The sequence below is a fragment of the Electrona antarctica genome, assembly GCF_951216825.1.
Source record: "Electrona antarctica genome assembly, contig: scaffold_158, whole genome shotgun sequence".
In the NCBI taxonomy this organism is placed as follows: Eukaryota; Metazoa; Chordata; class Actinopteri; order Myctophiformes; family Myctophidae; genus Electrona; species Electrona antarctica.
Window position 1 is genome coordinate 176,428 of NW_027637821.1, and position 72,089 is coordinate 248,516.

The following is a 72,089-nucleotide window of genomic DNA, read 5'->3' on the forward strand; positions in this document are numbered from 1 at the left end:
TGTTCGATCAGTTCGATGCTGCCCAGGACTCTGATGGAGCCTAAAGCGTTGTTCAGCTCTTCTGTGGAGGAGGAAGAGACAAACGCGTACAAAAATCACACCCATGTGAAGTGAGGGGCGCTCTTATCATCATCATACATCATCTCATTCCGGCCAATCACAATTTGCGAAATTGTGTCCTCACTTTTGTCTTCAATGTTTGTGTTTACACAAACACTCAAAACGTACCATTCATTGTCAATGGCATTCAAAGTTTGTGACAATGTTTGTGTTTACACAAAATCTCAAAGCTGAACAGCCCTCAAAAATAGGGGGGGGAAATAAGCGGTACAGGGGTGTTATAGATAGGTGCTCTGTGGTCATACAGGTAAGAACATGAATAAAATATGTGGCGGGGGGGGGGGGGGGGGGGAGCACTACTTTGATAACACATTATTTTAAAGTAAACATATACTATATGTCAATGTTCAGATCATCTGTGCACGCGGGGAAGAGACAGATTATCAGACAAACACCGGTTGTACACACAATGTCCACAAGGTGGCACACTGTACTGCACTGTGTTCACTGGTAAAGCACAGCTCATGAATTGACTTATAGATTACAGCATTCTCCAACTATTTATCTCCCCTCCTATATTCAGCTATAGTGTCGATTTTCGTCTTACACAAATATTACATTCCCATTGATAATGAATGGAGAATTTACATCATACTAGAGCGGTGCCCGTTGGAGCCTCTACAGCGATAGAGGCACCGCTGTTGGAACGATGCAAGTTGGAAATGCATCTTGTAGATCTGCTATTTTTCAATAGCTAAAGTATAACATAATGCTTTAGTTAAAACACCAAAAGGGGTTCCCGTCCAGAACTTCAGGTGGTTAGAAAACCAAATCCCTATGGTCTGACTCTACACAGTGGTATATATACCGTCTGGGATGTAGGGATCCAAGCGTCTGTCCACCCGCAGCGCTGTGGGGGTGACGGGGCGGTCAGGGTGGCCCATCCTGTGCAGAGCTCTTCAGCGGCAAAACAAAAGTGTTCACATCCATGATCCACACAGTAACCAACACAGCATGTTTCACCCACTTTACAATCTGCAGGTTTCATTATTATCATCATCATCATCATCATTATTTTGGTAGTTTAATTTAGATAATTTTCCTGATTGGATGAAATTGGTGACCCCTCCCCATAGCCCTATAGAGCGTCGCAGTCCCGCCTCCTACCCTGGACCAGGAAATGAAACCCAATGCATTTTTCCCATAGACATTTCTTAAAGTATTTATTTAAAGACGGTTACGCCGCGGACAAAGCCAACTCGAGTCGTGACAACTCATGACAACACAAACAATATTTTGGACCAAACAAATAATTACAAAGAAGAAAAACAACAACAAAAGTGTTGTAACCTGCCGTTTTTTTCTTCTTTCTAATTATTTGTTTGGTCCAAAATATTGTTTGTGTTGTCATGAGTTGTCACGACTCGAGTTGGCTTTGTCCGCGGCGTAACCGTCTTTAAATAAATACTTTAAGAAATGTCTATGAGGAAAATGCATTGGGTTTCATTTCCTGGTCCAGGGTAGGAGGCGGGACTGCGACGCTCTATAGAGTGCTTCAAGAACACTGGGCATAGCAGTGGGTGTGGTTTTCTGGTTCCACTGAAAAAAATCGGCCATTAATTTTTCCCCCAAAGAGCATTACAAAAATATTTTTATATCAATGATTGTAAGCCTATATAATCAAGCCATCCAGGATTCTGGTGAATCGTGACCATAAAGTATTTGATTCTGTGAAAAAATTTAAACCCGCTAAAAAACCACTAATTAAATATTAAATTATTCATTTTCACAGGATCAAAAGGTTTCAAAGGATCCTGGGTTGATGTAAACTGCAGTGAGTACGGTGTGGCGTTACCTTGGCGACATTGATGATGATGATGTCAGGAATGTGCAGGTCGGCAGCGACAGGTGAGTCCTTTCCCGATCACGTCAGCCTCATCTGCCTTCTGTCTGTGAAGGAGAGTAGAAACGTTTTAGTACCGAGTGGTAAAGGGACGTGCAGAGAGTGTTAGAGAGGCAGAGGCTGAAATCCCGTATAAGAGGGCACTTTTGGACAAAAATAGCGAGCTTGTAGATCTGCTGTTTTCGGGGTGCAACCAATCGCTCTTTAGCTAGTGGAGATGCGGTGTAGCGACATGGATTTCTAAACAAATTTTGTTCAACGCAAAATGCTGAGTTCAAGTTCAGGGAAAAAAAGGAATTTTTCCTGAATGTTGCCTTCCGGCATGGTATGGAAAGGAGTGGCATTTGCATTTCTTTCACCATGTACTAAATGCTGCATTCGTGGTCTGGAGAGGGCAGTTGTTTTACAGACGGGTAAAAGGGCAGGTGCTGCAGCCCCCTTTGATGTCTATGTGTGCACGACCCTGGAGTGGAAAGAAGGGGTGGGAGAAGAGACGGACATGAAGGAAAGAATGTGAGATATGAAATGATTTGGAAGTAAAAACCTGCTAGAGACACAGTATCATTTGCATTACATTAGAGACATGCACTGATAGTCTGATACCATTTTTTCCCACATAACTTGCGAATCGGTTGATTGAGCATCGATCCGATACAGTTATATGTGCTTCAGACATCAGTGATCAGTACACTATAAATTTAAACTAACTAAATATTTAATTTGATCTAAAATAATCACATTTCTATCTTTTAGTGACTTTAATCAAATCATAAAAACAGTGTATTCTGCACTGTGGTCATCATAGGCATAATGCATCAAGACATTACAACAGATGTCTTTCCCACAGCACCATCTGTCTATATGACAAATTTGACAATGTAGATCATTGTCATAGGGGTCCTGGAGGGAGTTTCAGGGGGTCCCCGGCAGCTAAATTATATAGTTAGGATTAGGAACCAAATGGACCCTTATGGGTCTGTAACTCTGAGTGTTGGAACCAAATGGATGGATTTTACAATATGAATCGGGGTCCCAGAGATAGAAATGCCATTAAATGGGGGGATCGTAGCCTAAAAATGCATGTCAAACTGGGCATCCTTAAAATGAAAATGGTTGAGAATCACTGCTTCTCTTATGGGGGTCCCTGGCATAGCTTTTCAAATGGGGATCCGTGGGCTAATAATAAATGTCGATTTGGAGGTCCTTGGATATGAAAACGTTTGAGAACGTTCATGTTTTATCTTAATTGGTTCATGTTTTAGCTTAATTGTTATTAGAGAAAGTAAAAGATGAGTGTACTTTTTTTTTTCATTTGCTGCTTTCTTTTGTTGTTTTTTTTAATATCTACTATAGTCCTACTAGACCCCAGGAAATTCTGGCCACCAAAGATCACAGGATCTACTGAATGTGAAGGGGTGACAAACTGACATGTTGAGCAGTACAACACAGTATGGCATCCCCCTATAGTACCCCCCTTCACATTCAGTAGATCCTGTGATCTTTTGTGGCCAGCTGTAATTTCCTGGTGTCTAGTAAGACTATAGTAAATAAAATAAAAAAATCACACCCGTGTGAACTGAGTGGTATAAGGTCTTATATAGCCTGATCAGCTCTGATCTGACGTCATGTCTGACGTAATGAAATCACACCCAGATGGACTGGGTGACCGTAGCAACCATGCTCATTTTTTGAGCACAGACAGACAGACAGACACGTAAACTAACAAAGCCAGTCATAGGAGTGGTTTACACCACTCAAAAAATAAATTGCTATAAAATTGTGTTTTAAAAAAAAGATATTTAAGCCTGAATGCCCCGGCCCCTGTTAAAAATAGCTAAAATCGCTAAAACAAAAGAAAAATGGAAAGAATAATAATAACACTCATCTTTTACTTTCTCTAATGACAACCTAAAACATGAACCTTGGTTGAAAAAAACTAAAGTTGTCCTTTAATATAATATAAATGCTGTTCCTACCTGGTGAAGTTGAGGTAAATTTCATGAGACTGTGTTGCTTGTATAGGGGTGAACACGGCAGGTCCTTTCATGGACGGAGCTGGAACACCATAGCCTTGTTGTTGTCAGTGTAAAAACGGTGTTGTTTTCTTTCCGTTTAGACTGCCTGGCTGGAGGGTGTTTACCTGCTGGTCCAGCTGGCTGCCTGGCTACTTCTGTCTAGGCTTTACGCAGATTAAATCTTTTCCCAAGCTGCTGTCGCCTCTCTCTCTCTCTCTCTCTCTCTCTCTCGTGCATCTGTCATCTCTGATCCTGGACGGTGAACAACAGGTGTGTACGGGATTTAGGACCGACGACTCGGCCCGTGAGAACTGTCCGAAGAAGATCCCCCGCAAAGTATTTCAGCTTTCTAGACTCCATCACGCCAACCTTCCGGTTCGTTTGGAAGGCCTTCCCTCTATTGACTGCCATATATATAGGGCAGCATACCTGGCTGAATGGGTACCTGTTTTAACCCATTCTGAACGGGAACACCTTTTGGTGTTTCAAGGATTATGTAAATACTTTAGCTATTGGAAAATAGCAGATCTACAAGCTTGTACTGTAGGTCTGCTATTTTAGAGAAATCGTGAAAATGTGGTGCAAATCTTTGAATATATATATATTCACATCGGACATTTTTAACTCAAATCTTTGCTTATTGAGGGGGGTCCCTGGAACAACATATTTTCACATGGGGGGGGTCGGCGGCCAAAACATTTTGGGGTCCGTGACATGAAATAGTTTGAGAACCGCTGACATAGACACAGAAAACTGTCAGGATTTAGAAGATATTTGTAGAATCGTCCTCAGGTCTAAATGGGTTAAACTGCAAGTTATGGTCATTAAGGGCTATCACTTTATTAAGTGTTTCTGGTAATGTTATTGTCCTCATTTTGTATGTTCATGGCAAAAAAAAGAATACAAAAAAAGACAAAAATGTCCACACAAGCCAGCGATGACCCCTGCTAATATAATATGCGATTTGTGAAAAAAGAGGGACAAACTATTTTTGAAGTTTGTACAGTATGTATTTTCAGGTATCCAGGCTTCAATACGTATATATGCTTTATGCCCATGTTTATGCCTAAAAGAAAACATACTATGTTTTTAATTGTGCAATTTGAAGGAAGCTTGCCTTGTCGTTCCCTGAAGTAAATTGTTATACGACAATAGAGCAGTCAGGCAAATATATATTTAAATTATTTTTTTCATTCATCTATTAATGGCCTTCTGCAGTGGCTTTCAACCAGTGGTCAGAGGACCACCAGTTGTCCTTGAGGGGGTTCCAGGTGGTCCCCAGCTAAATGATGGACTTGGTAACTAAATGGACCCATATCTTTTAAATCTTGATAGCGTAAAATGAAACCAAATGGACCCTTGTTTGGTTTCATTTTACACTCTCAAGAGTTAAAGTATTGTTAGACATCTGCATTACTTAAAAAGCACCACTTCACCACTTTTCAACCTATCTTCATATAGTAGATCCTCACTAATAATCATGATAAAATGGCACAATTTCTTTCTACTCAGTCTGTGTCTCATAGCAGGGCTGTGGGCAGTTCAGAAACCTGTCCACCAGTGACAACATCGTTGTTTTTTCAGGAATAGAAAGCCTGCAGTTTCTATTAGCTTTGATTCCCCATCGATAAATGGTGCATTTTATATAGAGCCTTTATCCAAGGCGCTTAATAGATTGTGCATTCACACACACATTCATACACTTTTACATAGATTGTGCATTACATTCACCCATTCACACACACATTCACACAGCGATGGCGGCAGGAAACCATGCAAGGCACCAACCAGAACATCAGGAGCAATTAGGGGTTCAGAGTCTTGCTCAAGGACACTTCAACACCAACTCTGGGGGAGCCCACAGGGTTCCAACTGGCAACCTTGCGGTTACCATCCAGCCACTCTACCCCTGAGCCACTGCCGCTCGATGATGTCACTGGTGGACGGGTTTCTGAACTGCCCACAGCCCTATATGAGACACATAACAGAGTAACAGACAGAGTAGAAAAAAATGGTGCCATTTTATCATGATTATTTGTGAGGACCTATTATATGAAGATACGTTGAAAAGTGGTCCTTTAAGTTAATTTACAAGAAGTCTACACAATTAGAGAGTGTAGTAGAATTGTAATTTTGATCAACGTTTGCCTGTTATCTCTCCTAATGGTACCACATCAACACAGGATGGAAATGTGTAGATAGATATTCTTCAGTTTTGGGTCTGCAAGGCTAAATCTCATCAAATGGTGGTCCGTGTGAAAAGGGTTGAAAGCCACGGCCCTACTGCGTTGCACAACAAGGTCACGCTAAACTAGCGAAAATAGTCAATCTACTACAAGCTTAGCTCACAACAACCCATTAATGTAAAGTTTACTTTAACCCATTCTGGGTGGGAACGCCTTTTGGTGTTTTAAGCATTATGTTATACTTTAGCTACGAGCTTGTACATCTGCCATTTTTTTTAAATCGTGAAAATGTCGCGCAAATCTTTGAATATATATTCTTTCAGAGCAAACGTTTTTAACTCAAATATTAGCTTCTGGGGGGTCCGTGGGATAACATATTTTCAGATGGGGGTCGGCTGCCTAATACGGATAATTCTGGGTGTCCTTGACATGACATATTTGAGCACCACTGACATAGAAACATAGGTTTTTCAGAAAACTGTCAGCCGTCCTCAGGTTTAAATGAGTTAAAGTGGTCCAATCTCTGTGTGCGTTTTATAAATAGTATAGGCCTAAATAAGAACTATACTGGATCCATTGGAACATTATGTTCTTTTCCATTTCTGAAAAATAGAGATTTTGACCATAACTTTTCAGACATACAAAGTTCGACAAACAAGACTTCTGCCCGACATTGATACTTTACTTTTGCATTTGATGTTGAAGGACTCCCTACTTCTAACAGAAAATAATGACCAATTAAAACATCAAAGCCAACAGTCAACTATTACTAGTAGAAAAAAAATAAAAAATAAAGTAGTCTTACTGAAGGTAGACTGAAGGAAATGCAGTCACACGTGAATGTTGCTCCTAATAATTATGCAACACATTCTCACCGCCAACTTGCGTCGTCGCATTATTTATCGTCTCCGTCGGGTGGCAACCTCATAATGTCCAAAACTGTTAGTTTTCACGATTCGAATTCAAAAGTAGCAGATCGACAAGCTGAAAACGTGGCGCTTTGCGCCGCGATTTGAGCTTGTAGATCTGCTACTTTAGATGCTTAACCAATTCCGGGCGGGAACCCCTTTTGGTGTTTTAAGCATTATGTTATACTTTAGCTATTGAAAAATAGCAGATCTACAAGCTCATAACGTGGCACCGAGTGCCGCGCTACAAGCTTTTAAATCTGCTATTTTTTGAAAAATCGTGAAAATGTGGTGCAAATCTTTGAATATATATTCTTTCAGAGCGAACGTTTTTAACTCAAATCGTTGCTTCTGGGGAAGGGTCGGGGCCCTCGAACAACATATTTTCAGATCGGGTCGGAGGCCAAATACATTTTACATTTCTTTGGGGCTCCTTGACATGAACCACTGACACAGAAACATAGGGTTTTTCAGAAAACTGTCAGGATTTAGAAGGCATTTGTAGAATCGTCCTCAGGTCTAAATGGGTTACGTGTGACGCTGCTGTAGTGGTGATCAAATAGGGCAGTGGTTCTCAACCAGTGGTCTGGGGACCATCCAGTGGTTCTTGAGGGGGTTCCAGGTGGTCCCCAGCTAAATGATGGAGAGTTGGTAACCAAATGGGCCCTTATAGATCTTTAACTCTTGAGAGTGTAACATGAAACCAAATGGACCCAGCGTACAGGTCCATTTGGTTTCATGTTACCCTCTCAGTTATTTTTTAAACATCTGCATAACTTAATTTGCAAGAGGTCTACGCAATTAGAGAATGTAGAAGAATTGTTATCTTTGATCAACGTTTGCCTGTTATCTCTCCTAATGGTACCTGCAGTGCCACATCAATACACCATGGAATTGTGGACAAAATCCAACAATATCAAAATAATGCTCTAGTTTGGGTCTGACGTCTTGAGAGGCTAAATGTCATCACATGGTGGTCCGTGGCTCAAATAATGCCGAATAAATAATGGGCCTTGAAATGAAAAAAGGTTGAAAAACACTGAAGTAGGACGTTCATTTACAAAAGAGAATATGGAGATAAGAGGTTTCTGCCCGACAGCAACGATATAGATATATATAGAGTCAAATGTGCTGACCTCATTACATTTTGGCAAGTTGCTATGGCCAAATTTAGCCCAATGAGTGTTTTTATGCAAAACTAATGCTTGGAATGGCTTCAGCATCATGACAACAACCTAGTTTGATATGTCACATGCTACTTAAAGCATAAGGACATTTAGAAAATATTGCCTTATAATAGGATGTCAATGGTGGCCATACTGTACAGGCCATTTTCAACACTTTCCCCTCTGACAATTCCAGGCAACTTTCTTTCTGTTATTCAGGATATATTGAAGATGCAAAATCAGTTGAGTTGTTTTTTTTTGCAATTAGTTAGAGGTCAAATTTCATTATTACTGGACTAATAGGGGGGATTTTAGATCTCTTCATATAAGAACTGCGTTTGAAAAATAAACCGATCATCCCGGCCTTTTCACTCATGTGGATATGAAGCATCGACTGAAGGTGGAAATGTACCCCCCTGACAGAAAGGCCGGGATGATCGGTTCATTTTTCAAACACAGATCTTATATGAAGCGACCTAAAATCCCTCTATGGGGATTTCAATGCAAATAAAAAAAATACATGAACCTGTGTACTGGCGCCCTCTACTGAAAGTGACGTCAGACTTCGGTGCTCTATTGTCCTTGCCCCAAGATCTGTAGACCTTCTTCTACAGTACCTGAAATAGGTACGTGATAGGCAGGCAGGCAGCCCACCTATCGCGTCCTCCGAGCATCAATATAAACGACGTGGCAGTGAGAGTTTGTTGTGTACTTAACCCCATTCTGGATGGGAACCCCTTTTGGTGTTTTAAGCATTATGTTATACTTTTAGCTATTGGATAATAGCAGATCTACAAGCTCGTAGCGCGGCACCGAGTGCCGCGCTACGAGCTTGTGGATCTGCTATTTTTTGAAAGGTTGTGAAAATGTTTTCACGATTCTCTGAAAGAATATATTATATTCTTTCAGAGCGAACGTTTTTAACTCAAATAATTTCTTCTGGGGGGTCCCTGGAACAACATATTTTCAGATGGTGGTCGGCAGCCAATTACATATATTTTTGGGGGTCCTTGACATGAAAATGTAGACATAGAAACATAGGTTTTTCAGAAAACTGTCAAGATTTAGAAGACATTTTGTAGAACCTGTTGTCAGGTCAATATGACATCCTCCATTCACACATCGGGTTCTGAACGGGCCAACTCAACTCTTCCGCCAGTCTCCTGACCCTCTCTATAGAATCACTAAAAGTTCCAAGAGTCTGTCATTGTAAAAGTTCCAGCGGTCACAAAGGGCTCGGCTGCGTTGAGCACACTGTAGTCTCTTGACGCGCGCACATTTCAAATGCTTCCTTCCTTCCACCTAAACAATGTGCATTGGACGTATGCCCCTCTCACCCACTTCGGTTTCGTCTTTGCAGTCACGTAAATGTGTCCTACGCTAAATCAAAAGCCAGATCCCGAAAATCTACGTATATCCAGGTTGCAGAGGAGGGCCCTCCCCCCAAATGTGCACGTGAGCACAGCACACACACACACTGGCGTTTTCCACTAAAGCCCTATATACTTCTTGTCCAATTAATACAAGCTGACAATGTGCCTGGATTGTGCCACTGTGAGCTTGTAGATCTGCTACTTAAAACCTTTGCTTCTGTAGAACGCCACAACGGTAAGGCCTTCCGGTCTGATTTACGGATATGTTATAGAGCTCCACGAGACGCACGCGAGGAACTGTAGTACGTCCTCGGGCGACCTTTCTAGTCGACATGGCGCGCGCGAACGTTCCACTACACCGAGTGGCGCGCTACGAGCTTGTAGATCTGCTACTTAAAACCTTTGCTTCTGTAGAACGCCACAACGGTAAGGCCTTCCGGTCTGATTTACGGATATGTTATAGAGCTCCACGAGACGCACGCGTGGAACTGTAGTACGTCCTCGGGCGACCTTTCTAGTCGACATGGCGCACGCGAACGTAAAAACCTTTGCTTCTTTAGAACGCCACAACGGTAAGGCCCTCCAGTCTGCTTTTCGGATAGGTTATAGAGCTCCCAGATACGCACGCGTAGAACTGTAGTACGTCCTCGGGCGACCTTTCTAGTCGACATGGCGCGCGCGAACGTTCCACTACACCGAGTGGCGCGCTACGAGCTTGTAGATCTGCTACTTAAAACCTTTGCTTCTGTAGAACGCCACAACGGTAAGGCCTTCCGGTCTGATTTACGGATATGTTATAGAGCTCCACGAGACGCACGCGTGGAACTGTAGTACGTCCTCGGGCGACCTTTCTAGTCGACATGGCGCGCGCGAACGTAAAAACCTTTGCTTCTTTAGAACGCCACAACGGTAAGGCCCTCCAGTCTGCTTTTCGGATAGGTTATAGAGCTCCCAGATACGCACGCGTAGAACTGTAGTACGTCCTCGGGCGACCTTTCTAGTCGACATGGCGCGCGCGAACGTTCCACTACACCGAGTGGCGCGCTACGAGCTTGTAGATCTGCTACTTAAAACCTTTGCTTCTGTAGAACGCCACAACGGTAAGGCCTTCCGGTCTGATTTACGGATATGTTATAGAGCTCCACGAGACGCACGCGTGGAACTGTAGTACGTCCTCGGGCGACCTTTCTAGTCGACATGGCGCGCGCGAACGTAAAAACCTTTGCTTCTTTAGAACGCCACAACGGTAAGGCCCTCCAGTCTGCTTTTCGGATAGGTTATAGAGCTCCCAGATACGCACGCGTAGAACTGTAGTACGTCCTCGGGCGACCTTTCTAGTCGACATGGCGCGCGCGAACGTTCCACTACACCGAGTGGCGCTACGAGCTTGTAGATCTGCTACTTAAAACCTTTGCTTCTGTAGAACGCCACAACGGTAAGGCCTTCCGGTCTGATTTACGGATATGTTATAGAGCTCCACGAGACGCACGCGTGGAACTGTAGTACGTCCTCGGGCGACCTTTCTAGTCGACATGGCGCGCGCGAACGTAAAAACCTTTGCTTCTTTAGAACGCCACAACGGTAAGGCCCTCCAGTCTGCTTTTCGGATAGGTTATAGAGCTCCCAGATACGCACGCGTAGAACTGTAGTACGTCCTCGGGCGACCTTTCTAGTCGACATGGCGCGCGCGAACGTTCCACTACACCGAGTGGCGCTACGAGCTTGTAGATCTGCTACTTAAAACCTTTGCTTCTGTAGAACGCCACAACGGTAAGGCCTTCCGGTCTGATTTACGGATATGTTATAGAGCTCCACGAGACGCACGCGTGGAACTGTAGTACGTCCTCGGGCGACCTTTCTAGTCGACATGGCGCGCGCGAACGTAAAAACCTTTGCTTCTTTAGAACGCCACAACGGTAAGGCCCTCCAGTCTGCTTTTCGGATAGGTTATAGAGCTCCCAGATACGCACGCGTAGAACTGTAGTACGTCCTCGGGCGACCTTTCTAGTCGACATGGCGCGCGCGAACGTTCCACTACACCGAGTGGCGCTACGAGCTTGTAGATCTGCTACTTAAAACCTTTGCTTCTGTAGAACGCCACAACGGTAAGGCCTTCCGGTCTGATTTACGGATATGTTATAGAGCTCCACGAGACGCACGCGTGGAACTGTAGTACGTCCTCGGGCGACCTTTCTAGTCGACATGGCGCGCGCGAACGTTCCACTACACCGAGTGGCGCGCTACGAGCTTGTAGATCTGCTACTTAAAACCTTTGCTTCTGTAGAACGCCACAACGGTAAGGCCTTCCGGTCTGATTTACGGATATGTTATAGAGCTCCACGAGACGCACGCGTGGAACTGTAGTACGTCCTCGGGCGACCTTTCTAGTCGACATGGCGCGCGCGAACGTTCCACTACACCGAGTGGCGCGCTACGAGCTTGTAGATCTGCTACTTAAAACCTTTGCTTCTGTAGAACGCCACAACGGTAAGGCCTTCCGGTCTGATTTACGGATATGTTATAGAGCTCCACGAGACGCACGCGTAGAACTGTAGTACGTCCTCGGGCGACCTTTCTAGTCGACATGGCGCGCGCGAACGTTCCACTACACCGAGTGGCGCGCTACGAGCTTGTAGATCTGCTATTTAAAACCTTTGCTTCTGTAGAACGCCACAACGGTAAGGCCTTCCGGTCTGATTTTCATATGTTATAGAGCCCAGCAACCCCGGCCGACACCTCCAAGGCTTCCTGGGTGATGGCGAGGAGGAGGAGGAGGGCTGCCACGTCACCTCACAGTCCAACTGTCTGTGTACGCCTCTGCTGTGCCTGAGGGAGGCACGCGCGCACACACACGCACGCGCACACACTCACCTGCCCAGGCCATTGATGCCAGACGACCCTCGGGCCAGGCACTGCAGCCTCAGCCTCTCCACGGGATCTGAACTCACACACAGACGTCTCTTGGCGTCCAGCGCCATCTCTCGGTCGTGCCTCGACGTCCTGGCCATGGCTGAACACACAGAGCACATTAATATAATGTGTAACATTATAGTGGATGCAGTTAGCTTAATGCTAATTCCGATTAGCAAATATGACCAGATGGACACTGATGATACTTTTGGAATAAGAACCAAGTTCATAGACTAAGACTACGCCACTCTCAATGGGTGAGAGACCCGTATTCAGTATTTACTCTTGTAACCAAAATCCCCGTGCAAAGTACTTTATAGACGGACAGAGGCTTTTCTGTGTACAATCACTAGATCAACTTTATTCTCAATTTCACATAATACCGATAGCAAAACCTTCATAAATGTTGTATTTAAATTACTTGACCGGAGGGACAATATAGCACTTCTCATAAACACAGCAAACTGTTAAGATAATAAGATATAAATCACTGCAAACTGTTACGAGAATAAGATATAAATCACTGCAACCATCATGGCACTGCGGCTTATGTTGCGCACACAAAACACTTGCTGACTGTTAGTCAAAAGGTAAAAGCACACTAGAAGTGGGGAAGGGGGGTAACAACGGTCATTCAGTAAAATATACAGTACAGGGGGTTTCTTTCAATAAGGTTATATAAAATACTGGAGGCACTGAAGAGCATGGAAACAATTAAAAACAAAGTAAAACTGAGGAAAAGAGCAATGGCTGTCTGCTGACCACTCTGTGTCACCAGTTCAGCCTGCAATATACAACAGAGCAATTAGACACCGAGCACCCATCATAAGTACTCATTATAATATAAACATACTGGCAAGCCCATCTTCCTACCTCCTAGGCCCAAGGCACTTATACCCAGCAGGCAGGATTCAGGCTAGCCAGGTCTGGATCCGTTCTGACATTGTTCTACCATGAAATACCTCCTTTTATGATGAATTCCTGTTCTGTCTATAGAAGTGTCTATTTGTACGTCTCTAAATGTTTTGTTGATTTGAACATGGTGGACCCTATTGGAAACAAGTGTAATGCTTAATTGGGTCGTCCACTCACAGTTAACAGCCTTTGTATTGAGTTTGTGCTTGAAATGTACTGTAATTCTGCAAACTGTTAATAAATTCTTCAATCAATCAATCAAAACAGAAACAATATTAATTCCCCATCATAATAAATATGTGAATTAAAAGTATGACATAAGGTGGTTGCATGCCAAAGGGCTACCTTTGGCATGCCACCATAATCCACATTGAAGTGTGAGACTCATACCCGTGTTCTGTTAAATAGAATGTGTGGACACTGGGTCCAAGTGTAGTCTGCCCTGTACAGCCTAGCCCCACAACAGCACTAACAGTTTCTAGAAGCACAACAACAATAAGTATCTACAACTCTAAATCATACTAAATGCAACAGACTACAATGTGTAAGCCTTTGTTGTAACATACCTTGGTAAATTGATTTACACGGACGCGACGGGTGCTGCTGGGCACTGACGCTACATGCATTGCACACGACAGAATGAGAACAAACGTGAGCTTCATTGATCTCACGGGTCTCAAGCTACCGCTCTGCTCTGGGCAGGCAGCTCCAGGTCCTAATGTCCCACCTGTCACACATAGTTAGCTTCTTATCCATGCTACAGTACTTATACCAGATCACTCATTTAGTCCGTTTTTAGATCAATAATAAACATTACTGTATTCTGGTGACTGGTTTAGCACAATACAAACTCGGACTCATTACATAACATGCAAATCACACCACCACTCAATATAAAAATAAAACGTTGTCTTATAAAGCAGCATATACTTTGTTTACATTCAGACCCATGGCTTTGTACAACTAGCCAAAGTTGAATAATACATGTTCATATAGTTGTGAAACATTCACCATAAAAGCCAAAATCGCGACAGAGTCAGCTATTCATTCATTACCAACTATTTCACAGACCTTGATGTGACTGTTAGCTGTGATAAAGTAAAGTAAACAAAGTGATGTTGAATGACACGACACGAAACACACACACGTAGGATGTAGCTCTTCTCACAACATTGACGACACAGGTCGGTTCTTTATAAAACGGGCATTTATTGGGCATTCTTCTCATCCCTCTGCTGTTCCATGCCGTGAGAACTATGTTCACACAAAATAATAAACACATAAACAATCAACAAATTACGTCGCAATACATAATATTGATCAAACAAAGAAATACAAAACATGTAGAAATGCGCGATGCGCAGGTGAACGTGTCCGTCAAAACACCACAATACAACACAACAAAGATAACTCTCAAATAATAATACCTCGTTGGCCGCTTGTTGTGTAAAGAGGTTCTTGATGCTTCTTGAGTTTCATACAGTCCTTTGAATGTCCTTTTGACCGTGTTTAATAACTTTAAACAGTTCAAACACACTACTCTGCTGCGAGTGTGCTTCCTTGTGCAGACCAGAGTCTGAATGAGTGAGAGAAATGTTTGTACCACCTGTGTGCAATGCCAGGCAATCATGCATCAATCAGTCAATCAATCATGGTCCAGTGTTGCTACTGACAGACAGGGAACTTGGTTCTGCCTCAGAAAGTTATCATCACATCATGTTTACATTTTTAACCTCATATGAAATCAATTATGAACCACATATTTATTATTGTATCATGACATTATTATGAATTATGCTTTATGAACTTATGACCATGAATTGTTGTATTTTAGCTATTTTAGTCTTTTTAAAGTAAGCATTTTAATAGCAGCACTTACATAGGAAGTCAGAGAAACGAATCAAAGAAAAGACCGTCATCTGCCAGTGGAATTCAGAACAGCGCCACAGCCCATCCACATGTATGAAGGCATATGCCTCTCCCCTCCTCTCCTCTCTCTCCTCTCTTTTTGAATGAACAGACAAAACACAAAACACATGTTCATTAATGTTATTCTTCACAAACTAGACATTTTATTCATATTTAGAAAATGCAGAATCCAATGGCGTCGGTCTGGGCTCTCCACGCCGTTTGCAAAGGTCAATGGTCAGCAAAAAGACTGCCTCCTCTCTCCACAGAAGTGAAAACAGACAAAACACACCTTTAAAATATGTTCCCTAACCCTATTCTTCGCAAACGAGACATTTTATTCATATTTAGAGCGTCCCAAATTCAATGGGGCCGGTCTCGACTTTCCAGGACGTTTGCAAAGGTCAATGGTCAGCAAAAAGACTGCAACGGTGACCCTTTGGGCCAAATTCTTAAAAAAACGGGGTGATATATATTTTAAAAAATATGTAAGAACCTCCAATATCCATATTCAGGACATGTCGAATCCAATGGAACCGGTCTCGAATTTCCACGATGTTTGCAAAGGTCAAAGGTCAGCCGAAAGACTGCCACGGTGACCTTTGGGCCAAATGCCTTAACAATTAAGTGATAGATATTTTTTTAAATATGTAACACCCCCGATTATCCATATTCAGGCCATGGCGAATAAAATGGCGTTGGTCTCGATTTTGTGGGACTCTTACAAGCGTCCGATAAAGGGAACTACACTGCAATGCTAGGCCTCGGGTCAGATTTGAGGTTCCCGAGGTCGCAGAAAAAAACTCGGACCATCACGAAGATCGGCTCGTCGCCGCGATCGCAGAGGTGTTCGGCCCATCCCGAACAGACTTACGATCGTCGGCGTAGGCGCGCGTGAACGTCAAACTTTGCTTCACTGGAACGCCACGACGGTGAGGCCTTCCGGGATGATTTTCGGATATGTTATAGAGCTCCCGGAGACGCACGCATGGATCTATAGAACGTCCTCGGGCGACCTTTCTAAGAGGCACGGTCTCGTTTCACTTTTTCAGCCAGGACGCTGTTAGAGTCTATGGGTCTATGACGTGTCTGCATGCACAGAGCCAAAGTGAAGGACGTTTTGTACGACTGTCGGAGGCGTACGTCCGAGACACCTAACCGTTCGTCTCGGATGGCTCTCCGACATATCCGAACGTCGGACCGTGATGTTTTATCGTTGGCGCGTTGTCGCGCGTCAAAGTCGGCAATTTGTAGGCGTTCGTTCAAGGCTACCGCCGCGGCCGTATGTCCGTTTGGCCCGAAACCTATACGGCTGCGATCGGGGCCGCGACCCGGCCGCGGTGATGGTCTCGGATTTGTTCTGCGACTTTCGCGTCAAAGTCGCAAATTTCGAGGCTTTCGTGCAGGGCTACTGTCGCGACCGTATGTCTGTTTGGCCCAAACCCTATACGGCTGCGATCGGGGCCGCGACCCGGTTGCGGTAATGGTCTCGGATTTGTTCTGTCGAATTTCGCGACTTTTCTCGCTAACTTACTTTGTGGGAGCAGTTTATGCTAATGAAGGGCATGGTTCCGGCTACTTTGTGGGTGTGGGTTATGCAAATTTGATGGGCGTGGTTTCGGCTACTTTGTGGGTGTGGTATATGCAAATTAGTGGGTGTCACCCCGCCTACTTTGTGGGAGTGGTTTATGCAAATGAAGGGGCGTGGCATGCAAATTAAGGTGCGTGGTATGCAAATGAAGGGCATGTTTCGGCTACTTTGTGGGATTTGCTTATGCAAATTAAGGTGCGTGGTATGCAAATGAAGGGGAGTGGTATGCAAATGAAGGGCATGTTTCGGCTACTTTGCGGGATTGGTTTATGCAAATGAAGGGGCGTGACATGCATATGAAGGGGATTGGTTTATGCAAATGAAGGGACGTGGCATGCAAATTAAGGTGCGTGGTATGCAAATGAAGGGGAGTGGTATGCAAATGAAGGGCATGTTTCCGCTACTGTGCGGGATTTGTTTATGCAAATGAAGGGGCGTGGCATGCAAATGAAGGGGAGTGGTATGCAAATGAGGTGCGTGGTATGCAAATGAAGGGGCGTGGCATGCAAATGAAGGGGATTGGTTTATGCAAATGAAGGGGCGTGGCATGCAAATTAAGGTGCGTGGTATGCAAATGAAGGTGAGTGGTATGCAAATGAAGGGGAGTGGTATGCAAATGAAGGGCATGTTTCCGCTACTTTGCGGGATTGGTTTATGCAAATGAAGGGGCGTGGTATGCAAATGAAGGGGAGTGGTATGCAAATGAGGTGCGTGGTATGCAAATGAAGGGGAGTGGCATGCAAATGAAGGTGCGTGGTATGCAAATGAAGGGGCATGGCTCCGGCTACTTTGTGGGATTAGTTTATGCAAATGAAGGTGCGTGGTATGCAAATGAAGGTGCGTGGTATGCAAATGAAGGTGAGTGGTATGCAAATGAAGGGCATGTTTCAGCTACTTTGCGGGATTGGTTTATGCAAATGAAGGGGCGTGGTATGCAAATGAAGGGGAGTGGTATGCAAATGAGGTGCGTGGTATGCAAATGAAGGGGAGTGGCATGCAAATGAAGGTGCGTGGTATGCAAATGAAGGGGCATGGCTCCGGCTACTTTGTGGGATTAGTTTATGCAAATGAAGGTGCGTGGTATGCAAATGAAGGTGCGTGGTATGCAAATGAAGGGGAGTGGTATGCAAATGAAGGGGAGTGGTATGCAAATGAAGGGCATGTTTCCGCTACTTTGTGGGATTGGTTTATGCAAATGAGGTGCGTGGTATGCAAATGAAGGGGAGTGGCATGCAAATGAAGGTGCGTGGTATGCAAATGAAGGGGCATGGCTCCGGCTACTTTGTGGGATTAGTTTATGCAAATGAAGGTGCGTGGCATGCAAATGAAGGGGAGTGGTATGCAAATGAGGTGCGTGGTATGCAAATGAAGGGGCGTGGCATGCAAATGAAGGGGATTGGTTTATGCAAATGAAGGGGCGTGGCATGCAAATGAAGGTGCGTGGTATGCAAATGAAGGGGAGTGGTATGCAAATGAAGGGCATGTTTCGGCTACTTTGTGGGATTGGTTTATGCAAATGAAGGGGCGTGGCATGCAAATGAATGGGAGTGGTATGCAAATGAAGGTGCGTGGTATGAAAATGAAGGGGAGTGGTATGCAAATGAAGGGGCATGGTTCCGGCTACTTTGTGGGATTGGTTTATGCAAATGAAGGGGCGTGGCATGCAAATTAAGGTGCGTGGTATGCAAATGAAGGTGCGTGGTATGCAAATTAAGGTGCGTGGTATGCAAATGGGGTGCGTGGTATGCAAATGAAGGGGCGTGGCATGCAAATGAAGGGGATTGGTTTATGCAAATGAAGGGGCGTGGCATGCAAATGAAGGTGCGTGGTATGCCAATGAAGGGGAGTGGTATGCAAATGAAGGTGCGTGGTATGCAAATGAATGGGAGTGGTATGCAAATGAAGGTGCGTGGTATGAAAATGAATGGGAGTGGTATGCAAATGAAGGTGCGTGGTATGAAAATGAAGGGGAGTGGTATGCAAATGAAGGGGCATGGTTCCGGCTACTTTGTGGGATTGGTTTATGCAAATGAAGGGGCGTGGCATGCAAATTAAGGTGCGTGGTATGCAAATGAAGGTGCGTGGTATGCAAATTAAGGTGCGTGGTATGCAAATGAAGGTGCGTGGTATGCAAATGAAGGGGAGTGGTATGCAAAGGGGGTGCGTGGTATGCAAATGAAGGGGCGTGGCATGCAAATGAAGGGGATTGGTTTATGCAAATGAAGGGGCGTGGCATGCAAATGAAGGTGCGTGGTATGCAAATGAAGGGGCCACTCCCCTTCATTTGCATACCACGCACATGAAGGGCATGTTTCGGCTACTTTGTGGGATTGGTTTATGCAAATGAAGGGGCGTGGCATGCAAATGAAGGGGAGTGGTATGCAAATTAAGGTGCGTGGTATGCAAATGAAGGGGAGTGGTATGCAAATGGGGTGCATGGTATGCAAATGAAGGGGCGTGGCATGCAAATGAAGGGGATTGGTTTATGCAAATGAAGGGGCGTGGCATGCAAATGAAGGTGCGTGGTATGCAAATGAAGGGGCCACTCCCCTTCATTTGCATACCACGCACATGAAGGGCATGTTTCGGCTACTTTGTGGGATTGGTTTATGCAAATGAAGGGGCGTGGCATGCAAATGAATGGGAGTGGTATGCAAATGAAGGTGCGTGGTATGCAAATGAAGGGGAGTGGTATGCAAATGAAGGGGCATGGTTCCGGCTACTTTGTGGGATTGGTTTATGCAAATGAAGGGGCGTGGCATGCAAATTAAGGGGAGTGGTATGCAAATGAGGTGCGTGGTATGCAAATGAAGGGGCGTGGTATGCAAATGAAGGGGAGTGGTATGTAAGTCGTGGAGGGAACATGTACGTCATCGTGGAGGAAACATGTACGTCATCGTGGAGGGAGCATGTACGTCATCGTGGAGGAAACATGTACGTCATCGTGAATGGAACATGTACATCATCATGTAGGGAACATGTACGTCATCGCGACGGGACCATGTACGTCATCGTGAAGGGGACATGTACGTTATCGTGAAGGGGACATGTACACCATCGTGGCGGGAACATGTACGTCATCGTGGAGGGAACATGTACGTCATCGTGGAGGGAACATGTACATCATCGTGGAGGGAACATATACGTCATCGTGGAGGGAACATATACGTCATCGTGGAGGGAGCATGTACGTCATCGTGGAGGGAACATGTACGTCATCGTGGAGGGAACATGTACGTTATCGTGGAGGGAGCATATATGTCATCGTGGAGGGAGCATGTATGTCATCGTGGAGGGAGCATGTATGTCATCGTGACGGGAACATGTACGTCATCGTGACGGGAACATGTACGTTATCGTGAAGGGGACATGTGCGCCATCGTGGCGGGAACATGTACGTCATCGTGGAGGGAACATGTACGTCATCGTGGCGGGAACATGTACGTCATCGTGGAGGGAACATGTACGTCATCGTGGAGGGAACATGTACGTCATCGTGGAGGGAACATGCACGTCATCGTAGATGGAACATTTACGTCATCATGTAGGGAACATGTACGTCATCGTGGAGGGAACATGTACGTCATCGTGGCGGGAACATGTACGTCATCGTGGAGGGAACATGTACGTCATCGTGGCGGGAACATGTACGTCATCGTGGAGGGAACATGTACATCATCGTGGAGGGAACATGTACGTCATCGTGTAGGGAACATGTACGTCATCGTGGCGGGAACATGTACGTCATCGTGGAGGGAACATGTACGTCATCGTGGAGGGAACATGTACGTCATCATGTAGGGAACATGCACGTCATCGTAGATGGAACATTTACGTCATCATGTAGGGAACATGTACGTCATCGTGGAGGGAACATGTACGTCATCGTGGCGGGAACATGTACGTCATCGTGGAGGGAACATGTACGTCATCGTGGAGGGAACATGTACATCATCGTGGCGGGAACATGTACGTCATCGTGGAGGGAACATGTACGTCATCGTGGAGGGAACATGTACGTCATCGTGTAGGGAACATGCACGTCATCGTAGATGGAACATTTACGTCATCATGTAGGGAACATGTACGTCATCGTGAAGGGAACATGTACGTCATCGTGTAGGGAGCATGTGCGTCATCGTGAAGGGAACATGTACGTCATCGTGAAGGGAACATGCACGTCATCGTGGGGGGAACATGTACGTCATCGTGGAGGGAACATGTACGTCATCGTGAAGGGAACATGTACGTCATCGTGGAGGGAACATGTACGTTATCGTGGAGGGAACATGTACGTCGTCGTGGAGGGAACATGCACGTCGTCGTGGAGGGAACATGTACGTCGTCGTGGAGGGAACATGTACGTCATCATGTATGGAACATGTACGTCATCGTGGAGGGAACATGTACGTCATCGTGGAGGGAACATGTACGTCATCGTGACGAGAACATGTATGTCATCGTGGAGGGGACATGTACGTCATCGTGGAGGAAACATGTACGTCATCGTGGAGGGAACATGCACGTCGTCGTGAAGGGAACATGCACGTCATCGTGGAGGGAACATGTACGTCATCGTGGAGGGAACATGTACGTCATCATGTATGGAACATGTACGCCATCGTGGAGGGAACATGTACGTCATCGTGGAGGGAACATGTACGTCATCGTGAAGGGAACATGTACGCCATCGTGGAGGGAGCATGTACGTCATCGTGTAGGGAACATGCACGCCATCGTGGAGGGAACATGTACGTCATCGTGGAGGAACCATGTACGCCATCGTGGAGGGAGCATATACGTCATCGTGGAGGAAACATGTACGTCATCGTGGAGGGAGCATGTACGTCATCGTGAAGGGGACATGTACGTTATCGTGAAGGGGACATGTACGCCATCGTGGCGGGAACATGTACGTCATCGTGGAGGGAACATGTACGTCATCGTGGAGGAAACATGTACGTCATCGTGGAGGAAACATGCACGTCATCGTGGAGGGAACATGTACGTCATCGTGAAGGGAACATGTACGTCATCGTGGAGGGGACATGTACGTCATCGTGGAGGGAACATGTACGTCATCGTGGAGGGAACATGTACGTCATCGTGGAGGGAACATGTACGTCATCGTGAAGGGAACATGCACGTCATCGTGGAGGGAACATGTACGTCATCGTGGAGGGAACATGTACGTCATCGTGAAGGGAACATGTACGCCATCGTGGAGGGAACATGTACGTCATCGTGAAGGGAACATGTACGCCATCGTGGAGGGAACATGTACGTCATCGTGGAGGGAACATGTACGTCATCATGGAGGGGACATGTACGTCATCGTGGAGGGAACATGTGCGTCGTCGTGGAGAGAGCATGTACGTCATCGTGGAGGAAACATGTACGTCATCGTGAAGGGAACATGTACGTCATCATGTATGGAACATGTACGCCATCGTGGAGGGAACATGTACGTCATCGTGGAGGGAACATGTACGTCATCGTGAAGGGAACATGTACGCCATCGTGGAGGGAGCATGTACGTCATCGTGTAGGGAACATGCACGTCATCGTGGAGGGAACATGTACGTCATCGTGGAGGAACCATGTACGCCATCGTGGAGGGAGCATATACGTCATCGTGGAGGAAACATGTACGTCATCGTGGAGGAAACATGTACGTCATCGTGGAGGGAACATGTACGTCATCGTGAAGGGAGCATGTACGTCATCGTGGAGGGGACATGCACGTCATCGTGGAGGGAACATGTACGTTATCGTGAAGGGGACATGTACACCATCGTGGCGGGAACATGTACGTCATCGTGGAGGGAACATGTACGTCATCGTGGAGGGAACATGTACATCATCGTGGAGGGAACATATACGTCATCGTGGAGGGAGCATGTACGTCATCGTGGAGGGAACATGTACGTCATCGTGGAGGGAACATGTACGTTATCGTGGAGGGAGCATATATGTCATCGTGGAGGGAGCATGTACGTCATCGTGGAGGGAGCATGTATGTCATCGTGGAGGGAGAATGTACGTCATCGTGAATGGAGCATGTACATCATCATGTAGGGAACATGTACGTCATCGTGACGGGAACATGTACGTCATCGTGACGGGAACATGTACGTTATCGTGAAGGGGACATGTGCGCCATCGTGGCGGGAACATGTACGTCATCGTGGAGGGAACATGTACGTCATCGTGGCGGGAACATGTACGTCATCGTGGAGGGAACATGTACGTCATCGTGGAGGGAACATGTACGTCATCGTGTAGGGAACATGCACGTCATCGTAGATGGAACATTTACGTCATCATGTAGGGAACATGTACGTCATCGTGGAGGGAACATGTACGTCATCGTGGAGGGAACATGTACGTCATCGTGGAGGGAACATGTACGTCATCGTGGCGGGAACATGTACGTCATCGTGGAGGGAACATGTACATCATCGTGGAGGGAACATGTACGTCATCGTGTAGGGAACATGTACGTCATCGTGGCGGGAACATGTACGTCATCGTGGAGGGAACATGTACGTCATCGTGGAGGGAACATGTACGTCATCGTGTAGGGAACATGCACGTCATCGTAGATGGAACATGTACGTCATCGTGGAGGGAACATGTACGTCATCGTGAAGGGAACATGTACGCCATCGTGGAGGGAACATGTACGTCATCGTGGAGGGAACATGTACGTCATCGTGGAGGGAACATGTACGTCATCGTGAAGGGAACATGCACGCCATCGTGGAGGGAACATGTACGTCATCGTGGAGGGAACATGTACGTCATCGTGAAGGGAACATGTACGCCATCGTGGAGGGAACATGTACGTCATCGTGGAGGGAACATGTACGTCATCATGGAGGGGACATGTACGTCATCGTGGAGGGAACATGTGCGTCGTCGTGGAGAGAGCATGTACGTCATCGTGGAGGAAACATGTACGTCATCGTGAAGGGAACATGTACGTCATCATGTATGGAACATGTACGCCATCGTGGAGGGAACATGTACGTCATCGTGGAGGGAACATGTACGTCATCGTGAAGGGAACATGTACGCCATCGTGGAGGGAGCATGTACGTCATCGTGTAGGGAACATGCACGTCATCGTGGAGGGAACATGTACGTCATCGTGGAGGAACCATGTACGCCATCGTGGAGGGAGCATATACGTCATCGTGGAGGAAACATGTACGTCATCGTGGAGGAAACATGTACGTCATCGTGGAGGGAACATGTACGTCATCGTGAAGGGAACATGTACGTCATCGTGGAGGGGACATGCACGTCATCGTGGAGGGAACATGTACGTCATCGTGGAGGGAACATGTACGTCATCGTGAAGGGAACATGTACGTCATCGTGAAGGGAACATGCACGCCATCGTGGAGGGAACATGTACGTCATCGTGGAGGGAACATGTACGTCATCGTGACGGGAACATGTATGTCATCGTGAAGGGGACATGTACGTCATCGTGAAGGGGACATGTACGCCATCGTGGCGGGAACATGTACGTCATCATGTAGGGAACATGTACGTCATCGTGAAGGGGACATGTACGTCATCGTGGAGGGGACATGTACGTCATCGTGGAGGGAACATGTACGCCATCGTGGAGGAAACATGTACGCCATCGTGAAGGGAACATGTACGTCGTCGTGGAGGGAACATGTACGTCATCGTGGAGGGAACATGTACGTCATCGTGGAGGGAACATGTACGTCATCATGACGGGAACATGTACGTCGTCGTAGATGGAACATGTACGCCATCGTGGCGGGAACATGTACGTCATCGTGGAGGGAACATGTACGTCATCGTGGAGGGAACATGTACGTCATCGTGGAGGGAACGTCACCGTGGAGGAAACATGTACGTCATCGTGGAGGGAACATGTACGTCATCGTGGAGGGAACGTCACCGTGGAGGAAACATGTACGTCATCGTGGAGGGAACATGTACGTCATCGTGGAGGAAGCATGTACGTCATCATGACGGGAACATGTACGTCGTCGTAGATGGAACATGTACGCCATCGTGGCGGGAACATGTACGTCATCGTGGAGGGAACATGTACGTCATCGTGGAGGGAACATGTACGTCATCGTGGAGGGAACGTCACCGTGGAGGAAACATGTACGTCATCGTGGAGGGAACATGTACGTCATCGTGGAGGGAACATGTACGTCATCGTGTAGGAAGCATGTACGTCATCGTGGAGGGAACATGTACGTCACCGTGGAGGAAGCATGTACGTCATCGTGGAGGGAACATGTACGTCATCGTGGAGGGAACATGTACGTCATCGTGGAGGGACCATGTACGTCGTCGCGAATGGAACATGTACGTCATCATGTGGGGGACATGTACGTATGTTCCCGCTACTTTGTGGGAGTGGGTTATGAAAATGTGAAGGGCGTTGTTTCGGCTACTTTGTGGGTGAGGGCTATGCAAATTAGTGGGTGTCGCTTATGCAAATTAGTGGGTGTCGCCACGCCCTTCATTTGCATACCACGCACCTTCATTTTCATACCATGCCCCTTCATTTGCATATCACGCACCTTCATTTGCATACCACGTACCTTCATTTGCATGCCACGCACCTTCATTTGCATACCACGTACCTTCATTTGCATGCCACGCACCTTCATTTGCATAAACTAATCCCACAAAGTAGCCGAAACATGCCCTTCATTTGCATACCACTCCCCTTAATTTGCAAACCATGCCCCTTAATTTGCATACCATGCCCCTTCATTTGCATACCACGCACCTTCATTTGCATAAACTAATCCCACAAAGTAGCCGAAACATGCCCTTCATTTGCATACCACTCCCCTTAATTTGCATACCATGTGCCCCTTCATTTGCATACCATGCCCCTTCATTTGCATACCACGCACCTTCATTTGCATACCACTACCCTTAATTTGCATGCCACGCCCCTTCATTTGCATAAACTAATCCCACAAAGTAGCCGAAACATGCCCTTCATTTGCATACCACTCCCCTTAATTTGCATGCCACGCCCATTCATTTGCATAAACTAATCCCACAAAGTAGCCGAAACATGCCCTTCATTTGCATACCACTCCCCTTAATTTGCAAACCATGCCCCTTAATTTGCATACCATGCCCCTTCATTTGCATACCACGCACCTTCATTTGCATAAACTAATCCCACAAAGTAGCCGAAACATGCCCTTCATTTGCATACCACTCCCCTTAATTTGCATACCATGTGCCCCTTCATTTGCATACCATGCCCCTTCATTTGCATACCACGCACCTTCATTTGCATACCACTACCCTTAATTTGCATGCCACGCCCCTTCATTTGCATAAACTAATCCCACAAAGTAGCCGAAACATGCCCTTCATTTGCATACCACTCCCCTTAATTTGCATGCCACGCCCATTCATTTGCATAAACTAATCCCACAAAGTAGCCGAAACATGCCCTTCATTTGCATACCACTCCCCTTAATTTGCATACCATGCCCCTTCATTTGCATACCAGTCCCCTTCATTTGCATACCACGCCCCTTCATTTGCATAAACTAATCCCACAAAGTAGCCGAAACATGCCCTTCATTTGCATACCACTCCCCTTAATTTGCATGCCACGCCCCTTCATTTGCATAAACGAATCCCACAAAGTAGCCGAAACATGCCCTTAATTTGCATACCACTCCCCTTCATTTGCATACCATGTGCCCCTTCATTTGCATACCATGCCCCTTAATTTGCATGCCACGCCCATTCATTTGCATAAACTAATCCCACAAAGTAGCCGAAACATGCCCTTCATTTGCATACCACTCCCCTTAATTTGCAAACCATGCCCCTTAATTTGCATACCATGCCCCTTCATTTGCATACCACGCCCCTTCATTTGCATAAACTAATCCCACAAAGTAGCCGAAACATGCCCTTCATTTGCATACCACTCCCCTTCATTTGCATACCATGCCCCTTCATTTGCATACCACGCACCTTCATTTGCATACCACTACCCTTAATTTGCATGCCACGCCCCTTCATTTGCATAAACTAATCCCACAAAGTAGCCGAAACATGCCCTTCATTTGCATACCACTCCCCTTAATTTGCATACCATGTGCCCCTTCATTTGCATACCATGCCCCTTCATTTGCATACCACGCACCTTCATTTGCATACCACTACCCTTAATTTGCATGCCACGCCCCTTCATTTGCATAAACTAATCCCACAAAGTAGCCGAAACATGCCCTTCATTTGCATACCACTCCCCTTAATTTGCATGCCACGCCCATTCATTTGCATAAACTAATCCCACAAAGTAGCCGAAACATGCCCTTCATTTGCATACCACTCCCCTTCATTTGCATACCATGCCCCTTCATTTGCATACCAGTCCCCTTCATTTGCATACCACGCCCCTTCATTTGCATAAACTAATCCCACAAAGTAGCCGAAACATGCCCTTCATTTGCATACCACTCCCCTTAATTTGCATGCCACGCCCCTTCATTTGCATAAACGAATCCCACAAAGTAGCCGAAACATGCCCTTAATTTGCATACCACTCCCCTTCATTTGCATACCATGTGCCCCTTCATTTGCATACCATGCCCCTTCATTTACATACCACGCACCTTCATTTGCATAAACTAATCCCACAAAGTAGCCGAAACATGCCCTTCATTTGCATACCACTCCCCTTAATTTGCATACCATGCCCCTTCATTTGCATACCACGCACCTTCATTTGCATACCACTACCCTTAATTTGCATGCCACGCCCCTTCATTTGCATACCATGCCCCTTCATTTGCATACCACGCACCTTCATTTGCATACCACTACCCTTAATTTGCATACCACGCCCCTTCATTTGCATAAACTAATCCCACAAAGTAGCCGAAACATGCCCTTCATTTGCATACCACTCCCCTTCATTTGCATACCATGCCCCTTCATTTGCATACCACGCACCTTCATTTGCATACCACTACCCTTAATTTGCATGCCACGCCCCTTCATTTGCATAAACTAATCCCACAAAGTAGCCGAAACATGCCCTTCATTTGCATACCACTCCCCTTCATTTGCATACCATGCCCCTTCATTTGCATACCACGCACCTTCATTTGCACATACTAATCCCACAAAGTAGCCGAAACATGCCCTTCATTTGCATGCCACGCCCCTTCATTTGCATGCCACGCCCCTTCATTTGCATACCACGCACCTTAATTTGCATACCACACCCCTTCATTTGCATAAGCCAAACCCACAAAGTAGCCGGAACCACGCCCCTTAATTTGCATACCACGCCACTCCCACAAAGTAGCCGGAACCACGCCCCTTAATTTGCATACCACGCCACTCCCACAAAGTAGCCGAAACCACGCCCCTTAATTTGCATACCACACCCCTTTGTTTGCATAAGCACTCCCACAAAGTAGCCGGAACCACGCCCCTTCATTTGCATAAGCCACTCCCACAAAGTAGTCGAAACCACACCCACAAAGCAGGTGGGACGCAGCCCACTAATTTGCATAAGCAAAATGTGAGGTGTGTGTATGTGTGTGTGTGTGTGTGTGTGTGTGGGTAGTAGTAGTAGTAGTAGTAGTAGTAGAAGTAATACAACATACGAGATGATGCCTGATCTTCTGACATCCATAGTTGGTTGACTGGATGGCGTTGTCCTCACCTGGAGAGAAATGCCCCCGGAATGATCCATCCATCCATCCATCCATCCATCCATCCATCCATCCATCCATCTATTTATTTATTTATTTATTTATTTATTCATTCATTCATTCATTCATTCATTCATTCATTCATTCATTCATTCCCCCCGGAAATAAATAAATAAACAAGGATAATCATCCATCCATGTGTGACAATTGTTTGACACACATCATGTCATGTCATGTCATGTCAAGTCATGTCTGTCTATAGCAAGAGGTGGGGGGGGGGGCCCGCCAAAGCATATTTTAGACTGATTCAGTATTGACCATATTAAGCCAGGTATCACGGCAGACAGCACTAATATAATAAACAAACGTGAACGGAGCACTGCTGCCAACATAGTACACGCATATAGTGGCCATACTGGCATACTCACCATAGCCTGGTCAAGGTTTCCCCTTGGTGGACGTGTCATTTCCAACTATTGCCACCGCGAGAGCCCCGGGAGCGCGTCCGGGACGGCGGCCCGGTTCGAACGAGATTCCCCCCGTCCGAAACGGACAAGGGACGGCCGAGATAGGGCCGGGGACCCCCGCGGACCCCCTCCGCGGACCCCCGGCGGACCCCCTCCGTGGACCCCCGGCGGACCCCCGGCCCTATGGAGGGGCCGGGATTGATTTATCCTTAGTCCTTGTCTTGACTTTTGACTTGTTGACTAAAAGGGAAAGTGTGATTTATTTTTGATTTATCTCAGTCCTTTGACTAAAAGGTAAAGTGTGATTTATTTGGATTTATCCTTATTATTGTGAAAGAGGTCCCCCAAATGTAAATTATTAATTTATTATTATTATTTTAATAATTATTATAAATGTGCAAAAAAAAAATATATAATTTATTTTACATGATTTCCTCTGATAAATCCTAGTAGTAAAAAGTAGTAGTAAGGTTGAAATCGTTTTTTTGCAAGTAGAAATTAATCCGGGTTTCATTCATTCATTCCCCCCGGAAATAAATAAATAAACACGGCTAATCATCCATCCATGTGTGACAATTGTTTGACACACATCACGTCATGTCATGTCTATCTATAGCAAGAGGTGGAATTGACGTCAGATCTTCTACACAAAGCAAAACAAAAGGGAGCAGTGCACCACCCTGTGGCACCAACTGGCACTGCTGACTGTTACAAGTTGACAGTGGATTATCTTGGATTATGTCCGCCAAAATACATTCCAATGGTACATTTACTTGACCAAAAGGTAAAGAGTGATTTATTTGGATTTATTTATTCTGGATCCTTAGTCCTTGGTCCGAGGTCACGAATCTTGACTTGTCTCGAACCAGCGTCCTCTCACACCATCAGCAACTGCCAGAACCACTGAGCCATCGTGGAATACTCTTAACCATGGATTTGGGGTAATTTTATCTTTTTGTTTTTTTGGAAGGGAAGACAAAAAAAAATAAAGTCTATTTTACCAATGCAAAGGGTGAAATATTGTCATAATGTACGTTGTGTTTGTTTTGGAAAGGAAAAACTGTTTTAATGTACTTTTTACTGACGTTAGGGTAGATTTTGTTTAACAGTACTTGTGAGGACTCTCTCTCTCACACACACACACCAGAGACTGGCAGCTGATTGGCTCATTCATGGTTGCCAGGTTGGTGGCTGTCAGGTTGTCTAATGCCTGCTGCATTGTGTGTGTGTGTGTGTGTGAACCAGCTACACTGGCATTTAAACACATTCATATTGTAACTGTTGCCACTATAGGTGATATAGTTTGCTTTATTCCTAAAAGGTACAAGTTCATAATGAAGAAGTTCATAATTAAGTCACATTTACGTTTAAAACATTATTTTTCAAGTTGTAATGCTTTTATTTTGAAGAGTCAAAGTCATGTTCCGTGTCTCCTTTGGTCTGCTCATGTAAATTGGGTACACAGGTTTTTTGTGTAAGCAATCAAGCCACAAGCAGCAAGCAGCAGCAGGGTGCAGCAGCTCCGTTTGCACTGGTCACACAAAGAGACTAAGTTACAAGAGACTGTCATAAGAAAGGTTATAAGGACCTAAGACTGAAGAGATTCCCTTCTTTGTTATTTGCACGCAGCCAACGAGGTATTCGTTTTACTTTATTTTACTTTGGTAAAATGTTTGCATCTACATGCTGTGCATGTCATGTCGTAGAAGAAGAAGAAATGTTGGAGTTTGGAAGCGCTCGTTTGTATTAAGGGGTCGCGCTGCTGCCTCCTGCATTATGTGCAAATGCGAAACAGATGCATGCAGGGACGTTCAGTGACTTACGACGAGCGCTTCCAAACTCCAGCACTTAGAAAAAGAATCACTTGCACAGAATTTCTTGACAGAAAGTAGCTCATAACATGTCTACGGGGGATTTTTATGAAAAACAAGCTTTGCAGATTGAAAGAGAATAATTCAAGCTTGGACTACAGCTGCAATGTTGGTGAGTTTAACGTCGTTTAAGACAAGGAGATCGCAAACGCAAAATGATGAGTGGGGAGTGAATGGAGGGTATTGCAACTCTAGATTCATCCCATTATAAAAAAATCTAGAGTTGCAAATTGCGGCTATTCAAGGGACTGAAATGAGTTTGCTGCCAAAAACACAACACTGCATGATGTCACCTCAGCCGCGCTGTGTGTCAAGACATTTTATTAGCAACTACACACACCTGTCTGAGGTTGCTTGCCTCCAAAACAATTAAAGGGATTATGACATTAAAAAAAAGTGTTTGTAATTTTTCTTAATTTGTTAAGTTTACTGAGCTCAATTGCACCCAAAAAAACTGAACTTTTAACATGCAGTAGTATGTGCATGGTCTGGGGTTTTCTGGCTCAAACAAGTGCTCAGAGTTTTTTGCGGTTTGTGCTGTCACAGCCTGCAAATCCCATAGATGGCAATGGGATTTGCCAGCAGATGTCACTGTTTTCACAGTTTTGCCTGTTTTCATTGCAGCTCAAAAGGCTTCCAACCCCCAGAGAAAACTCCAGACCAGAGAAAATCCACTGAATGTTCAAAGTTCAGGTTTTTTGGGTGTAATTGAGGTCATACAACCTAAAAGAAAAAATATATATATGTTTTTTTTGTTTTCCAGAGCAACCAGAGCCCACATTACTCGTCACGCGCCCCAACGGCACAGAGCTGACGGTTGTGTCCTGCTCGGCGGTGTCCCGTCCCGCTCTGACAGTAACTCTGGAGGTTCCGTGCACACATTTAGGCTCTTCAAGCTACAGCAGCGTCCACTCAGTCAACGCCGACGGTACCGTCACAGTGAGCAGCACTGTCACACTGGACGGCTTCTGTAGCAGCAACACTACACAGGTCCACTGTGTGGTCACTCTCTCCTCTGGCCTGGTGAAGGAGGTGACCCGTGTCATTTACTCTGACAGACAAGGTGAGAGACAGGGACGTGCACACACAGACATCAAAGGGGGCTTCAGCCCCTGCCCTTTTACCCGTCTGTAAAACAACTGCCCCTCTCCAGACCACGAATGCAGCATTTACTATGGTGAAAGAAATGCAAAATGCCACTCCTTTCCATGCCATACCGGAAGGCGGCATTCAGGACAATTGCTTTTTTCCGAAGTCTCCTGAACTTGGAACGTAGCATTTTGCGTTGAACAAATTTGTTTCGAAATCCATGTCGTACACCGCATCTCCAGTAGCTAAAGATTGCAGGGTTGCGCCCCGAAAATAGCTGATATACAAGCTCTCAACGCATCGCAGTGCGACGCATTGTGAGCTTGTAGATCTGCTATTTTCGCAATTTTTGTCCAAAAGTGCCCTCTTACAGGATTTCAGCCCCTGCCTCTCTACTCCCGTTTCGAATGGGATCAGTGTATTGAAACGGGGAAAATCAGGTGCAATCAGGCCTTTCAATAGACTGAGTAGACGTCTACCCGTCTACTCAGGTGCTCAGTAGGTTGATTCCTTCCGATTGTGTCGGTTGATCTGTGCAGTTTAATGCATCGCATGCAGCTACTGGAGCTCAGTAGGTGATCATTCCTTTCAATGCAGCCGTAACATCGAACATGCACTGCTCCCGTGCTTGCGGTTATGTTTAGGTTAGGATTAGAGATGCACTGCTCCCGTGCTTGCGGTTATGTTTAGGTTAGGATTAGAGATAGGGATAGTAATTTCGGAACAAGGAACCTTCTGACTAACGACACGGCACCGCTCCAGTAGCTGCATGCGATGCATTAAACTGCACAGATCACACAATCGGAAGGAATCAACCTACTGAGCACCTGAGTAGACGGGTAGACGTCTACTCAGTCTATTGAAAGGCCTGATTGCACCTGATTTTCCCCGTTTCAATACACTGATCCCATTCGAAACGGGTGCTCTCTAACACTCTCTGCACGTGCCTGGTGAGAGATGGATTTAACGCAGCACTATGTAACTTTCCCCCTCTACCCCGGATTTGAACCCGGTTTCCTGAATGTCGGATCCCACAGCAGTGTTTGCATAGTGCTTAAGACAAAGGGAAATACTGAGAGAACGCACATAAGCATGTCCAATCATATCGACGCTGTACTCGACTATTGTTTTCCCGAGCAAATTACGTAGTATATTTAAATGAGTCTATATCATTACGCCGAAGCGCATTGGTCCTCCCTTTTTGTAATGCTCTTTGCCATGACTTAAACTTATAATAAAGGCTTTTTTCACCTCACTGGAACAGAGTGCCTTGGATCCTCTTCTTTATTTTCATGTTTTAACCTCGCCAACGAGCACCTGCATTCAGTTCAACAAACAAAGGACCACGGCAGCGCTCCCTTCTTCTATTCAACGTATAGTCTATATCATTGATTGATTGATTGAAAATGTTATTCACAGTATACAGAATGGGTGCATTTCAAATGAAAGCACAAGTCAATACAAAAACTGCCACGAGGACGAAACCATGACGTGTTTACATCAGGGTCCTCCACTTTCAATTCATCAGAACATTTAAATACATATATACGTCTATGAAAAACAGGAAATCATCATATAAAGAAAGTATATGACCCCCCCCCCCCCCCCCCCCCCCCCCAGTATGGGGGGGGGGGGGGGGTCATTGACCTTCATTGATTATGTACAGTAGATAGGTAGATATGTTACTAATTAATTAGTATTATTTTGTTTTGCAGATCTGTATGAGACATGTGAAGCAGATCAGAGAGGTTGCAGTAAGTTATTTTATTTTAATCAAGTGCATGCCTGTTTGATCCATGAGTGTATCATTGTAGGACATATAACTCTCATCTTTCCTCACCAGTTATCATGGTTATTTCCATTGGTGTTGCTGTAATCATCACAACCATCGCAGTTGGATTAGTCTTCAGACATAGAAAAAAAGAAACAAGGTAATAATCAGAATTTTAAGACCTTTAAATGAAATGTAAAAGGGACCATTACTGCATCAAACATAATGAACAAACTATATATAAAAAGTAAAACTGGTCAAACATTGGCCAAATTGTAAAATAACCATTGTGAAAATAACCTCCAACCCCAATGCAAGGCGTTGTGAGCTTGTAGATCGGCTATTTTCACAATATATAATTATGTGGAACTGAGTCAAAGTAAATGTAATGCCTCAACTCCTACAATTCCAACTGCGAGCTTGTCAGGGTTGGAGGTCGACCCCCCAGTTCAAATATAATTACTTTGGAGGGAACCCGGCCTGAAACGTTTGAGAAACACTGGACCCTGATGAAGAAGACCATGTGGGTTGGACATAAAGTTATTAAATTAAACTTTATTTTGGATTTATTTTTGCCTTTCTGCATCTGAACATGACAGTATAGGCCTACTGACTGTTGTTTAAAGATGGAGTGCCACAATTTTTGTATTTTTCCAGTTTTTCATGTGTCTATGAGGTGACAGTACTTCATTAGACACCCTGGAGTCGTTTTTATGTGCAATGGTGTATTCACTTTGTATTTAGGGTTTCTTCCTGGAGGCTGAACCCTTGACAGTCAAACGGGCCAATGAAATGAACAGTAATATAATGATATCACACTATCAGCCCCTCCCTTAACCCCTCCCCCTTTATCATACAACTACAGCTGTGGGTGCGGCTTCAGTTCAGGTGGATCACCACCCATCACCACCCACCAGTCAAACCAGGCATACTTAATGAACTGGTGGGCGTGTCCACATAAAAGCATGATTTTAACAAATACTGTACACTTTTTGGAAAAAGTTCTTCCTCCTTATATTAGAAATAATACCTGATGATCATGTTTTAACCTCTCCTGTATAGGTCAACCAATGACGGCGAAATGAAACAGATTCCCCAAGAGTTATAAGACAGTTAAACACCAGACTACTCTGTCCATCTGTCTGTCCATTGGTGTACCTTCTAGGCAATCATGCTCCATTTTGAATGACGACGTGTTCAGCCCGTTTTTCTCCCTCGTTTATTTCTGGGACAAAGACGCCTTTCGTCTCTGACAACATTGAACCCCCAACCCCATGCTATTTGACCGGGAGGTGAATATGAATGCAGTTATACTGGACTTTGTTGTGTTTATGTTATGTGTGATCTCTAGTTCAGCATCACATTAATATCTCATTCAGAAGTTAGGTCTACTGTCGCTGTGTGTTCATTTCTCTTCTCCCTTTCTCTGCATCTGTGTTTAGCATTAAAGACTGCATTTCACCACTGGAAGAAACTGCAGTCACTCAATGCTAATAGTATTTGTAGATATAGCAGTAGCACAAGTAGAAATTTGCACTCTATGGACAGAAGAATAACCAAGTCTGTGTGTGTGTGTGTGACTGGATTGTTGAATTCCTACAATGACCATAATTCAGTCAGACAACTCACGAATAGATTTTGTGTTTACTTTTATTCTTTTTTACAGGTTAATACAGACAGGCAATTCAGTCAAAACAGTTCCGTTTTTTTCCCCCTCCCCTGTACCGCACCCCCCTCCCCCCGTCCAGAGACAGCAAACAGATGCAAGGATAGATTATATATGCACAAAATGTATATAGAGAATAGGATAGCACACACATACACAGATTAAAACAAAATACAAAAAACAAAACAAAACAATAAAGGCACTCACAAATAGATTTAACCAATATTTATTGTAGAATGAGAATGAGAATAGTGTGCATATGATATTTGACTTGGCGTTCGGCTCTACTGCATTTTCTCCCTGCTCGGCGCAATTAAACACCATCATAAAACATTAAGAGCAGGGAGATAGATATACAATAAAACCCCAAGGGGAGCATAAATAACAGAGCCCACTGGTGGTGCTGGTTCTTAAGCTCTGCGCAGCTTAAATTCCGAGTTTTTAGACAGCTGGTGGATGGAAAAGAAGCTCCACCTCCGCAGACTTTTTGCGCGACGGCCAGATTCCCGGGTTTTTTTCATAGTGCCGACACCTCTCCAGAAGTGTAATTTTGAGAAAGAGAGATCTGATGTCGGCCCTCACCCGCAAACATTTCTATCGACTGTGGCAAGGACAATCACGGGCGGGGCCGGACCAGGCTCCAATCACAATATGCTAATAATATATACTAATATAATAATAGTAATAGTAATAGTAGTTGGAAGCTATATTTCACAATGTCACCCAAAAAGAAGGGGCCGCCTCCCAAACCAGTCGAGCAACAGATCACGGAACTCGAGGTTCAGCTGCACACGACAAAGAAGCTGAGGAACTTAGTGCAGCTGGGCCGGGACCGCTCGGCCGATGGCCTGGCCCAGGCCAGGAGGCAGGTCTCCAAGGACGCCCTGAGGACCAAGGAGGCTGAGCTGGAGGAGGCCGAGCTGGACCACAAGGCGCTCATCGACGAGTACAACGTGCGCATCGACCAACTGAATGCCGACCACCAGGCCACCGTCGCCGAGGAGAGGGCACGGTGCGCACGGACCGGCGAGCACATGCAGCGCGAGCACGACGAGCTGGAGACCCAGCTGCGCGGCTGCATCCGGGAGCTGAAGGAGGAGCGCAGGGAGCAGCACCTCGCCTGCGAGGCGCTGGAGAGCGAGCTGCACCGCAAGCACGAGGAGGAGAAGGCCGAGCTGCGGCGGCGGTACGCCGAGCGGGTCCGCGACACAGACGACAGGTACAAGGTGAAGGAGCTGACGCGGGAGCGGCTGCAGGACCTCCGCAGGCGGAGGGAGGTCAGGTGGCAGGAGGAGCAGTTCAACTTCCGCATCTCCCTCCTGCTTGGGGAGTTCCGGGAGATCCGGGCCCAGTACAACATCGTCAAGCACCAGACGGTGCACCAGCTGAAGGAGCAGGTGGACCATCTGCGGGGCGTGGCGAAGCAGCGCGAGGAGAAGATGGCCGAGGTGGTGGAGCAGAACAAGGGGTTCGCGGCAGAGCTCCGCAAGCTGCAGGCCAAGGCGGACGCGGATGACCGCTCGTTCCAGCAGCAGGTGCGCGACTACGAGAACGAGATGGCCAAGATGGCGACGCTGCGCGCGCGCATCCGGGCCAGCGCCAAGGATGCCACAAGGATCGAGGCGGCGCACCAGGAGCTGCTGCAGGTGTACAACGTGGCCAAGGTGGAGAAGGCGGAGCTGGACAAGAAGTACATGCTGGCCCTCCAGGAGATGCAGAAGGTCCTGTGTCTGAGCGGCCCCGTCAAGATGGGAACGGGGAACGCGGCGTCGTCCCCCATCGTATCGCCCCCGGGCATGGTTCAAATGATTGGGGAGGTTTGACTCAGTATAAAGAAGGATAGAGACTGAACTGGCGTGAAGCTTCCCCCCCCCCCCCCCCCAGTGGCATTTTGAAGCACCCGGAAGAACCGTCTCAGAACGTCTACTTCCGCATTTGACCACCACATTTTGGTGGTCAAATGCGGAAGTGCAACCGAGCGCTCAATGTTAAAGCCCAGCTGCACGGGGTTTCCCGGTGATGAATTCACGGGTCCGCCTGTAGTCCCTCCTCTTACCACTAGGGCCCAGTGCTTCAACGTTGAAGAGCCTCACTGGGGCCTTGGGTTTGACCGCACACACACACACACACACACACACACACACACACACACACACACACACACACACACACACACACACACACACACACACACACACACACACACACACACACACACACACACACACACACACCCCTCCTAATTAACAATCGGATCCTCGGACCAAATGAGTTAAAAACAACAGGTCAGGGTTTAAAGTATGTATATATCCTTCCTGTCTGTAATATTCAAAAAATAATATTGCCCATATCCATGCACTGAAGACTGAAGTGGACCATACCATTTCTTAACATTAATATTACTACTACTACTAATAATAAAATTATAATAATGAAAACAATAATAATCACAATATAATCACAATAATAATGTTAGCGCCGTTCAAGAAACGCAAGAAGACGCTTTTATTACAGTAAAACAAAGAAAACAATACAAAACTATAGCAGTTCAAAGCCTAGGTTTGAGCAGATGCCTTTTTGTGGCGGAATCGAATGAGTTCAGCGTCGGCGGCGTTTCAAGTCTATGTCGGGTCAAAGTTCCCGAGGATGGCGGCCGCCGCAATGAAGGCTCTGTTGCCAAAGAAGTTTCCGGAGTCTGAGAGTGAGGGCCGGAGTCTGGATATGTTTCATTTCAAGGTGGTCGAAGGTGTTTTTGGCGATGGATTTTAAATGTGACTGGAAGGACAGGGTGGAATCCAAGCATGACGGGTTGCAGATGGCTGGAAGATTGGGAGATACTAACCGGAGGGGTCCAAGCACAGAGCCCTGAGGCTGATTGGGGCTGGGGAATAACTGGGGAGGAACTATAGAGCCAGGTTCAGCCAGTAGGTATTGAGGTCATCAGCGTCCAAACCTGGGGTTTTGAGGACATGGGTGACTGAGGCGATATCAATATAAATATACTGTAGCTTATGGCCTAATGACTTTTTCCAACAACAAACGCGCTGCTACCAGACGGCTTTCAACGGTTCCCTCCAACTTGCGATCCGACTCGACGGTGCACCCACCGCCCATTCAACACCAGATTCCCGGAAACTGACACATTCCGACACCGACAGCAGCAGTAGCTCAGTGATAGAGGGGCCGGTAGAACAGCCGATTGGGAAACCGTGTGGTGGACCAGTTCGATCCCAGGCTCCCCCTGAGTTAGTGTCCTTGAGCAAGACCCCTAATTGCTCCCGATGTGCAGGTTGGTTGGTGGGTGCCTTGCGTGGTTTCCTCCACCATCGGTGTATGAATGTGTGAATGTAATGCACGATAGAAGCGCTATATAAATGCAATCGGTGTGGTGGAGAGCTACCTTAATGTGAGCTACCTCACATGGACTTCAAGCAAAGGCCAGACAGTGGTCATCATGGTGAACTTCTGGTCAGACAAAGGAGGAGCCAGGCCGCGGCCGCCGGAGTCCACGTGTATTATTGTTAGATGCTCGTTTACTATATAGAAGAGATGCTTAAAGTCCTTCCATTTGTTTTTTGTGGTTGGACAGCCTGTTGGGTTTGCCCCTCCCTCCCGGAACATCTAGATTCTTCTCCTTGAACCGCTTTATGCTCGTTCTCGACTTGTTCTTTTTTCTTACTTTGATTTGTTTTGTCTCGACAATTTTAAGAATGTCATTTAGATGTCAGACCTGTTAAGACCATGCAATGAATGCAATTTAGATGAACATTTAGCTTAACATTTAGCTGCCTTGTTAAGCGGTCGGGTGGGAGACATTCAGAGCATGTTTAGGATCAATGGAACTAACATCAAGTTCCTATTCAGGAACATTGTAAAGGAATAGTGCCATAACATTTTCCCCCCACATTATTTATTTTAATATTGATGTATTATTATTAATTAATATTAGCGGTGCACAATATAAATCGGTAGCATATCGAAGCGGTATCGATATCGGCAGATATGACCCTGCAAATAATCGGAGATCGGATATCGGTCATGATTTATTAATCGTGCACCCCTAATTATTACAATCTGGGTGTTTTGGGGGTGTGCTCGCTTGCGATATCCTCACGAGCCACCAGAGGGCACCGGCCGACGAGGTTGAGAGCCAGTGGTTTAGGTTCTTATGAGACGATCCACCTTGTTCTGCAGTGTTGTGTAAATATGATCTTTTTTTTGCTTGCTTACACATTACACATCAAACATTTTCGTGTCAAGGACCCCCAGAAATATATGTAATTGGCCGCCTACCCCCCCCCCCCCCCCCCCCCCCGCCCCCATCTGAAAATGTAGATTTAAGCTAAAAACGTCCTGAAAGAATATATATTCAAAGATTTGCGCAACATTGTCAAGATTTTTCAAAAAATTGCAGATCTACAAAGCTCGTAGTGCGGCACTTGGCGCTATGAGCTTGTAGATCTGCTATTTTTCAATAGCTAAAGTATAACATAATGAAAAAAATAAAAAATAAAACAAAATAAAAACAAGGCAACTACTGAAATATATAATATATTAGGAAGTATGAACTATACTTGTTGAGGGGCAGCTTTAGTCCTCACACGTCTCATATTTGCCATTGACATTGAAAGGAGAAATTAGGTCATATGTGCCTCAAATATGATGTAAATTTGTGGCAACACAAACATTAAATGCCATTGACAATGAAGGGAAACTTTACGTCGTATGTAGACGAGCAAATCGGCTAACCAATCACATAAGTTGTTCATGAGATGATGTGTGATGATGATAAGAGCGCCCCTCACTTCACACGGGTGTGATTTTTTTTATAATAATAATGACTTCTTTTTTCAGTTCAACAAAAAATTTAAACAATTCAAATTTAAAATGCATGAAAAAGGTACAGTATCAGTCACCAGAACCAGGGACATGTGTTTTCAATGGGTCTGACGTGCTGGATGGGCTTATGCACTGTCGGTCTGATCAACTGAATCAAATAAATCAAATAAATATTGAATCGAGAAACTTAAAAACTGCACACAAAAAAAGCCCTACTAGAATGGCCCCAGGTGTCTCTAATACACCTTGCTTATATGGGCTTAAAGCCCATATAAGCTCATAACTTGCATTGTTGTGAGCTTGTAGATCACAACGTAGATCATTGCTATCTTTAGTCAAATGTTTGCCTCCAGAATACAGGCTCCGCCTTTTTGTTAACTAATTGCCAATATAGTAACAGACTAAACAACTTAATCAATAAAGCCCCTACAGATAAATCAAATAAGCAGACCCTTTTAATTTATTTTTTATAAATGTTTTGGGGAGGAAAATTGCCCCAGGAGAAGGAGTTTAAAGGACAACTTTGTTTTTTTTTCAACCACGGTTCATGTTTTAGGTTGTTATTAGAGAACGTAATAGATGAGTATTATTATTTTTGTAATTTGCTGCTTTCTTTCATTTTAGCGATTTTAGGTAATTTTGACAGGGGGCGGGGGCATTCGAACATGGGGCTAAATATGTATTTTTTTTTACACAATTTTATGGCGATTTCTTTATTATTATTATTTACTATTGTTCTACTAGACCTGAGTAAATTACATCTGGCCACAGGAGTTGATTTCCGTGTGTCTGAACATAGAACTGACTACTAGGGGGCTGCCATACTGTGCGTTATAGGCTCAATGTCAGTTTGTCACCTCCTCCATCACATTGAATAGATCCTGTGATCTTTTGTAGCCAAATGTAATTTACCCAGGTCTAGTAGGACTATAGTAAATTATCGCCATAAAACTGTGTGAAAAAAATACATATTTAGCCCCATGTTCGAATGCCCCCGCCCCCCTGTCAAAAATAGCTAAAATCGCTAAAATGAAAGAAAGCAGTAAATTAAAAAAATCACACCCGTGTGAACTGAGTGGTGCAACTACACATTTATTGTTATAGTTACTGTACATTATGTCAGTGACGTCACATACTAACCATAGCAACCATGCTCGTTTTTTTGGTTGCTAACCATAGCAACCATGCTCGTTGTTTTGGTACGAACAAACACGGGTACACGGGTACAAAGCCAGTTGTTGGAGTGGTTTGCACCACTCAAAAATATATAGGCTACTCATCTTTTACCTTCTCTCTAATAAGAACCTAAAACATGAACCTTGGTTGAAAAACACTGTTCACTTGTATGATAGACAACACCATGTGTCCAGGTGAATACAATGGGATCTTATACTTTTCTCCTGTATGACAGAAAGGGCCGATTCATACTCCTATTTTACCGCTGTAGTGCCGAAATGATTTTAGCTCGTCAGAAATTTTCAGTAGCACCGAAGAGACGACTTTAGGACGGTACCCGCCCCCCGAACCTCAAATGACGTCACATTGTAGGCTCTACAGAGCCGAACCGACTTTTATTCGGCTCTAAAATAGGAGTATGAATCGCGCCATAGACAACACTGTGCTAAAGTTTATAGACTTACTTTTCTCCTGTATGATAGACAACACCGTGTTCAGGTGGGGTTTGAGTTCGTGTTCGATCAGTTCGATGCTGCCCAGGACTCTGATGGAGCCTAAAGCGTTGTTCAGCTCTTCTGTGGAGGAGGAAGAGACAAACGCATAAACAAATCACACCCATGTGAAGTGAGGGGCGCTCTTATCATCATCATACATCATCTCATTCCGGCCAATCACAATTTGCGAAATTGTGTCCTCACTTTTGTCTTCAATGTTTGTGTTTACACAAACACTCAAAACGTACCATTCATTGTCAATGGCATTCAAAGTTTGTGACAATGTTTGTGTTTACACAAAATCTCAAAGCTGAACAGCCCTCAAAAATAGGGGGGAAAAAATAAGCGGTACAGGGGTGTTATAGATAGGTGCTCTGTGGTCATACAGGTAAGAACATGAATAAAATATGTGGCGGGGGGGGGGGGGGGGGGCACTACTTTGATAACACATTATTTTAAAGTAAACATACTATCTGTCAATGTTCAGATCATCTGTGCACGCGGGAAGAGACAGATTATCAGACAAACACTGGTGATACACACAATGTCCACAAGGTGGCACACTGTACTGCACTGTGTTCACTGGTAAAGCACAGCTCATGAATTGACTTATAGATTACAGCATTCTCCAACTATTTATCTCCCCTCCTATATTCAGCTATAGTGTCGACTTTCGTCTTACACAAATATTACATTCCCATTGATAATGAATGGAGAATTTACATCATACTAGAGCGGTGCCCGTTGGAGCCTCTACAGCGATAGAGGCACCGCTGTTGGAACGATGCAAGTTGGAAATGCATCTTGTAGATCTGCTATTTTTCAGTATAACATAATGCTTTAGTTAAAACACCAAAAGGGGTTCCCGTCCAGAACTTCAGGTGGTTAGAAAACACTGATGTAAAAGTATCCCTATGGTCTGACTCTACACAGTGGTATATATACCGTCTGGGATGTAGGGATCCAAGCGTCTGTCCACCCGCAGCGCTGTGGGGGTGACGGGACGGTCAGGGTGGCCCATCCTGTGCAGAGCTCTTCAGCGGCAAAACAAAAGTGTTCACATCCATGATCCACACAGTAACCAACACAGCATGTTTCACCCACTTTACAATCTGCAGGTTTCATTATTATCATCATCATCATCATCATCATTATTTTGGTAGTTTAATTTAGATAATTTTCCTGATTGGATGAAATTGGTGACCCCTCCCCATAGCCCTATAGAGTGCTTCAAGAACACTGGGCATAGCAGTGGGTGTGGTTTTCTGGTTCCACTGAAAAAAATCGGCCATTCATTTTTCCCCCAAAGAGAATTACAAAAAAAAAATTATATCAATGATTGTAAGCCTATATAATCAAGCCATCCAGGATTCTGGTGAATCGTGACCATAAAGTATTTGATTCTGTGAAAAAATTAAAACCCGCTAAAAAACCACTAATTAAATATTAAATTATTCATTTTGACAGGATCAAAAGGTTTCAAAGGATCCTGGGTTGATGTAAACTGCAGTGAGTACGGTGTGGCGTTACCTTGGCGACATTGATGATGATGATGATGTCAGGAATGTGCAGGTCGGCAGCGACAGGTGAGTCCTTTCCCGATCACGTCAGCCTCATCTGCCTTCTGTCTGTGAAGGAGAGTAGAAACGTTTTAGTACCGAGTGGTAAAGGGACGTGCAGAGAGTGTTAGAGAGGCAGAGGCTGAAATCCCGTATAAGAGGGCACTTTTGGACAAAAATAGCGAGCTTGTAGATCTGCTATTTTCGGGGTGCAACCAATCGCTCTTTAGCTAGTGGAGATGCGGTGTAGCGACATGGATTTCTAAACAAATTTTGTTCAACGCAAAATGCTGAGTTCAAGTTCAGGGAAAAAAATGAATTTTTCCTGAATGTTGCCTTCCGGCATGGTATGGAAAGGAGTGGCATTTGCATTTCTTTCACCATGTACTAAATCAGGGTTGGGCAACTTTGACGATGGAGAGGGCCACAATATTTCCACACTCACTCCAGAGCCGATCTACAAGCTCAAAACACGTCTCAATGCGACGCATTTTGAGCTTGTAGATTGGCTATTTTTGCTATATTTGAATTGAAAACCTGAATGTTTTTGCTATTTTTGAATTGGAATCCTGAAAAGTAACCTTTTTATTGAATTTCAAATGCATTTAGTTATAGTTATGTTAACTTTATGAGCTGTTAACATAAATACATTGGACACAAAAAGACAATAACATTTTAATACTAGTCATTTAATACTAGTCATGAAGTAATTAAAGCGGGTTTGGAATTGTAACAGCTGAAATCAATACTATATCAGTATTCTGATATCAACATACGGGCCGCATTAAGTGAAGGTGGGGGCCGCATATGGCCCCTGGGCCGCCAGTTGCCCACCCCTGTACTAAATGCTGCATTTGTGGTCTGGAGAGGGCAGTTGTTTTACAGACGGGTAAAAGGGCAGGTGCTGAAGCCCCCTTTGATGTCTATGTGTGCACGTCCCTGGAGTGGAAAGAAAGGGTGGGAGAAGAGACGGACATGAAGGAAAGAATGTGAGATATGAAATGATTTGGAAGTAAAAACCTGCTAGAGACACAGTATCATTTGCATTACATTAGAGATGCACTGATACCATTTTTTCCCACATAACTTGCGAATCGGTTGATTGAGCATCGATCCGATACCAGTGCATACTTTAACAAATCTAGGACAGCACGCACACACGCACACACACAGTTGTATGAACAATACAGTTATATGTGCTTCAGACATCAGTGATCAGTACACTATAAATTTAAACTAACTAAATATTTAATTTGCTCTAAAATAAATCACATTTCTATCTTTTAGTTTTGACTTTAATCAAATCATAAAAACAGTGTATTCTGCACTGTGGTCATCATAGGCATAATGCATCAAGACATTACAACAGATGTCTTTCCCACAGCACCATCTGTCTATATGACAAATTTGACAATGTAGATCATTGTCATAGGGGTCCTGGAGGGAGTTTCAGGGGGTCCCCGGCAGCTAAATTATATAGTTAGGATTAGGAACCAAATGGAACCTCATGGGTCTGTAACTCTGAGTGTTGGAACCAAATGGATGGATTTTACAATATGAATCGGGGTCCCAGAGATAGAAAGGCCATTAAATGGGGGGATCGTAGCCTAAAAATGCATGTCAAACTGGGCATCCTTAAAATGAAAATGGTTGAGAATCACTGCTTCACTTATGGGGGTCCCTGGCATAGCTTTTCAAATGGGGATCCGTGGGCTAATAATAAATGTCGATTTGGAGGTCCTTGGATATGAAAACGTTTGAGAACGTTCATGTTTTAGCTTAATTGGTTCATGTTTTAGCTTATTGTTATTAGAGAAAGTAAAAGATGAGTGTACTTTTTTTTTCATTTGCTGCTTTCTTTTGTTGGGGCTAAATATGTATTTTTAATAGCGATTTATTTTTTTGAATATCTACTATAGTCCTACTAGACCCCAGGAAATTCTGGCCACCAAAGATCACAGGATCTACTGAATGTGAAGGGGTGACAAACTGACATGTTGAACACAGTATGGCATCCCCCTATAGTACCCCCCTTCACATTCAGTAGATCCTGTGATCTTTTGTGGCCAGCTGTAATTTCCTGGTGTCTAGTAAGACTATAGTAAATAATAAAAAAATCACACCCGTGTGAACTGAGTGGTATAAGGTCTTATATAGCCTGATCAGCTCTGATCTGACGTCATGTCTGACGTAATGAAATCACACCCGGATGGACTGGGTGACCGTAGCAACCATGCTCATTTTTTGAGCACAGACAGACAGACAGACACGTAAACTAACAAAGCCAGTCGTAGGAGTGGTTTACACCACTCAAAAAATAAATTGCTATAAAATTGTGTTTTAAAAAAAAGATATTTAAGCCTGAATGCCCCGGCCCCTGTTAAAAATAGCTAAAATCGCTAAAACGAAAGAAAAATGGAAAGAATAATAATAACACTCATCTTTTACTTTCTCTAATGACAACCTAAAACATGAACCTTGGTTGAAAAAAACTAAAGTTGTCCTTTAATATAATATAAATGCTGTTCCTACCTGGTGAAGTTGAGGTAAATTTCATGAGACTGTGTTGCTTGTATAGGGGTGAACACGGCAGGTCCTTTCATGGACGGAGCTGGAACACCATAGCCTTGTTGTTGTCAGTGTAAAAACGGTGTTGTTTTCTTTCCGTTTAGACTGCCTGGCTGGAGGGTGTTTACCTGCTGGTCCAGCTGGCTGCCTGGCTACTTCTGTCTAGGCTTTACGCAGATTAAATCTTTTCCCAAGCTGCTGTCGCCTCTCTCTCTCTCTCGTGCATCTGTCATCTCTGATCCTGGACGGTGAACAACAGGCGTGTACGGGATTTAGGACCGACGACTCGGCCCGTGAGAACTGTCCGAAGAAGATCCCCTGCAAAGTATTTCAGCTTTCTAGACTCCATCACGCCAACCTTCCGGTTCGTTTGGAAGGCCTTCCCTCTATTGACTGCCATATATATAGGGCAGCATACCTGGCTGAATGGGTACCTGTTTTAACCCATTCTGAACGGGAACACCTTTTGGTGTTTCAAGGATTATGTAAATACTTTAGCTATTGGAAAATAGCAGATCTACAAGCTTGTACTGTAGGTCTGCTATTTTTGAGAAATCGTGAAAATGTGGTGCAAATCTTTGAATATATATATATTCACATCGGACATTTTTAACTCAAATCTTTGCTTATTGAGGGGGGTCCCTGGAACAACATATTTTCACATGGGGGGGGGTCGGCGGCCAAAAACTTTTGGGGTCCGTGACATGAAATAGCTGACATAGACACAGAAAACTGTCAGGATTTAGAAGATATTTGTAGAATCGTCCTCAGGTCTAAATGGGTTAAACTGCAAGTTATGGTCATTAAGGGCTATCACTTTATTAAGTGTTTCTGGTAATGTTATTGTCCTCATTTTGTATGTTCATGGCAAAAAAAAGAATACAAAAAAAGACAAAAATGTCCACACAAGCCAGCGATGACCCCTGCTAATATAATATGCGATTTGTGAAAAAAGAGGGACAAACTATTTTTGAAGTTTGTACAGTATGTATTTTCAGGTATCCAGGCTTCAATACGTATATGCTTTATGCCCATGTTTATGCCTAAAAGAAAACATACTATGTTTTTAATTGTGCAATTTGAAGGAAGCTTGCCTTGTCGTTCCCTGAAGTAAATTGTTATACGACAATAGAGCAGTCAGGCAAATATATATTTAAATTATTTCTTTCATTCATCTATTAATGGCCTTCTGCAGTGGCTTTCAACCAGTGGTCAGAGGACCACCAGTTGTCCTTGAGGGGGTTCCAGGTGGTCCCCAGCTAAATGATGGACTTGGTAACTAAATGGACCCATATCTTTTAAATCTTGATAGCGTAAAATGAAACCAAATGGACCCTTGTTTGGTTTCATTTTACACTCTCAAGAGTTAAAGTATTGTTAGACATCTGCATTACTTAAAAAGCACCACTTCACCACTTTTCAACCTATCTTCATATAGTAGATCCTCACTAATAATCATGATAAAATGGCACAATTTCTTTCTACTCAGTCTGTGTCTCATAGCAGGGCTGTGGGCAGTTCAGAAACCTGTCCACCAGTGACAACATCGTTGTTTTTTCAGGAATAGAAAGCCTGCAGTTTCTATTAGCTTTGATTCCCCATCGATAAATGGTGCATTTTATATAGAGCCTTTATCCAAGGCGCTTAATAGATTGTGCATTCACACACACATTCATACACTTTTACATAGATTGTGCATTACATTCACCCATTCACACACACATTCACACAGCGATAGCGGCAGGAAACCATGCAAGGCACCAACCAGAACATCAGGAGCAATTAGGGGTTCAGAGTCTTGCTCAAGGACACTTCAACACCAACTCTGGGGGAGCCCACAGGTTTCCAACTGGCAACCTTGCGGTTACCATCCAGCCACTCTACCCCTGAGCCACTGCCGCTCGATGATGTCACTGGTGGACGGGTTTCTGAACTGCCCACAGCCCTATATGAGACACATAACAGAGTAGAAAAAAATGGTGCCATTTTATCATGATTATTAGTGAGGACCTATTATATGAAGATACATTGAAAAGCGGTGAAGTGGTCCTTTAAGTTAATTTACAAGAAGTCTACACAATTAGAGAGTGTAGTAGAATTGTAATTTTGATCAACGTTTGCCTGTTATCTCTCCTAATGGTACCACATCAACACAGGATGGAAATGTGTAGATAGATATTCTTCAGTTTTGGGTCTGCAAGGCTAAATCTCATCAAATGGTGGTCCGTGTGAAAAGGGTTGAAAGCCACGGCCCTACTGCGTTGCACAACAAGGTCACGCTAAACTAGCGAAAATAGTCAATCTACTACAAGCTTAGCTCACAACAACCCATTAATGTAAAGTTTACTTTAACCCATTCTGGGTGGGAACGCCTTTTGGTGTTTTAAGCATTATGTTATACTTTAGCTACGAGCTTGTACATCTGCCATTTTTGAAAAATCGTGAAAATGTCGCGCAAATCTTTGAATATATATTCTTTCAGAGCAAACGTTTTTAACTCAAATATTAGCTTCTGGGGGGTCCGTGGGATAACATATTTTCAGCTGCCTAATACGGATAATTCTGGGTGTCCTTGACATGACATATTTGAGCACCACTGACATAGAAACATAGGTTTTTCAGAAAACTGTCAGCCGTCCTCAGGTTTAAATGAGTTAAAGTGGTCCAATCTCTCTGTGCGTTTTATAAATATTATAGGCCTATTAATGAAACAAGAGCTTAATTGTGACTAAATAAGAACTATACTGGATCCATTGGAACATTATGTTATTTTCCATTTTCTGAAAAATAGAGATTTTGACCTTAACTTTTCAGACATACAAGGTTCGACAAACAAGACTTCTGCCCGACATTGATACTTTACTTTTGCATTTGATGTTGAAGGACTCCCTAACAGAAAATAATGACCAATTAAAACATCAAAGCCAACAGTCAACTATTACTAGTAGAAAAAAAATAAAAAATAAAGTAGTCTTACTGAAGGTAGACTGAAGGAAATGCAGTCACACGTGAATGTTGCTCCTAATAATTATGCAACACATTCTCACCGCCAACTTGCGTCGTCGCATTATTTATCGTCTCCGTCGGGTGGCAACCTCATAATGTCCAAAACTGTTAGTTTTCACGATTCGAATTCAAAGTAGCAGATCGACAAGCTGAAAACGTGGCGCTTTGCGCCGCGATTTGAGCTTGTAGATCTGCTACTTTTGATGCTTAACCAATTCCGGGCGGGAACCCCTTTTGGTGTTTTAAGCATTATGTTATACTTTAGCTATTGAAAAATAGCAGATCTACAAGCTCATAGCGTGGCACCGAGTGCCGCGCTACGAGCTTGTAAATCTGCTATTTTTTGAAAAATCGTGAAAATGTGGTGCAAATCTTTGAATATATATTCTTTCAGAGCGAGCGTTTTTAACTCAAATCGTTGCTTCTGGGGAAGGGTCGGGTCCCTCGAACAACATATTTTCAGATCGGGTCGGAGGCCAAATACATTTTACATTTCTTTGGGGCTCCTTGACATGAACCACTGACATAGAAACATAGGGTTTTTCAGAAAACTGTCAGGATTTAGAAGGCATTTGTAGAATCGTCCTCAGGTCTAAATGGGTTACGTGTGACGCTGCTGTAGTGGTGATCAAATAGGGCAGTGGTTCTCAACCAGTGGTCTGGGGACCATCCAGTGGTTCTTGAGGGGGTTCCAGGTGGTCCCCAGCTAAATGATGGAGAGTTGGTAACCAAATGGGCCCTTATAGATCTTTAACTCTTGAGAGTGTAACATGAAACCAAATGGACCCAGCGTACAGGTCCATTTGGTTTCCTGTTACCCTCTCAGTTATTTTTTAAACATCTGCATAACTTAATTTGCAAGAGGTCTACGCAATTAGAGAATGTAGAAGAATTGTTATCTTTGATCAACGTTTGCCTGTTATCTCTCCTAATGGTACCTGCAGTGCCACATCAATACACCATGGAATTGTGGACAAAATCCAACAATATCAAAATAATGCTCTAGTTTGGGTCTGACGTCTTGAGAGGCTAAATGTCATCACATGGTGGTCCGTGGCTCAAATAATGCCGAATAAATAATGGGCCTTGAAATGAAAAAAGGTTGAAAAACACTGAAGTAGGACGTTCATTTACAAAAGAGAATATGGAGATAAGAGGTTTCTGCCCGACAGCAACGATATAGATATATATAGAGTCAAATGTGCTGACCTCATTACATTTTGGCAAGTTGCTATGGCCAAATTTAGCCCAATGAGTGTTTTTATGCAAAACTAATGCTTGGAATGGCTTCAGCATCATGACAACAACCTAGTTTGATATGTCACATGCTACTTAAAGCATAAGGACATTTAGAAAATATTGCCTTATAATAGGATGTCAATGGTGGCCATACTGTACAGGCCATTTTCAACACTTTCCCCTCTGACAATTCCAGGCAACTTTCTTTCTGTTATTCAGGATATATTGAAGATGCAAAATCAGTTGAGTTGTTTTTTTTTGCAATTAGTTAGAGGTCAAATTTCATTATTACTGGACTAATAGGGGGGATTTTAGATCTCTTCATATAAGAACTGCGTTTGAAAAATAAACCGATCATCCCGGCCTTTTCACTCATGTGGATATGAAGCATCGACTGAAGGTGGAAATGTACCCCCCTGACAGAAAGGCCGGGATGATCGGTTCATTTTTCAAACACAGATCTTATATGAAGCGACCTAAAATCCCTCTATGGGGATTTCAATGCAAATAAAAAAAATACATGAACCTGTGTACTGGCGCCCTCTACTGAAAGTGACGTCAGACTTCGGTGCTCTATTGTCCTTGCCCCAAGATCTGTAGACCTTCTTCTACAGTACCTGAAATAGGTACGTGATAGGCAGGCAGGCAGCCCACCTATCGCGTCCTCCGAGCATCAATATAAACGACGTGGCAGTGAGAGTTTGTTGTGTACTTAACCCCATTCTGGATGGGAACCCCTTTTGGTGTTTTAAGCATTATGTTATACTTTTAGCTATTGGATAATAGCAGATCTACAAGCTCGTAGCGCGGCACCGAGTGCCGCGCTACGAGCTTGTGGATCTGCTATTTTTTGAAAGGTTGTGAAAATGTTTTCACGATTCTCTGAAAGAATATATTATATTCTTTCAGAGCGAACGTTTTTAACTCAAATAATTTCTTCTGGGGGGTCCCTGGAACAACATATTTTCAGATGGTGGTCGGCAGCCAATTACATATATTTTTGGGGGTCCTTGACATGAAAATGTAGACATAGAAACATAGGTTTTTCAGAAAACTGTCAAGATTTAGAAGACATTTTGTAGAACCTGTTGTCAGGTCAATATGACATCCTCCATTCACACATCGGGTTCTGAACGGGCCAACTCAACTCTTCCGCCAGTCTCCTGACCCTCTCTATAGAATCACTAAAAGTTCCAAGAGTCTGTCATTGTAAAAGTTCCAGCGGTCACAAAGGGCTCGGCTGCGTTGAGCACACTGTAGTCTCTTGACGCGCGCACATTTCAAATGCTTCCTTCCTTCCACCTAAACAATGTGCATTGGACGTATGCCCCTCTCACCCACTTCGGTTTCGTCTTTGCAGTCACGTAAATGTGTCCTACGCTAAATCAAAAGCCAGATCCCGAAAATCTACGTATATCCAGGTTGCAGAGGAGGGCCCTCCCCCCAAATGTGCACGTGAGCACAGCACACACACACACTGGCGTTTTCCACTAAAGCCCTATATACTTCTTGTCCAATTAATACAAGCTGACAATGTGCCTGGATTGTGCCACTGTGAGCTTGTAGATCTGCTACTTAAAACCTTTGCTTCTGTAGAACGCCACAACGGTAAGGCCTTCCGGTCTGATTTACGGATATGTTATAGAGCTCCACGAGACGCACGCGAGGAACTGTAGTACGTCCTCGGGCGACCTTTCTAGTCGACATGGCGCGCGCGAACGTTCCACTACACCGAGTGGCGCGCTACGAGCTTGTAGATCTGCTACTTAAAACCTTTGCTTCTGTAGAACGCCACAACGGTAAGGCCTTCCGGTCTGATTTACGGATATGTTATAGAGCTCCACGAGACGCACGCGTGGAACTGTAGTACGTCCTCGGGCGACCTTTCTAGTCGACATGGCGCACGCGAACGTAAAAACCTTTGCTTCTTTAGAACGCCACAACGGTAAGGCCCTCCAGTCTGCTTTTCGGATAGGTTATAGAGCTCCCAGATACGCACGCGTAGAACTGTAGTACGTCCTCGGGCGACCTTTCTAGTCGACATGGCGCGCGCGAACGTTCCACTACACCGAGTGGCGCGCTACGAGCTTGTAGATCTGCTACTTAAAACCTTTGCTTCTGTAGAACGCCACAACGGTAAGGCCTTCCGGTCTGATTTACGGATATGTTATAGAGCTCCACGAGACGCACGCGTGGAACTGTAGTACGTCCTCGGGCGACCTTTCTAGTCGACATGGCGCGCGCGAACGTAAAAACCTTTGCTTCTTTAGAACGCCACAACGGTAAGGCCCTCCAGTCTGCTTTTCGGATAGGTTATAGAGCTCCCAGATACGCACGCGTAGAACTGTAGTACGTCCTCGGGCGACCTTTCTAGTCGACATGGCGCGCGCGAACGTTCCACTACACCGAGTGGCGCGCTACGAGCTTGTAGATCTGCTACTTAAAACCTTTGCTTCTGTAGAACGCCACAACGGTAAGGCCTTCCGGTCTGATTTACGGATATGTTATAGAGCTCCACGAGACGCACGCGTGGAACTGTAGTACGTCCTCGGGCGACCTTTCTAGTCGACATGGCGCGCGCGAACGTAAAAACCTTTGCTTCTTTAGAACGCCACAACGGTAAGGCCCTCCAGTCTGCTTTTCGGATAGGTTATAGAGCTCCCAGATACGCACGCGTAGAACTGTAGTACGTCCTCGGGCGACCTTTCTAGTCGACATGGCGCGCGCGAACGTTCCACTACACCGAGTGGCGCTACGAGCTTGTAGATCTGCTACTTAAAACCTTTGCTTCTGTAGAACGCCACAACGGTAAGGCCTTCCGGTCTGATTTACGGATATGTTATAGAGCTCCACGAGACGCACGCGTGGAACTGTAGTACGTCCTCGGGCGACCTTTCTAGTCGACATGGCGCGCGCGAACGTAAAAACCTTTGCTTCTTTAGAACGCCACAACGGTAAGGCCCTCCAGTCTGCTTTTCGGATAGGTTATAGAGCTCCCAGATACGCACGCGTAGAACTGTAGTACGTCCTCGGGCGACCTTTCTAGTCGACATGGCGCGCGCGAACGTTCCACTACACCGAGTGGCGCTACGAGCTTGTAGATCTGCTACTTAAAACCTTTGCTTCTGTAGAACGCCACAACGGTAAGGCCTTCCGGTCTGATTTACGGATATGTTATAGAGCTCCACGAGACGCACGCGTGGAACTGTAGTACGTCCTCGGGCGACCTTTCTAGTCGACACGGCGCGCGCGAACGTAAAAACCTTTGCTTCTTTAGAACGCCACAACGGTAAGGCCCTCCAGTCTGCTTTTCGGATAGGTTATAGAGCTCCCAGATACGCACGCGTAGAACTGTAGTACGTCCTCGGGCGACCTTTCTAGTCGACATGGCGCGCGCGAACGTTCCACTACACCGAGTGGCGCTACGAGCTTGTAGATCTGCTACTTAAAACCTTTGCTTCTGTAGAACGCCACAACGGTAAGGCCTTCCGGTCTGATTTACGGATATGTTATAGAGCTCCACGAGACGCACGCGTGGAACTGTAGTACGTCCTCGGGCGACCTTTCTAGTCGACATGGCGCGCGCGAACGTTCCACTACACCGAGTGGCGCGCTACGAGCTTGTAGATCTGCTACTTAAAACCTTTGCTTCTGTAGAACGCCACAACGGTAAGGCCTTCCGGTCTGATTTACGGATATGTTATAGAGCTCCACGAGACGCACGCGTGGAACTGTAGTACGTCCTCGGGCGACCTTTCTAGTCGACATGGCGCGCGCGAACGTTCCACTACACCGAGTGGCGCGCTACGAGCTTGTAGATCTGCTACTTAAAACCTTTGCTTCTGTAGAACGCCACAACGGTAAGGCCTTCCGGTCTGATTTACGGATATGTTATAGAGCTCCACGAGACGCACGCGTAGAACTGTAGTACGTCCTCGGGCGACCTTTCTAGTCGACATGGCGCGCGCGAACGTTCCACTACACCGAGTGGCGCGCTACGAGCTTGTAGATCTGCTATTTAAAACCTTTGCTTCTGTAGAACGCCACAACGGTAAGGCCTTCCGGTCTGATTTTCATATGTTATAGAGCCCAGCAACCCCGGCCGACACCTCCAAGGCTTCCTGGGTGATGGCGAGGAGGAGGAGGAGGGCTGCCACGTCACCTCACAGTCCAACTGTCTGTGTACGCCTCTGCTGTGCCTGAGGGAGGCACGCGCGCACACACACGCACGCGCACACACTCACCTGCCCAGGCCATTGATGCCAGACGACCCTCGGGCCAGGCACTGCAGCCTCAGCCTCTCCACGGGATCTGAACTCACACACAGACGTCTCTTGGCGTCCAGCGCCATCTCTCGGTCGTGCCTCGACGTCCTGGCCATGGCTGAACACACAGAGCACATTAATATAATGTGTAACATTATAGTGGATGCAGTTAGCTTAATGCTAATTCCGATTAGCAAATATGACCAGATGGACACTGATGATACTTTTGGAATAAGAACCAAGTTCATAGACTAAGACTACGCCACTCTCAATGGGTGAGAGACCCGTATTCAGTATTTACTCTTGTAACCAAAATCCCCGTGCAAAGTACTTTATAGACGGACAGAGGCTTTTCTGTGTACAATCACTAGATCAACTTTATTCTCAATTTCACATAATACCGATAGCAAAACCTTCATAAATGTTGTATTTAAATTACTTGACCGGAGGGACAATATAGCACTTCTCATAAACACAGCAAACTGTTAAGATAATAAGATATAAATCACTGCAAACTGTTACGAGAATAAGATATAAATCACTGCAACCATCATGGCACTGCGGCTTATGTTGCGCACACAAAACACTTGCTGACTGTTAGTCAAAAGGTAAAAGCACACTAGAAGTGGGGAAGGGGGGTAACAACGGTCATTCAGTAAAATATACAGTACAGGGGGTTTCTTTCAATAAGGTTATATAAAATACTGGAGGCACTGAAGAGCATGGAAACAATTAAAAACAAAGTAAAACTGAGGAAAAGAGCAATGGCTGTCTGCTGACCACTCTGTGTCACCAGTTCAGCCTGCAATATACAACAGAGCAATTAGACACCGAGCACCCATCATAAGTACTCATTATAATATAAACATACTGGCAAGCCCATCTTCCTACCTCCTAGGCCCAAGGCACTTATACCCAGCAGGCAGGATTCAGGCTAGCCAGGTCTGGATCCGTTCTGACATTGTTCTACCATGAAATACCTCCTTTTATGATGAATTCCTGTTCTGTCTATAGAAGTGTCTATTTGTACGTCTCTAAATGTTTTGTTGATTTGAACATGGTGGACCCTATTGGAAACAAGTGTAATGCTTAATTGGGTCGTCCACTCACAGTTAACAGCCTTTGTATTGAGTTTGTGCTTGAAATGTACTGTAATTCTGCAAACTGTTAATAAATTCTTCAATCAATCAATCAAAACAGAAACAATATTAATTCCCCATCATAATAAATATGTGAATTAAAAGTATGACATAAGGTGGTTGCATGCCAAAGGGCTACCTTTGGCATGCCACCATAATCCACATTGAAGTGTGAGACTCATACCCGTGTTCTGTTAAATAGAATGTGTGGACACTGGGTCCAAGTGTAGTCTGCCCTGTACAGCCTAGCCCCACAACAGCACTAACAGTTTCTAGAAGCACAACAACAATAAGTATCTACAACTCTAAATCATACTAAATGCAACAGACTACAATGTGTAAGCCTTTGTTGTAACATACCTTGGTAAATTGATTTACACGGACGCGACGGGTGCTGCTGGGCACTGACGCTACATGCATTGCACACGACAGAATGAGAACAAACGTGAGCTTCATTGATCTCACGGGTCTCAAGCTACCGCTCTGCTCTGGGCAGGCAGCTCCAGGTCCTAATGTCCCACCTGTCACACATAGTTAGCTTCTTATCCATGCTACAGTACTTATACCAGATCACTCATTTAGTCCGTTTTTAGATCAATAATAAACATTACTGTATTCTGGTGACTGGTTTAGCACAATACAAACTCGGACTCATTACATAACATGCAAATCACACCACCACTCAATATAAAAATAAAACGTTGTCTTATAAAGCAGCATATACTTTGTTTACATTCAGACCCATGGCTTTGTACAACTAGCCAAAGTTGAATAATACATGTTCATATAGTTGTGAAACATTCACCATAAAAGCCAAAATCGCGACAGAGTCAGCTATTCATTCATTACCAACTATTTCACAGACCTTGATGTGACTGTTAGCTGTGATAAAGTAAAGTAAACAAAGTGATGTTGAATGACACGACACGAAACACACACACGTAGGATGTAGCTCTTCTCACAACATTGACGACACAGGTCGGTTCTTTATAAAACGGGCATTTATTGGGCATTCTTCTCATCCCTCTGCTGTTCCATGCCGTGAGAACTATGTTCACACAAAATAATAAACACATAAACAATCAACAAATTACGTCGCAATACATAATATTGATCAAACAAAGAAATACAAAACATGTAGAAATGCGCGATGCGCAGGTGAACGTGTCCGTCAAAACACCACAATACAACACAACAAAGATAACTCTCAAATAATAATACCTCGTTGGCCGCTTGTTGTGTAAAGAGGTTCTTGATGCTTCTTGAGTTTCATACAGTCCTTTGAATGTCCTTTTGACCGTGTTTAATAACTTTAAACAGTTCAAACACACTACTCTGCTGCGAGTGTGCTTCCTTGTGCAGACCAGAGTCTGAATGAGTGAGAGAAATGTTTGTACCACCTGTGTGCAATGCCAGGCAATCATGCATCAATCAGTCAATCAATCATGGTCCAGTGTTGCTACTGACAGACAGGGAACTTGGTTCTGCCTCAGAAAGTTATCATCACATCATGTTTACATTTTTAACCTCATATGAAATCAATTATGAACCACATATTTATTATTGTATCATGACATTATTATGAATTATGCTTTATGAACTTATGACCATGAATTGTTGTATTTTAGCTATTTTAGTCTTTTTAAAGTAAGCATTTTAATAGCAGCACTTACATAGGAAGTCAGAGAAACGAATCAAAGAAAAGACCGTCATCTGCCAGTGGAATTCAGAACAGCGCCACAGCCCATCCACATGTATGAAGGCATATGCCTCTCCCCTCCTCTCCTCTCTCTCCTCTCTTTTTGAATGAACAGACAAAACACAAAACACATGTTCATTAATGTTATTCTTCACAAACTAGACATTTTATTCATATTTAGAAAATGCAGAATCCAATGGCGTCGGTCTGGGCTCTCCACGCCGTTTGCAAAGGTCAATGGTCAGCAAAAAGACTGCCTCCTCTCTCCACAGAAGTGAAAACAGACAAAACACACCTTTAAAATATGTTCCCTAACCCTATTCTTCGCAAACGAGACATTTTATTCATATTTAGAGCGTCCCAAATTCAATGGGGCCGGTCTCGACTTTCCAGGACGTTTGCAAAGGTCAATGGTCAGCAAAAAGACTGCAACGGTGACCCTTTGGGCCAAATTCTTAAAAAAACGGGGTGATATATATTTTAAAAAATATGTAAGAACCTCCAATATCCATATTCAGGACATGTCGAATCCAATGGAACCGGTCTCGAATTTCCACGATGTTTGCAAAGGTCAAAGGTCAGCCGAAAGACTGCCACGGTGACCTTTGGGCCAAATGCCTTAACAATTAAGTGATAGATATTTTTTTAAATATGTAACACCCCCGATTATCCATATTCAGGCCATGGCGAATAAAATGGCGTTGGTCTCGATTTTGTGGGACTCTTACAAGCGTCCGATAAAGGGAACTACACTGCAATGCTAGGCCTCGGGTCAGATTTGAGGTTCCCGAGGTCGCAGAAAAAAACTCGGACCATCACGAAGATCGGCTCGTCGCCGCGATCGCAGAGGTGTTCGGCCCATCCCGAACAGACTTACGATCGTCGGCGTAGGCGCGCGTGAACGTCAAACTTTGCTTCACTGGAACGCCACGACGGTGAGGCCTTCCGGGATGATTTTCGGATATGTTATAGAGCTCCCGGAGACGCACGCATGGATCTATAGAACGTCCTCGGGCGACCTTTCTAAGAGGCACGGTCTCGTTTCACTTTTTCAGCCAGGACGCTGTTAGAGTCTATGGGTCTATGACGTGTCTGCATGCACAGAGCCAAAGTGAAGGACGTTTTGTACGACTGTCGGAGGCGTACGTCCGAGACACCTAACCGTTCGTCTCGGATGGCTCTCCGACATATCCGAACGTCGGACCGTGATGTTTTATCGTTGGCGCGTTGTCGCGCGTCAAAGTCGGCAATTTGTAGGCGTTCGTTCAAGGCTACCGCCGCGGCCGTATGTCCGTTTGGCCCGAAACCTATACGGCTGCGATCGGGGCCGCGACCCGGCCGCGGTGATGGTCTCGGATTTGTTCTGCGACTTTCGCGTCAAAGTCGCAAATTTCGAGGCTTTCGTGCAGGGCTACTGTCGCGACCGTATGTCTGTTTGGCCCAAACCCTATACGGCTGCGATCGGGGCCGCGACCCGGTTGCGGTAATGGTCTCGGATTTGTTCTGTCGAATTTCGCGACTTTTCTCGCTAACTTACTTTGTGGGAGCAGTTTATGCTAATGAAGGGCATGGTTCCGGCTACTTTGTGGGTGTGGGTTATGCAAATTTGATGGGCGTGGTTTCGGCTACTTTGTGGGTGTGGTATATGCAAATTAGTGGGTGTCACCCCGCCTACTTTGTGGGAGTGGTTTATGCAAATGAAGGGGCGTGGCATGCAAATTAAGGTGCGTGGTATGCAAATGAAGGGCATGTTTCGGCTACTTTGTGGGATTTGCTTATGCAAATTAAGGTGCGTGGTATGCAAATGAAGGGGAGTGGTATGCAAATGAAGGGCATGTTTCGGCTACTTTGCGGGATTGGTTTATGCAAATGAAGGGGCGTGACATGCATATGAAGGGGATTGGTTTATGCAAATGAAGGGACGTGGCATGCAAATTAAGGTGCGTGGTATGCAAATGAAGGGGAGTGGTATGCAAATGAAGGGCATGTTTCCGCTACTGTGCGGGATTTGTTTATGCAAATGAAGGGGCGTGGCATGCAAATGAAGGGGAGTGGTATGCAAATGAGGTGCGTGGTATGCAAATGAAGGGGCGTGGCATGCAAATGAAGGGGATTGGTTTATGCAAATGAAGGGGCGTGGCATGCAAATTAAGGTGCGTGGTATGCAAATGAAGGTGAGTGGTATGCAAATGAAGGGGAGTGGTATGCAAATGAAGGGCATGTTTCCGCTACTTTGCGGGATTGGTTTATGCAAATGAAGGGGCGTGGTATGCAAATGAAGGGGAGTGGTATGCAAATGAGGTGCGTGGTATGCAAATGAAGGGGAGTGGCATGCAAATGAAGGTGCGTGGTATGCAAATGAAGGGGCATGGCTCCGGCTACTTTGTGGGATTAGTTTATGCAAATGAAGGTGCGTGGTATGCAAATGAAGGTGCGTGGTATGCAAATGAAGGTGAGTGGTATGCAAATGAAGGGCATGTTTCAGCTACTTTGCGGGATTGGTTTATGCAAATGAAGGGGCGTGGTATGCAAATGAAGGGGAGTGGTATGCAAATGAGGTGCGTGGTATGCAAATGAAGGGGAGTGGCATGCAAATGAAGGTGCGTGGTATGCAAATGAAGGGGCATGGCTCCGGCTACTTTGTGGGATTAGTTTATGCAAATGAAGGTGCGTGGTATGCAAATGAAGGTGCGTGGTATGCAAATGAAGGGGAGTGGTATGCAAATGAAGGGGAGTGGTATGCAAATGAAGGGCATGTTTCCGCTACTTTGTGGGATTGGTTTATGCAAATGAGGTGCGTGGTATGCAAATGAAGGGGAGTGGCATGCAAATGAAGGTGCGTGGTATGCAAATGAAGGGGCATGGCTCCGGCTACTTTGTGGGATTAGTTTATGCAAATGAAGGTGCGTGGCATGCAAATGAAGGGGAGTGGTATGCAAATGAGGTGCGTGGTATGCAAATGAAGGGGCGTGGCATGCAAATGAAGGGGATTGGTTTATGCAAATGAAGGGGCGTGGCATGCAAATGAAGGTGCGTGGTATGCAAATGAAGGGGAGTGGTATGCAAATGAAGGGCATGTTTCGGCTACTTTGTGGGATTGGTTTATGCAAATGAAGGGGCGTGGCATGCAAATGAATGGGAGTGGTATGCAAATGAAGGTGCGTGGTATGAAAATGAAGGGGAGTGGTATGCAAATGAAGGGGCATGGTTCCGGCTACTTTGTGGGATTGGTTTATGCAAATGAAGGGGCGTGGCATGCAAATTAAGGTGCGTGGTATGCAAATGAAGGTGCGTGGTATGCAAATTAAGGTGCGTGGTATGCAAATGGGGTGCGTGGTATGCAAATGAAGGGGCGTGGCATGCAAATGAAGGGGATTGGTTTATGCAAATGAAGGGGCGTGGCATGCAAATGAAGGTGCGTGGTATGCCAATGAAGGGGAGTGGTATGCAAATGAAGGTGCGTGGTATGCAAATGAATGGGAGTGGTATGCAAATGAAGGTGCGTGGTATGAAAATGAATGGGAGTGGTATGCAAATGAAGGTGCGTGGTATGAAAATGAAGGGGAGTGGTATGCAAATGAAGGGGCATGGTTCCGGCTACTTTGTGGGATTGGTTTATGCAAATGAAGGGGCGTGGCATGCAAATTAAGGTGCGTGGTATGCAAATGAAGGTGCGTGGTATGCAAATTAAGGTGCGTGGTATGCAAATGAAGGTGCGTGGTATGCAAATGAAGGGGAGTGGTATGCAAAGGGGGTGCGTGGTATGCAAATGAAGGGGCGTGGCATGCAAATGAAGGGGATTGGTTTATGCAAATGAAGGGGCGTGGCATGCAAATGAAGGTGCGTGGTATGCAAATGAAGGGGCCACTCCCCTTCATTTGCATACCACGCACATGAAGGGCATGTTTCGGCTACTTTGTGGGATTGGTTTATGCAAATGAAGGGGCGTGGCATGCAAATGAAGGGGAGTGGTATGCAAATTAAGGTGCGTGGTATGCAAATGAAGGGGAGTGGTATGCAAATGGGGTGCATGGTATGCAAATGAAGGGGCGTGGCATGCAAATGAAGGGGATTGGTTTATGCAAATGAAGGGGCGTGGCATGCAAATGAAGGTGCGTGGTATGCAAATGAAGGGGCCACTCCCCTTCATTTGCATACCACGCACATGAAGGGCATGTTTCGGCTACTTTGTGGGATTGGTTTATGCAAATGAAGGGGCGTGGCATGCAAATGAATGGGAGTGGTATGCAAATGAAGGTGCGTGGTATGCAAATGAAGGGGAGTGGTATGCAAATGAAGGGGCATGGTTCCGGCTACTTTGTGGGATTGGTTTATGCAAATGAAGGGGCGTGGCATGCAAATTAAGGGGAGTGGTATGCAAATGAGGTGCGTGGTATGCAAATGAAGGGGCGTGGTATGCAAATGAAGGGGAGTGGTATGTAAGTCGTGGAGGGAACATGTACGTCATCGTGGAGGAAACATGTACGTCATCGTGGAGGGAGCATGTACGTCATCGTGGAGGAAACATGTACGTCATCGTGAATGGAACATGTACATCATCATGTAGGGAACATGTACGTCATCGCGACGGGACCATGTACGTCATCGTGAAGGGGACATGTACGTTATCGTGAAGGGGACATGTACACCATCGTGGCGGGAACATGTACGTCATCGTGGAGGGAACATGTACGTCATCGTGGAGGGAACATGTACATCATCGTGGAGGGAACATATACGTCATCGTGGAGGGAACATATACGTCATCGTGGAGGGAGCATGTACGTCATCGTGGAGGGAACATGTACGTCATCGTGGAGGGAACATGTACGTTATCGTGGAGGGAGCATATATGTCATCGTGGAGGGAGCATGTACGTCATCGTGGAGGGAGCATGTATGTCATCGTGACGGGAACATGTACGTCATCGTGACGGGAACATGTACGTTATCGTGAAGGGGACATGTGCGCCATCGTGGCGGGAACATGTACGTCATCGTGGAGGGAACATGTACGTCATCGTGGCGGGAACATGTACGTCATCGTGGAGGGAACATGTACGTCATCGTGGAGGGAACATGTACGTCATCGTGGAGGGAACATGCACGTCATCGTAGATGGAACATTTACGTCATCATGTAGGGAACATGTACGTCATCGTGGAGGGAACATGTACGTCATCGTGGCGGGAACATGTACGTCATCGTGGAGGGAACATGTACGTCATCGTGGCGGGAACATGTACGTCATCGTGGAGGGAACATGTACATCATCGTGGAGGGAACATGTACGTCATCGTGTAGGGAACATGTACGTCATCGTGGCGGGAACATGTACGTCATCGTGGAGGGAACATGTACGTCATCGTGGAGGGAACATGTACGTCATCATGTAGGGAACATGCACGTCATCGTAGATGGAACATTTACGTCATCATGTAGGGAACATGTACGTCATCGTGGAGGGAACATGTACGTCATCGTGGCGGGAACATGTACGTCATCGTGGAGGGAACATGTACGTCATCGTGGAGGGAACATGTACATCATCGTGGCGGGAACATGTACGTCATCGTGGAGGGAACATGTACGTCATCGTGGAGGGAACATGTACGTCATCGTGTAGGGAACATGCACGTCATCGTAGATGGAACATTTACGTCATCATGTAGGGAACATGTACGTCATCGTGAAGGGAACATGTACGTCATCGTGTAGGGAGCATGTGCGTCATCGTGAAGGGAACATGTACGTCATCGTGAAGGGAACATGCACGTCATCGTGGGGGGAACATGTACGTCATCGTGGAGGGAACATGTACGTCATCGTGAAGGGAACATGTACGTCATCGTGGAGGGAACATGTACGTTATCGTGGAGGGAACATGTACGTCGTCGTGGAGGGAACATGCACGTCGTCGTGGAGGGAACATGTACGTCGTCGTGGAGGGAACATGTACGTCATCATGTATGGAACATGTACGTCATCGTGGAGGGAACATGTACGTCATCGTGGAGGGAACATGTACGTCATCGTGACGAGAACATGTATGTCATCGTGGAGGGGACATGTACGTCATCGTGGAGGAAACATGTACGTCATCGTGGAGGGAACATGCACGTCGTCGTGAAGGGAACATGCACGTCATCGTGGAGGGAACATGTACGTCATCGTGGAGGGAACATGTACGTCATCATGTATGGAACATGTACGCCATCGTGGAGGGAACATGTACGTCATCGTGGAGGGAACATGTACGTCATCGTGAAGGGAACATGTACGCCATCGTGGAGGGAGCATGTACGTCATCGTGTAGGGAACATGCACGCCATCGTGGAGGGAACATGTACGTCATCGTGGAGGAACCATGTACGCCATCGTGGAGGGAGCATATACGTCATCGTGGAGGAAACATGTACGTCATCGTGGAGGGAGCATGTACGTCATCGTGGAGGAAACATGTACGTCATCGTGAAGGGAACATGTACGTCATCATGTAGGGAACATGTACGTCATCGTGAAGGGGACATGTACGTTATCGTGAAGGGGACATGTACGCCATCGTGGCGGGAACATGTACGTCATCGTGGAGGGAACATGTACGTCATCGTGGAGGAAACATGTACGTCATCGTGGAGGAAACATGCACGTCATCGTGGAGGGAACATGTACGTCATCGTGAAGGGAACATGTACGTCATCGTGGAGGGGACATGTACGTCATCGTGGAGGGAACATGTACGTCATCGTGGAGGGAACATGTACGTCATCGTGGAGGGAACATGTACGTCATCGTGAAGGGAACATGCACGTCATCGTGGAGGGAACATGTACGTCATCGTGGAGGGAACATGTACGTCATCGTGAAGGGAACATGTACGCCATCGTGGAGGGAACATGTACGTCATCGTGAAGGGAACATGTACGCCATCGTGGAGGGAACATGTACGTCATCGTGGAGGGAACATGTACGTCATCATGGAGGGGACATGTACGTCATCGTGGAGGGAACATGTGCGTCGTCGTGGAGAGAGCATGTACGTCATCGTGGAGGAAACATGTACGTCATCGTGAAGGGAACATGTACGTCATCATGTATGGAACATGTACGCCATCGTGGAGGGAACATGTACGTCATCGTGGAGGGAACATGTACGTCATCGTGAAGGGAACATGTACGCCATCGTGGAGGGAGCATGTACGTCATCGTGTAGGGAACATGCACGTCATCGTGGAGGGAACATGTACGTCATCGTGGAGGAACCATGTACGCCATCGTGGAGGGAGCATATACGTCATCGTGGAGGAAACATGTACGTCATCGTGGAGGAAACATGTACGTCATCGTGGAGGGAACATGTACGTCATCGTGAAGGGAACATGTACGTCATCGTGGAGGGGACATGCACGTCATCGTGGAGGGAACATGTACGTTATCGTGAAGGGGACATGTACACCATCGTGGCGGGAACATGTACGTCATCGTGGAGGGAACATGTACGTCATCGTGGAGGGAACATGTACATCATCGTGGAGGGAACATATACGTCATCGTGGAGGGAGCATGTACGTCATCGTGGAGGGAACATGTACGTCATCGTGGAGGGAACATGTACGTTATCGTGGAGGGAGCATATATGTCATCGTGGAGGGAGCATGTACGTCATCGTGGAGGGAGCATGTATGTCATCGTGGAGGGAGAATGTACGTCATCGTGAATGGAGCATGTACATCATCATGTAGGGAACATGTACGTCATCGTGACGGGAACATGTACGTCATCGTGACGGGAACATGTACGTTATCGTGAAGGGGACATGTGCGCCATCGTGGCGGGAACATGTACGTCATCGTGGAGGGAACATGTACGTCATCGTGGCGGGAACATGTACGTCATCGTGGAGGGAACATGTACGTCATCGTGGAGGGAACATGTACGTCATCGTGTAGGGAACATGCACGTCATCGTAGATGGAACATTTACGTCATCATGTAGGGAACATGTACGTCATCGTGGAGGGAACATGTACGTCATCGTGGAGGGAACATGTACGTCATCGTGGAGGGAACATGTACGTCATCGTGGCGGGAACATGTACGTCATCGTGGAGGGAACATGTACATCATCGTGGAGGGAACATGTACGTCATCGTGTAGGGAACATGTACGTCATCGTGGCGGGAACATGTACGTCATCGTGGAGGGAACATGTACGTCATCGTGGAGGGAACATGTACGTCATCGTGTAGGGAACATGCACGTCATCGTAGATGGAACATGTACGTCATCGTGGAGGGAACATGTACGTCATCGTGAAGGGAACATGTACGCCATCGTGGAGGGAACATGTACGTCATCGTGGAGGGAACATGTACGTCATCGTGGAGGGAACATGTACGTCATCGTGAAGGGAACATGCACGCCATCGTGGAGGGAACATGTACGTCATCGTGGAGGGAACATGTACGTCATCGTGAAGGGAACATGTACGCCATCGTGGAGGGAACATGTACGTCATCGTGGAGGGAACATGTACGTCATCATGGAGGGGACATGTACGTCATCGTGGAGGGAACATGTGCGTCGTCGTGGAGAGAGCATGTACGTCATCGTGGAGGAAACATGTACGTCATCGTGAAGGGAACATGTACGTCATCATGTATGGAACATGTACGCCATCGTGGAGGGAACATGTACGTCATCGTGGAGGGAACATGTACGTCATCGTGAAGGGAACATGTACGCCATCGTGGAGGGAGCATGTACGTCATCGTGTAGGGAACATGCACGTCATCGTGGAGGGAACATGTACGTCATCGTGGAGGAACCATGTACGCCATCGTGGAGGGAGCATATACGTCATCGTGGAGGAAACATGTACGTCATCGTGGAGGAAACATGTACGTCATCGTGGAGGGAACATGTACGTCATCGTGAAGGGAACATGTACGTCATCGTGGAGGGGACATGCACGTCATCGTGGAGGGAACATGTACGTCATCGTGGAGGGAACATGTACGTCATCGTGAAGGGAACATGTACGTCATCGTGAAGGGAACATGCACGCCATCGTGGAGGGAACATGTACGTCATCGTGGAGGGAACATGTACGTCATCGTGACGGGAACATGTATGTCATCGTGAAGGGGACATGTACGTCATCGTGAAGGGGACATGTACGCCATCGTGGCGGGAACATGTACGTCATCATGTAGGGAACATGTACGTCATCGTGAAGGGGACATGTACGTCATCGTGGAGGGGACATGTACGTCATCGTGGAGGGAACATGTACGCCATCGTGGAGGAAACATGTACGCCATCGTGAAGGGAACATGTACGTCGTCGTGGAGGGAACATGTACGTCATCGTGGAGGGAACATGTACGTCATCGTGGAGGGAACATGTACGTCATCATGACGGGAACATGTACGTCGTCGTAGATGGAACATGTACGCCATCGTGGCGGGAACATGTACGTCATCGTGGAGGGAACATGTACGTCATCGTGGAGGGAACATGTACGTCATCGTGGAGGGAACGTCACCGTGGAGGAAACATGTACGTCATCGTGGAGGGAACATGTACGTCATCGTGGAGGGAACGTCACCGTGGAGGAAACATGTACGTCATCGTGGAGGGAACATGTACGTCATCGTGGAGGAAGCATGTACGTCATCATGACGGGAACATGTACGTCGTCGTAGATGGAACATGTACGCCATCGTGGCGGGAACATGTACGTCATCGTGGAGGGAACATGTACGTCATCGTGGAGGGAACATGTACGTCATCGTGGAGGGAACGTCACCGTGGAGGAAACATGTACGTCATCGTGGAGGGAACATGTACGTCATCGTGGAGGGAACATGTACGTCATCGTGTAGGAAGCATGTACGTCATCGTGGAGGGAACATGTACGTCACCGTGGAGGAAGCATGTACGTCATCGTGGAGGGAACATGTACGTCATCGTGGAGGGAACATGTACGTCATCGTGGAGGGACCATGTACGTCGTCGCGAATGGAACATGTACGTCATCATGTGGGGGACATGTACGTATGTTCCCGCTACTTTGTGGGAGTGGGTTATGAAAATGTGAAGGGCGTTGTTTCGGCTACTTTGTGGGTGAGGGCTATGCAAATTAGTGGGTGTCGCTTATGCAAATTAGTGGGTGTCGCCACGCCCTTCATTTGCATACCACGCACCTTCATTTTCATACCATGCCCCTTCATTTGCATATCACGCACCTTCATTTGCATACCACGTACCTTCATTTGCATGCCACGCACCTTCATTTGCATACCACGTACCTTCATTTGCATGCCACGCACCTTCATTTGCATAAACTAATCCCACAAAGTAGCCGAAACATGCCCTTCATTTGCATACCACTCCCCTTAATTTGCAAACCATGCCCCTTAATTTGCATACCATGCCCCTTCATTTGCATACCACGCACCTTCATTTGCATAAACTAATCCCACAAAGTAGCCGAAACATGCCCTTCATTTGCATACCACTCCCCTTAATTTGCATACCATGTGCCCCTTCATTTGCATACCATGCCCCTTCATTTGCATACCACGCACCTTCATTTGCATACCACTACCCTTAATTTGCATGCCACGCCCCTTCATTTGCATAAACTAATCCCACAAAGTAGCCGAAACATGCCCTTCATTTGCATACCACTCCCCTTAATTTGCATGCCACGCCCATTCATTTGCATAAACTAATCCCACAAAGTAGCCGAAACATGCCCTTCATTTGCATACCACTCCCCTTAATTTGCAAACCATGCCCCTTAATTTGCATACCATGCCCCTTCATTTGCATACCACGCACCTTCATTTGCATAAACTAATCCCACAAAGTAGCCGAAACATGCCCTTCATTTGCATACCACTCCCCTTAATTTGCATACCATGTGCCCCTTCATTTGCATACCATGCCCCTTCATTTGCATACCACGCACCTTCATTTGCATACCACTACCCTTAATTTGCATGCCACGCCCCTTCATTTGCATAAACTAATCCCACAAAGTAGCCGAAACATGCCCTTCATTTGCATACCACTCCCCTTAATTTGCATGCCACGCCCATTCATTTGCATAAACTAATCCCACAAAGTAGCCGAAACATGCCCTTCATTTGCATACCACTCCCCTTAATTTGCATACCATGCCCCTTCATTTGCATACCAGTCCCCTTCATTTGCATACCACGCCCCTTCATTTGCATAAACTAATCCCACAAAGTAGCCGAAACATGCCCTTCATTTGCATACCACTCCCCTTAATTTGCATGCCACGCCCCTTCATTTGCATAAACGAATCCCACAAAGTAGCCGAAACATGCCCTTAATTTGCATACCACTCCCCTTCATTTGCATACCATGTGCCCCTTCATTTGCATACCATGCCCCTTAATTTGCATGCCACGCCCATTCATTTGCATAAACTAATCCCACAAAGTAGCCGAAACATGCCCTTCATTTGCATACCACTCCCCTTAATTTGCAAACCATGCCCCTTAATTTGCATACCATGCCCCTTCATTTGCATACCACGCCCCTTCATTTGCATAAACTAATCCCACAAAGTAGCCGAAACATGCCCTTCATTTGCATACCACTCCCCTTCATTTGCATACCATGCCCCTTCATTTGCATACCACGCACCTTCATTTGCATACCACTACCCTTAATTTGCATGCCACGCCCCTTCATTTGCATAAACTAATCCCACAAAGTAGCCGAAACATGCCCTTCATTTGCATACCACTCCCCTTAATTTGCATACCATGTGCCCCTTCATTTGCATACCATGCCCCTTCATTTGCATACCACGCACCTTCATTTGCATACCACTACCCTTAATTTGCATGCCACGCCCCTTCATTTGCATAAACTAATCCCACAAAGTAGCCGAAACATGCCCTTCATTTGCATACCACTCCCCTTAATTTGCATGCCACGCCCATTCATTTGCATAAACTAATCCCACAAAGTAGCCGAAACATGCCCTTCATTTGCATACCACTCCCCTTCATTTGCATACCATGCCCCTTCATTTGCATACCAGTCCCCTTCATTTGCATACCACGCCCCTTCATTTGCATAAACTAATCCCACAAAGTAGCCGAAACATGCCCTTCATTTGCATACCACTCCCCTTAATTTGCATGCCACGCCCCTTCATTTGCATAAACGAATCCCACAAAGTAGCCGAAACATGCCCTTAATTTGCATACCACTCCCCTTCATTTGCATACCATGTGCCCCTTCATTTGCATACCATGCCCCTTCATTTACATACCACGCACCTTCATTTGCATAAACTAATCCCACAAAGTAGCCGAAACATGCCCTTCATTTGCATACCACTCCCCTTAATTTGCATACCATGCCCCTTCATTTGCATACCACGCACCTTCATTTGCATACCACTACCCTTAATTTGCATGCCACGCCCCTTCATTTGCATACCATGCCCCTTCATTTGCATACCACGCACCTTCATTTGCATACCACTACCCTTAATTTGCATACCACGCCCCTTCATTTGCATAAACTAATCCCACAAAGTAGCCGAAACATGCCCTTCATTTGCATACCACTCCCCTTCATTTGCATACCATGCCCCTTCATTTGCATACCACGCACCTTCATTTGCATACCACTACCCTTAATTTGCATGCCACGCCCCTTCATTTGCATAAACTAATCCCACAAAGTAGCCGAAACATGCCCTTCATTTGCATACCACTCCCCTTCATTTGCATACCATGCCCCTTCATTTGCATACCACGCACCTTCATTTGCACATACTAATCCCACAAAGTAGCCGAAACATGCCCTTCATTTGCATGCCACGCCCCTTCATTTGCATGCCACGCCCCTTCATTTGCATACCACGCACCTTAATTTGCATACCACACCCCTTCATTTGCATAAGCCAAACCCACAAAGTAGCCGGAACCACGCCCCTTAATTTGCATACCACGCCACTCCCACAAAGTAGCCGGAACCACGCCCCTTAATTTGCATACCACGCCACTCCCACAAAGTAGCCGAAACCACGCCCCTTAATTTGCATACCACACCCCTTTGTTTGCATAAGCACTCCCACAAAGTAGCCGGAACCACGCCCCTTCATTTGCATAAGCCACTCCCACAAAGTAGTCGAAACCACACCCACAAAGCAGGTGGGACGCAGCCCACTAATTTGCATAAGCAAAATGTGAGGTGTGTGTATGTGTGTGTGTGTGTGTGTGTGTGTGGGTAGTAGTAGTAGTAGTAGTAGTAGTAGAAGTAATACAACATACGAGATGATGCCTGATCTTCTGACATCCATAGTTGGTTGACTGGATGGCGTTGTCCTCACCTGGAGAGAAATGCCCCCGGAATGATCCATCCATCCATCCATCCATCCATCCATCCATCCATCCATCCATCTATTTATTTATTTATTTATTTATTTATTCATTCATTCATTCATTCATTCATTCATTCATTCATTCATTCATTCCCCCCGGAAATAAATAAATAAACAAGGATAATCATCCATCCATGTGTGACAATTGTTTGACACACATCATGTCATGTCATGTCATGTCAAGTCATGTCTGTCTATAGCAAGAGGTGGGGGGGGGGGCCCGCCAAAGCATATTTTAGACTGATTCAGTATTGACCATATTAAGCCAGGTATCACGGCAGACAGCACTAATATAATAAACAAACGTGAACGGAGCACTGCTGCCAACATAGTACACGCATATAGTGGCCATACTGGCATACTCACCATAGCCTGGTCAAGGTTTCCCCTTGGTGGACGTGTCATTTCCAACTATTGCCACCGCGAGAGCCCCGGGAGCGCGTCCGGGACGGCGGCCCGGTTCGAACGAGATTCCCCCCGTCCGAAACGGACAAGGGACGGCCGAGATAGGGCCGGGGACCCCCGCGGACCCCCTCCGCGGACCCCCGGCGGACCCCCTCCGTGGACCCCCGGCGGACCCCCGGCCCTATGGAGGGGCCGGGATTGATTTATCCTTAGTCCTTGTCTTGACTTTTGACTTGTTGACTAAAAGGGAAAGTGTGATTTATTTTTGATTTATCTCAGTCCTTTGACTAAAAGGTAAAGTGTGATTTATTTGGATTTATCCTTATTATTGTGAAAGAGGTCCCCCAAATGTAAATTATTAATTTATTATTATTATTTTAATAATTATTATAAATGTGCAAAAAAAAAATATATAATTTATTTTACATGATTTCCTCTGATAAATCCTAGTAGTAAAAAGTAGTAGTAAGGTTGAAATCGTTTTTTTGCAAGTAGAAATTAATCCGGGTTTCATTCATTCATTCCCCCCGGAAATAAATAAATAAACACGGCTAATCATCCATCCATGTGTGACAATTGTTTGACACACATCACGTCATGTCATGTCTATCTATAGCAAGAGGTGGAATTGACGTCAGATCTTCTACACAAAGCAAAACAAAAGGGAGCAGTGCACCACCCTGTGGCACCAACTGGCACTGCTGACTGTTACAAGTTGACAGTGGATTATCTTGGATTATGTCCGCCA

At 45.5% G+C, this 72,089-nt stretch overlaps 2 protein-coding genes across 2 annotated transcripts; both read left to right on the forward strand.

Annotated features, from left to right (window-relative positions):
* The first annotated feature begins 30,979 nt into the window (after positions 1–30,979).
* LOC306918628 (uncharacterized protein) lies at positions 30,980–35,069 on the forward strand. Its single transcript, XM_079531518.1, has 5 exons — positions 30,980–31,099; positions 31,751–32,050; positions 33,792–33,830; positions 33,920–34,007; positions 34,910–35,069. The coding sequence occupies exons 1-5, from the start codon at positions 31,036–31,038 to the stop codon at positions 34,953–34,955; spliced, it is 537 nt and encodes a 178-aa protein (XP_079387644.1). The 5' UTR covers positions 30,980–31,035; the 3' UTR covers positions 34,956–35,069.
* Positions 35,070–36,229: 1,160 nt separating this feature from the next.
* On the forward strand, positions 36,230–37,336 carry LOC306918636 (dynein regulatory complex subunit 4-like; the record flags this gene model as incomplete). Its single annotated transcript, XM_079531527.1, has 1 exon — positions 36,230–37,336. The coding sequence occupies one exon, from the start codon at positions 36,230–36,232 to the stop codon at positions 37,334–37,336; it is 1,107 nt and encodes a 368-aa protein (XP_079387653.1).
* Positions 37,337–72,089: the final 34,753 nt, after the last annotated feature.

What these genes read in the sequence shown, in the direction of transcription:
- LOC306918628 (XM_079531518.1), top strand. Translation starts at nt 31,036, where the DNA reads ATGAAAAACAAGCTTTGCAGATTGAAAGAGAATAATTCAAGCTTGGAC. An exon ending in GGACTACAGCTGCAATGTTG is followed by an intron (nt 31,100 to 31,750) that starts GTGAGTTTAACG and finishes TTTGTTTTCCAG; the next exon opens with AGCAACCAGAGCCCACATTA. An exon ending in CATTTACTCTGACAGACAAG is followed by an intron (nt 32,051 to 33,791) that starts GTGAGAGACAGG and finishes TTTGTTTTGCAG; the next exon opens with ATCTGTATGAGACATGTGAA.